Source organism: Salmo salar, chromosome ssa25 (genome assembly GCF_905237065.1).
Source record: "Salmo salar chromosome ssa25, Ssal_v3.1, whole genome shotgun sequence".
Taxonomy (NCBI): domain Eukaryota; kingdom Metazoa; phylum Chordata; class Actinopteri; order Salmoniformes; family Salmonidae; genus Salmo; species Salmo salar.
Genome location: NC_059466.1, coordinates 31,541,834 through 31,613,922, shown reverse-complemented (window position 1 = coordinate 31,613,922; position 72,089 = coordinate 31,541,834). Strand labels below are relative to the sequence as shown.

General features: G+C 43.0%; 2 protein-coding genes across 6 annotated transcripts in view; both read right to left on the bottom strand.

Moving 5' to 3' along the window:
* Positions 1–26,485: 26,485 nt before the first annotated feature.
* tbx15 (T-box transcription factor 15) lies at positions 26,486–49,317 on the bottom strand. Of its 4 annotated transcripts, none has more exons than XM_014174062.2 (8): positions 48,819–49,317; positions 41,428–41,635; positions 38,401–38,502; positions 33,767–33,950; positions 31,972–32,139; positions 31,595–31,659; positions 30,011–30,132; positions 26,486–28,554 (listed from the first exon to the last, which is right to left on the bottom strand). In XM_014174062.2, exons 1-8 carry the CDS (start codon positions 49,018–49,020, stop codon positions 27,728–27,730), a joined length of 1,878 nt encoding a protein of 625 aa, XP_014029537.1. In that variant the 5' UTR covers positions 49,021–49,317; the 3' UTR covers positions 26,486–27,727. The 4 variants fall into 4 exon arrangements, with proteins under 4 accessions (XP_014029537.1, XP_014029539.1, XP_014029538.1 ...); XM_014174064.2 differs by having other exon boundaries at positions 30,011–30,108; XM_014174063.2 differs by having other exon boundaries at positions 33,779–33,950.
* A 14,357-nt stretch (positions 49,318–63,674) lies between these two features.
* Positions 63,675–72,089, bottom strand: part of wars2 (tryptophanyl tRNA synthetase 2, mitochondrial) — a 20,862-nt gene continuing 12,447 nt past the window's right edge. For both annotated transcript variants that reach the window (XM_014174061.2, XM_014174060.2), the window contains 4 exons: positions 66,837–66,917; positions 66,169–66,251; positions 65,936–66,054; positions 63,675–64,375 (listed from right to left, as the gene is read on the bottom strand). In XM_014174061.2, the coding sequence (XP_014029536.1) occupies positions 63,927–64,375; positions 65,936–66,054; positions 66,169–66,251; positions 66,837–66,917 (732 nt within the window). In that variant the 3' untranslated portion in view covers positions 63,675–63,926. The remainder of the gene's footprint in view (positions 64,376–65,935; positions 66,055–66,168; positions 66,252–66,836; positions 66,918–72,089) is intronic.

Here is a 72,089-nt window from a genome sequence, read left to right as displayed (position 1 = left end):
ACACACTGTTACTCTAGCACACTGCTACACACTGTTACTCTAGCACACTGCTACACACTGTTACTCTAGCACACTGCTACACACTGTTACTCTAGCACACTGCTACACACTATTACTCTAGCACACTGCTACACACTGCTACTCTAGCACACTGCTACACACTGCTACTCTAGCACACTGCTCAATTAACCTTGATCTTCTGTGACTTAAATCTACAAGTGCAGTACGTACATTTGCAAGTTTTATACATATTGAATTTGAGTGTTCTTTGGATGGTGGATGGATGACTATGTATGTAGTCAAACACTTGTTGGAGAACGTTTACTCTTTTTTTCAGATTTAATCACAAACTAACCACATTCATAGGAAAAGGCCATATGGACACTCCTGACCTGCAAACCGATATTTACTTTCAGAATTGGTTAAAATTAGGTTAAGTTTAAAGTTAGAGTTAAGGGTTAAGGTAAGGTAAGTTGTTTTACAAGTCAGGAGTGTGTTTATAGTCTCTCCCACATTCACAGCCGTACAGTACATCAATTCAACTACTTCTTTCAACAATGAATTAACATCTGACCAAACAGAATAGAGCAATGTAGTTGCACGGTAGATAATCAATTAGCATTACAATTCCAAACAACTGATTCACCATATATAGAACTACACTGATTTAGAAAATAATAATCTCGCATAAAAAAATCCTACAGTAACGTATGGCCATTATACTATTTGTTTCTAGTCTGCTAATAAAAAACAAATGTAATCTGAATACTTGTACATGAATTTGCATAATGCCTGTCTGAAATTTCTAAGATATTTTGAGTTATATTGCATATACATCAAGAAGGCCTATACGTCAGACACCTTGATCCAGCCCCAATGGGACATCGTCAAACGATAAAGACATATCATTGCTCTCAATAATCATAAAACCATCGATCAAACTCACGCGTTGATGGATAGATTTGGTGTGGAATTTGGAATCATGAATTGCACTAATTAAAGACAGTGTCATCAGACTGGAACCGTTTGAAATAAATGTAACGACCTGGTGACATATGAGAAGTGTAAACTATCAGGGACGTGGCACCAAGACAGAACCTCAGAGAGAGAGAAAAGGAGAGAGAAAAGGAGAGAGAGAGAGAGAGAGAGAGAGAGAGAGACAGAGAGAGAGAGAGAGAATGGAGGGGGTAGAGGGAGAGAGAAAGACCGAGGGGAGGGAGAGGGAGAAAGAGAGAGAGAGAGAGAGAGAGAGAGAGAGAGAGAATGGAGGGGTAGAGGGAGAGAGAAAGACAGAGGGGAGGGAGAGAGAGAGACTGATCTGTGGATATTGTATTACAGTAACCCTATTAATGAAATGGTCAGATGTATGTTGCGATCAGAGGCCTTCTCACTCTGGAATGGGCCTTTAAACCTGTAATGGGGCCTTGTTTTGGTTTCATTAGAGAATACACAGTGCCAGGGAACATAGAGGCCTCCTCTGGTAACGTTTTATCTACTGGTTTAGATGATTAAAACAGCTTTGAGCCAACTGACTGACATAGAGTCTCCAGGAATGTTCCACTTGACCATCCAGAGCATACCAAGTGAGGACGAGGGGGGGCTGTTTAGGTTACACAGTACCTTCCAACACCATAGTCAACTAAACATGATATGATAGAAGGCAGCCACTGTGAGCAACACTGTTACATGTGAAAATTCATTATTTTATTAGAACACTTTTCTTGTGCCATCCAGGGCACAACCATTTAACATACTAAGGTGGGTGCTTACATTTGTCCAATTTCACACATGTACAAGTTTATATATCCCACTCCCCCTGAGAGTGGGGTCAGAGCCAGGGATCAGCCATTACTGACGGTGACCCTGGAGCAATTAGGGTTAAGTGCCTTGCTCAAGGGAACATTGACAGATTTTTCACCTAGTCTGCTCAGGGATTTGAACCAGCAACCTTTTGTTTACTGGCCCAATGCTCCTAACCTCTACCTGCCTCCCTTAGAGTGTGCTATAGATACTGGTGCACCTGCTACCCTAGACACACACGCACGCACGCACGCACACACACACACACACACACACACACACACACACACACACACACACACACACACACACACACACACACACACACACACACACACACACACACACACACACACTTTGCTCTATCACCCTGAGAGCTCGACTTCATCCTAAGGCCACAGTCACATTCTTTAGACAGTGCACACAGAACAGGTGTTCCACTGTCAAACACACCCACCTTCCATGTCCTATATGCTCTACTCTAGTTGGTACACAGATGTCTCTCTCTCTCAGGTTTGGACATATGTCATTATCAATGTAATATATAAAGTATATCATCTTTGACTACAGCACAGACCTGAATAACCTTTCAGTTAGGGCCCTCAGGACCTGCAACATCCAAACTATACTCAAAGGTAAAATCCCTTTGATAACCACCGTCCCATTAGGATAGTAGTCAATTAACATGGTGCTGTTGATGAGAGGGTAATATCTATCTCCAAGACATCTCCATGGTCCTGAGGCCCCCCTTGGTGTGGAGATTCAAGGTGTTAAAATGAGGCCCTGATTTATGAAGTACTAATTGTTGGTGTGAATGTCTCTCCTGCAGACAGGGTGGGTTACTGACAGTCTCCGCTGAGTGCGAACTTTTATTGGCTGGCAGATTCATGGGGCCGAACCCCTGCTGGGGCCGGAATATATTTGAAAAGTTGCAAAGTTGTTGCCACCACTCGAAAATCGCCCCTCACGTCCTCGAGGGGTATTGTTTGTTTTTTTCACCTCCAACAGGCCTGTGATTGATGATGGGTGACTGTCAGGGGAGGGGGAGAGAGAGAGAGAAAGAGAGAGAGAGAGAGAGGTTAGGGGGAGAGAGACAAGGTCTAAAATAAAATAAGCTTGCCGCGGGGTCGGTCAGAGCTGCTCGGGGTCATGCTGGCTGCTGGAGGTGTGTGTTCACAGGCCAGCACACGGGACACATGACTAGGATAGCAGGCCATCGTGGTAGGGCCCAAAAAAGAGAGGCTCGCCTGGCAGAGCTATTTGTGGAGCAGAAATTCAGCTACGGGCACACTGTCATCCCATGACGGATCACTGGAGGAGAGAGAAGCATGGAAGCAGAGCAGAGGAGAGGCAGTGACAAGGGACAGGGGGAGAAGTGGAGGGGAAAGAGGGCAGTTTATTGCAACACTGGGGTTTGGGGGGGAAACTCATGAGCATGGCATGAGACCTGCTGTTACAAAGAGTCCTGGCTGGAAATTCACTGACCTCAGATCTGGCCGTCAGAGAGTAGAAGTTCATTAAACAACATTTCTCACTGATTTATGTCAATTGTTAGTGTGACCATGTCCACAATGACCTCAATGCTGCTTACACCACTAACGTAAATGTATTATCTAAGGCCACAATGTTCCTGTCAACAATGACTAACACCTAGTAAAGGTACACACTGATTTCAAAAAGAATGTTTCTATATTTAATCATAAGATCCAGATAAGTACATCAACATTTTATTTTTTATTATTATTTGTATTTATTTTTACCGTTATTTAACTAGGAAAAGACCGTTGAAGTTATAAACGTATTTTGCGAGAGGGACCTGGCAAGAGGTCAACAGGAAGTAGTCAGCATGTACACATAATACAATACATTAAAAAAATTACAATGGTCAACAACATTTTCTTCTATCAGAGCTTGAAACTCAGACAGCAACACCATCTTCTCCAGTTTTAAAGTACACTTGTCACGCCCTGACCATAGAGAGCCCTTGGTTCTCTATGGTGTTGTAGGTCAGGGCGTGACTAGGGGGTGTTCTAGTCTTTTCATTTCTATGGCGGGAGTCGCCAGGAAATCAGGAAGGACAGCGACGACGTCGGGGGCCGTGGCCACAGAAACCCCAAGATTTTTTGGGGGGGGGGTGCACGAGGGGTGGTCGGCCGAGCCAAGGAGAAAGCCAGAGCCCGCCTGGGAATCGATGGAGCAGTGTGAGGAGGGATATCGGAGAATGACTTTGGCGAGGGGTATGCTGCAGTGCAGGCGTGCTGAAGAGCGTGACACCAGTCCGGTGCCATCTGTGCCAGCTCCCCACACTCACCCTGAAAATCCAGAGACCGTCAGGGAGGTGATGGAGAAGTTGGGGGAGAGAGATGTTGGCCAAGTGTGTTCTGCTCAACATTCAACCTGAAGAGCCTGTCAGCAGTCTGGTGAAGTCTGTGCTGGTTTCACGCATCTGGCCTCCAGTGTGCCTCCCCAGTCTGGTACGTCCTGTGCCAGCTCCCCGTACTCGCCCTGAAGTGCGTGTCACCAGTCCAGTGCCACCTGTGCTGGCTCCACGCATCAGGCCTCCAGTGCGCCTCCCCAGTCCGGTACGTCCTGTGCCAGCTCCCCGCACTCGCCCTGAAGTGCGTGTCACCAGTCCAGTGCCACCTGTGCTGGCTCCACGCATCAGGCCTCCAGTGCGCCTCCCCAGTCCGGTAAGTCCTGTGCCAGCTCCCCGCACTCGCCCTGAAGTGCGTGTCACCAGTCCAGTGCCACCTGTGCTGGCTCCACGCATCAGGCCTCCAGTGCGCCTCCCCAGTCTGGTACGTCCTGTGCCAGCTCCCTGCACTTGCCCTGAAGTGCGTGTCAACAGTCCGGTGCCACCTGTACCGGTTCCACGCACCAGGCCTCCAGTGCGCCTCTCTAGCCCGGAATGTCCTGTGCCAGCTCCCTGCACTTGCCCTGAAGTGCGTGTCAACAGTCCGGTGCCACCTGTACCGGTTCCACGCACCAGGCCTCCAGTGCGCCTCTCTAGCCCGGAATGTCCTGTGCCGGCTCTATGCACTCGACCTGAGGAACGTGTCATCAGTCCGGTGCAACCTGCGCCAATGCCCAGTCCAGGCACGGTGTCCAGTCCCGCTCCAAGGCAGGAGCCTTCCTCTGCGCCGGTGCCCAGTCTTGGCACGGTGTCCAGTCCCACTCCATGGCAGGAGCCTTCCTCTGCACCCGTGCCCAGTCCAGACACGGCGTCCAGTCCCGCTCCAAGGCCGGAGCCTTCCTCTGCGTCGGTGCCCAGTCCAGGCACGGCGGCCAACCCACGCCCTGACCATAGAGAGCCCTTGGTTCTCTATGGTGTTGTAGGTCAGGGCGTGACTAGGGGGTGTTCTAGTCTTTTCATTTCTGCATGTAGCACCACTACTTTCACGTTTCGTTGTTGGTTTATTGTTTTGTAGAAGTTTCACTGTTTATTAAAAGATGTAGAACTCTAATCACGCTGCGCCTTGGTCCGTCTCTCATCATGTTCGTGACAACACTATATATGCAAAAGTAAGTGAACACCCCTTCAAATTAGTAGATTCGGCTATTTCAGCCACACTCGTTTCTGACAGGTATAAAAAATTTAGCATACAGCTATGCAACCTCCATAGAAAAACATTGGCAGTAGAATGGCCTAACTGAAAGCTCAGTGACTTTTAACGTGGCACCGTCATAGGATGCCACCTTTCCAATAAGTCAGTTTGTCAAATTACTGCCTTGCTAGAGCTGCCCCGGTCAACTGTAAGTGCTGTTATTGTGAAGTTGAAACATCTAGGAGCAACAACTGCTCAACCACGAAGCGGTAGGCCACACAAACTAACAGAATGGGACCGGCGAGTGCTGAAGTGTGTAAAAATCATCTGTCCTCAGTTGCAACACTCACCTCCGAGTACCAAACTGCCTCTGGAAGCAACGTCAGAACAAGAACTGTTCATTGCGAGCTTTGTGAAATGGGTTTCCATGGCCGAGCAGCTGCACATAAGCCTAAGATCATCATGTGCAATGACAAGCGCTGGCTGGAGTGGTGTAAAGCTCGCCGCCATTGGACTCTGGAGCAGTGGAAACGTGTTCTCTGGAGTGATGAATCACACTTCACAACCTGGCAGTCCGACAGACGAGTCTGGGTCTGACGGCTGCCAGGAGAATGCTACCTGCCCAAATGCATATAGCCGACTGTGAAGTTTGGTGGAGGAAGAATAATGATCTGGGGCTGTTTTTCATGGTTCTGGCTAGGCCCCTTAGTTCCAGTGAAGGGAAATCTTAACGCTACAGCATACAATGACATTCTAGACGATTCTGTACTTCCAACTTTGTGGCAACAGTTTGGGGAAGGCCCTTTCCTGTTTTAGCATGACAATGACCCCGTGCACAAAGCGAGGTCCATACAGAAATGGTTTGTCGAGATCGTTGTGGAAAAACTTGACTGGCCTGCACAGAGCCCTGACCTCAACCCCATTGAGCACCTTTGGGATGAATTGGAACACCAAGCCAGGCCAAATCGCCCAACATCAATGCCTGACATAACTAATGCTTTTGTGGCTGAATGCAAGTCCCCTCAACAATGTTCCAACATCTAGTGGTTAGCCTTCCCAGAAGAGTGGATTCTGTTATAGCACCAAAAGGGGGACCAACTCCATATTAATGTCCATGATTTTGGAATGAGATGTTCGACGAGCAGGTGTCCACATACTTTTGGTCATGTAGTGAATTTTGTAGCTCGTTCCAAGACCAAGGAGCGTTGTAGGAGAAGGATTGTTTCCCCCGTTTCAGTCCTCGCCCTAGGACCTGTGAAAGAGAGCACTGACTGAGAGCGGAGGCTGTGGGATTGTGATGTCGTTATTAGCTAGGAGCAAAAATACAGTATGTAGGGAGTAGCCCAAGCACACCTGGTATTTCAATGTGTCTATCACGACTAAGGATAAGACCCAGATGCAGACACAGATTGCGGATAGTTTGAATTTCAGATATTTATTGTAACACAGGGGGCAGGCAAAGGGCAGGTTGAGGGCAGGCAGGGGTTTGTAAACCAGGTCAGAGTCAGGCAGGTACAGGACGGCAAGCAGGCTCTGGACATGCAGAAAGATCAGAACCGGGAAGACTAGAAAACAAAACTAGAAAACAGGAAAAACCGGGAAACACGCTGGTACAACCTGAATAAGAGAAGACGAACTGGCAACAGACACAAAAAAAACAGGTATAAATACACAGGGGATAATGGGGAAAAATGGGAGACACCTGGTGGGGGGTGGAAACAAGCACAAGACAGGTGAAACAGATCAGGGTGTGACAGTGTCATCCCCATTTTTTACATCCGCAGGTCATTACATACTGTACACATCTGACCTTGGGCATTACCATAACAATATACTTGACCTCTAGACTGTAAACCAAGGATTCCAATGCACCAGTCCCTGTCTCCCCAAAGTAGTGGTCCACATTAGGGCAAAGCATTGACCCCCAGTCCCCAGGAGGGATCCTCCCTCTTCCCTCCGCACGGCCCGGCCAGGTTTGGAATAGCACCTAGTGACCCCCGGGGCTAGAGTCTGCAGATCCATTACCGAACCCCCTAAGCCGTCATAGTAAATAAGAATTTGTTCTTAACTGACTTGCCTGGTTAAATAAAGGTTAAATAAATTAAAATGAAAAATCCCACCATGCCCTTATATATCTGCTCTGAATTTACAGCTTGTGAAATACTCTCAGTTAACAACAAATGGGAGAATTGAGTGTGGGATGGCACACACAGAAACAATGGAACTGTCGTGCAGGAGGAGGAACCAAGAGAGTGAGTGAGTGTGTGTGTGTGTGTGTGTGCCAGGTGTGTGTGAGAGAAAGAGAGACTGTATGGGCTACTGCACCTGGTCTGGAGAGTGTATAAATTCCGCCAATAAGGAGAGGGGAACTGTCACATAGCTGGGTGTCATTCTTTTAAGATGTGAGGAAATGCCACTGGGCTTGATTTCTTTTTGAAGTACAGCAATACCAAATACGCTGTAAAGCTTGCAAAGCTGCGTAAACTTTTATGGATGCAGCAGAACCTGCATACATCTGTCCTGCTAGTAAAACCAAGGGGTGACATTGACTCTGGGGTTCTATTAGGCAACTAACAGGCCTTCACTTTTCCTTTTCCCATAAGCCTATCAGTAGAACAAACTTCTGTACATTACCTGATTAAACATAAACAATAGTTTAGACTGTGGGCCAAAAAGTGGCAAAACTGCTGTATCAGAACCTGACCACTGAAGAAAAGTGCATCTACACACTTCGATCAAGGCACATTTGTGTCAGTCACAGTAGAGCTTTGGTTATAACCACTGCAACACAAGTCCTGATTTAATTTTAATACCTAGATTGATTAAAATGTTAATTTTAAAAGGCTGTAAAAAATTACAGGCCAGCGTTCATAAAAACAATATACGTGTCAAATAAATAACCATGGACTGGTTTATAATATTCATGTTTTAATGATTGAGGCCTTTTGGTAAGAAGTGACTACAGCTCTGTGTGCTGTGGGGCTACGGAGCTGCTGCTATAGGTCTCAGGTGGATTGGTCTGGAGTCCTGCCTGGGCTGGCTCTTGTAAAACAGCCTGGCTGCATAGCTGCCATCCCCCTATGGTATCACACATTCCCTTATTAAATGGATGCCTTACGTGTAATCTCTTCTTTAATGGGCTGTCAGGCAAGATCTTTAACGTGTAATCTCTCTATTAACTGGTTGTCAGAAGAGAGCTTAGACATGTATTTCTTTATTTTACCAGGCAAGTCAGTTAACAATGAATTCTTATTTACAATGACGGCCTACCCTGGCCAAACCCTAACCCGGACGACGCTGGGCCAATTGTGCGCCACCCTTTGGGACTCCCAATCACAGCCAGTTGTCATACAGCCTGGAATCGAATCAGGGTCTGTAGTGACGCCTCTAGCACTGAGATGCCTTAGACCACTGCGCCACTCGGGAGCCCATAAAATCTCTTCAATAATTGGCTTACCCAGAGGAGGATCAGGGGCCAATGAAAAGGGCCGTCAGAACCTTTACCTGAGATCATCTGCATGTGGGGTGTTTTAAAACTGAGACACTTTTTTGTCTGGTTGGTCTGGACGTCTGGACATCTGGATGGGGCCTCGCAAGTGGCGTAGCGGTCGAAGGCACTGTATTGCAGTGCTAGAGGCATCACTACAGACCCTGGTTTGAATGTAGGAGCATTTAACACATTAGATCTGGTAAAAGATAATACAAAGAAAAAAAACATGAATTCTTTTGTATCTTTGAAATCCAAGAGAAAGGCCATAATGTGTTATTCCAGCCCAAGCGCAATTTAGATTTTGTCCACTAGATGGCACCTGTGTATGTGCAAAGTTGTAGACTGATCCAATGAACCATTGTATTTATGTTCAAAATTTTGTATCAAAGACTGCCCAAATGTGCCTAATTAGTTTATTAATAACTTTTCAAGTTCATAACTGTGCACTCTCCTCAAACGATAGCATGGTATTCTTTCTCTGTAATTGCTAATGTAAATTGGACAGTGCAGTTAGATTAACAAGAATTTAAGCTTCCTGCCAATATCAGATATGTCTATGTTCTGGGAAATGTTCTTCTTACTTACAACCTCATGCTAATCGCATTAGCCTATGTTAGCTCAACCGTCCTGCGGGGGACCAACCGATCCTGCAGAGCTTAACTTTTAATTAAATGACCTCTGCCGACAAATATTAGCCTTTCTCTGCCCCTGAATAATAGGGAGGGAGGGAGGGAGGTGGAGTTTCTCCAAGTCTTACCTGGATGGAGAGACCGTCAGGGAACCAGCATGCATTGGGGTTCAAACCCAGGCTTTGCCTTCAGTCTGCACTGGGGTTTAAACTTTGGCATGGAAACATAGACTGGATTAGAGGTTGACATGAAACAGTTGCTTCATTCTGATAATTTTTTTTACCTAAAGTACAATTTTCCTCTACCGTTTCCTGAATCACTGAATTTTATTTGTTTGATTTAGCAACAGAGATCTCACTCACTTCTAAATATTAAATTAACCTTTACATTTGTAACAATGTAATGGCATAGCCTATAGGTAATCAATCCTTTTGGAGTACATTACTACATCACATTCAATATAAACCTCAAGGCTTAGGGAATTAAAATGACTTATTTCCCTCCACAGACTATTCTGAATACTTAATAAGAGTGACATCACATTTAATTTAACTCAGTTCATTGCGGTCGTGATGGTTAGATCAAGGAGGAAAACATACATTTGTTTTTAGATTAAAGAGCCACTGAACACCGATCGGCATGTGTGTTTTTCTGTTACTCATTAGAAAAACAAGATTTCAGTCTTGGAGGTGTGTTTCCTGACCGATTCCGCATTTTGGTTATGGTGTTTGCGACACTGTAGATGCGGAAGCCTATTTCACTTCTTCAAAATCCCCAGAATTAATCTAAGATAACTCAAGAAATCTGTAATTAATTGTCACGTTTTTGACGAGGATGTTTTAGTTGCGCAATTTTACATCTAACTAAGGTGTTTGGTGCCGTATTTCTCAAGTAAAAAAATGCAAGATGTGTTGTCTTATGTAAACAGTTGGAGCTGCTGAGCAGGTCTTGTGGCACTGTCTATGCTGTTAGATAGAGAGCAATCACCACAGCTGTTCAACCCATGTTAGTGGGCAAATGGACATCGTCAAATCAAAACTCAACCTTCATTTACCCGTTGTGACGCTGGACGTTCCAAGCTCAATTTTAGACGAGACTGACTTTATGACCAAAATTATCCTATTTACACTTTGTAGTCTATTTTGACACTATAATAATTGTTTGTGACTCATATCGATGCCACATTGGCCGTTGTCAAAGGGATTTGTTGCTTTTTAAAGGCAGTCGCTCTTTAAGGTGGTTAATCTAAAAGCAGGTCTGCTTTGAAGTCTGGCTTCAAAGCAGTCTGGGAAATTGCACTGGACAAAAACTAGAAGACAAGTAGTGTTAAATCAAGCAACATTTCACCCCATACTTACTCCCATTTCTGCACCTGAAAAACAACAGAGTGTTCTGAGGGGAGAAGTTGATCATCCTGGTGAAAGTAAGAAGTAGACAAACAACAACAAATTCCAGTAAATGTCACCACCCCCCAGCGAGGGTTCAAGGGGGTAGAGGAGAAAACAGGAGTGGAAATGTCATAAATCAGACTGATTTTAGAATCTGATGACAAACCTAATTCCTGTCTGAAAAGAGCCGAGCCATCCCCTCCTGACTGTCATCGAAGCCGGCCTATAAACATTGCAGCTGTCACCCAAGCTCGCCCGGACCGCCAAGGACATGCCATCGCGCCTCTCGCATGCTCTTTCTGTGGGCCAATTCTGGATTGGAGGGGCTGGCAAATTCCACTTTGCATTTTGTCACATTGAGCCCCCCCCCACACACACACACACTCCATCCCCCACCCTGCTACCCCCCTATTCCTGGTCATGTCTGACCATCTGTTGAAGGGCATTACTCCTGTAAAATCACTTTATCTTTCTATCGCTCCTAAAACAGGTTGTGAAAACTTAATAAAGGCCCAGTGCAGTCAAAAATGGGATTTTTCTATGTTTTGTATTTATTTCCACACTATGAGTTTGGAATAATACTGTGAAATTGTGAAAATTAAGATAATGCCCTTTTAGTGTAAGAGCTGGTAAATTAGCTAATAGACCAATAAGAAAGAGTTCCAAACCCCTCTGCCAATAACAGCTAGTTTTCAGTTTTCCCCTCCCCACTCAGACCACTCCCAGACAGTCTGACATAAATTCTTGCTTGAGGAAATACTCTTTGCTAAGAAGCTATTTTTGTTTCTTTTTGACCATTTTATTTGTTTAAAATAATCACAGTAAGGTACTTAATTGTTACTCACAAATAAGTTGATATTGAGAAAAAAACAGCTGCATTGGACCTTTAATATGGAAATATGGGTGAGGATGGGGTGGGGGGGCAGAGGGATGGTGAGTGGGAGGAGGAGGTGGAGAAGGGTGCACCGTGCTAAATGTTGCCACTGCGAAAGGTGAGTAGAGGAGCTTTAGAGGCCATTTTCCGCTCAACAAACACTCCGCCTGCTTCACAGATACACACATACACACACACACGCTTGCACGCCGAGGTAACTAGATAGGCCTCAGCGTGTCTGGTCAGTAACCCATACTACTCAAGCTGGCAACTTAGTCGTAGGAATAAAAAAAAAGATACACAATTACACAGCGACGTTCAAGCATCCTGGGAGCATGTCTCAATGCTCAAAAACTGCAAGATGAGCTCTATATCAGTCCATAACACAGAAAGCGCTGTAACTCATGCAGAGTACGGTCTACTCCATGGTGTTCATATATCCCCAGGTCATTCAAATCAGCACTGCCGACTTCTCTGAACCACGACAAAACTATTCCAATTAAAATGGCAGGTACTGTAGCAAACGGTAAATAGTGACGGTTGGTCTAGGATTCCAAAGAGACTAAAGAGTAGTCATTCATTAATTATTATTGTATACTCAACATTTTACCATGTACTTTCTAAGTTAACACCAGGTAAATTGTAAACTGTAAAAAAAAGTGTGATGTCCCAAAATATATTAGTGAAGGTTTAACTTCTTACCAGTTAACTATCCTCTTTTCACAGTGAATCACTGTTTTCCACCCATCTACAAGTGGTTGAAATTCCTCACTAATTGTGCCCCCCAGCCAATATAATTGAACATTAATGTTACAAAGAATTATGACTCTGAATAAATGTGTAGCTAACAAACTGGGGGCTTCCCTCTGTCGGACTGTTTGGATGGAGAAATGGCCACCACATGTCATAAATAAGAGGAAGAATGTAGCAGACCAACTTCCTGCATAATTAAAGAAATGTGCTCCATGTGATGTTGGTGGATGCCTGCTGGTGTGTGTGCACCAGTGGAAGATGGGCTTATTGAAATGGCTGGAATGGAATGAATGGAACAGTATCAAACAGATCAAACATATGTAAACCACATGTTTGATTCCGTTCCATTTATTCCATTCCAGACATTACAATGAGCCCGTCCTCCTATAGCTCAGTCCACCAGCCTCCACTGGTGTGCACCATATGTAAAAAAAAAAAAAAAATTACAAATTACAAAAATACTAATAAATATTTAAAAATCTATTGTAGAATAAGGCTGTAACATGACAAAATGTGGAAAAGTCAAGGGGTCTTAATACTTTCCGAATGCACTGAATAATGCACAAACACACACACACACACAGTTTAATTCTCTCCTCAGCACATGCATGAATGTGTTTTCTTGAATGAACATAAAGCAGTTTCTAGACTTCTTAACCCGAAAAGCACCAACATATTTCAGCCCCTAAAAGAACCAAAACTTTATACCCCAAATTTTTGTACAAATAAAATTAACCTTTTGTAACACAAGTTAATGGTTTAAATTACACAAAATACGTTTATAGTCAGACATGATGTTAAAAATATAAGTTTTTCTATGTTTTTCATGTTTTAAACAATTATTTTGTATCATTTCATCCATAGCAACTTATCAAGAAAATGATTATGTTATTCATTCAAGGTGTTGTGTTTCAGTGATACTCACAGGCTGACAAATTGGCGATTGCGCTAATCTGATGTACCGGTATGACCTAAAATAGTCACTGATACAGATGTAGGATCTTAATTTAAGCCAGTATAGTGAAAATAATCCTGCAGCAACAGGAAATTAATTATTATAAGGATTATAATTAATTTAAATGTTTTGTTTTTTGCAAATAAAGTATGACATTTTTAAGTGGAAATTACAATTTTTAGAAGCCTTTTTAAACCTTAAATACACAAAAAGTTTGCATGTCCTGCTATGCAGGAAAATTCCTGCAACAACAGGATGATCAAACTGAGATATGGCATCTGTATGGCGTTATAGGCGATATGGGCACCGTTGCCATCAGACTTTTAGCTCACATTTTGGAACACTATGCGCTATCAACTCAGTTCTAACTGTATCTGAAAGATAAGACTCTCACTTGGTATAAAGACATTGACTGGAATCTAAGTATGTATTTACATTTGTTTTGTTATTTTTTAGATCTAGTAGCTGGGTTCATATCTACAGAGCATTTGGTAGGTATTCGGACCGCCTGTTTTTTTCCACATTTTGTTACGTTACAAATAGATTAAATTAAACATTTTCCTCATCAATCTACACACAATACCCCATAATGATGAAGTGAAAACAGGTTTTTAGAAATTATTGCATTGTATTACAAATAAAAAACATAAATACCTTATATTCATAAGTATTCAGACCCTTCGCTATGAGACTCGAAATTGAACTCAGGTGCATCCTGTTTCCATTGATCATCCTTGAGATGTTTCTGCAATTTAATTGGAGTCCACCTGTGGTCAATTAAATTGATTGGAAATTATTTGGAAAGGTACACACCTGTCTATATAAGGTCCCACATTTGACAGTGCATGTCAGAGCAAAAACCAAGCCATGAGATCGAAGAAGTTGTCCATAGAGCTCTGAGACAGGATTGTGTCGAGGCACAAATCTGGGGAAGGGTACCAAAAAATGTCTGCAGCATTGAAGATCCCCAAGAACACAGTGGCCTACATCATTCTTAAATGGAAGAAGCTTGGAACCACCAAGACTCTTCCTAGAGCTGGCCGTCCAGTCAAACTGAGCAATCGGGGGAGAAGGGCCTTGGTCAAGAAGGTGACCAAGAACCTGATGGTCACTCTGACAGTGTTCCAGAGTTCATCTCTGGAGATGGGAGAACCTTCCAGAAGGACAATCATCTCTGCAGCACTCCACCAATCAGGCCTTTATGGTAGAGAAGCCAGACTGAAGCCACTCCTCAGTAAAAGGCACATGACAGCCCGCTTCAAGTTTGCCAAAAGGCACCTAAAGGACTCTCAGACCATGAGGAACAAGATTCTCTGGTCTGATGAAACCAAGATTGAAATCTTTGGCCTGAATGCAAAGTGTCACGTCTGGAGGAAACCAGGCACCGCTCATCACCTGGCCAATACCAGGTTTAGCAAGGTGGTGGCATCATCATGCAGTGGGTATATTTTTAAGCAGCAGGGATTGGGAGACTAGTCAGGATCGAGGGAAAGATGAATGGAGCAAAGTACAGAGAGATCCTTGATGAAAACCTGCTCCAGAGCACTCAGGACCTTGGACTGGGGCGAAGGTTCACCTTCCAACAGGACAACGACCCTAAGCACACAGCCAAGACAACGCAGGAGTGGCTTCGGGACAAGTCTCTGAGTGGCCCAGCCAGAGCCCGGACTTGAATCCGATCGAACATGGACGCTCCCCATCGAACCCGATCTAACATGGACACTCCCCATCCAACCTGACAGAGCGTGAGAAGATCTGCAGAGAACAACTCAAATACAGGTGTCCCAAGATTTTTATGTCATACCCAAGAAGACTCGTGGCTGTAGTCACTGCCAAAGGTGCTTCAACAAAGTACTGAGTAAAGGGTCTGAAAACGTATGTAAATGTAATATTTCAGTTTTTATATGTGGTGATTTTATCACAATTATTTTTCAACATTATATGGAGATTATTAGTCATTCCTCCATATTAACCCAGAAATCATAGTCAATTATGTTTTATGTTAGTAACTAGTTGCTTGACAAAATCCTAATATTTCATTAAAAATATTATTTTGAAATGAGGATGTTATTTTTTTTTTACCGCTATTGATGCTTTTTAGGTTAGTAGGGAGGCTGAGAACTGAAGACTATGGACTGAGGGCAGCGCTCCAGCTCCAGTCTGGCTTTATTAAACAGCACTTCACCGCATTTGGGGAGGAAAAAGGCTTTACCAGTCATGGCAGTGAGCTGCTTTAAGACTGACTGAACTTAGTGGGGTGGCTGCTTCCCCCCTCATGGATATATTATATTATATTGTATTATGGCCGTCAAGATAAAGTGAATCAGGAAAACTTTATAAAGACTTGACTGAAGCCGGTAGACTCAGCCAAGAGGAGAGAATAAACTCTGACCACATAGAATAATCATGCATAATAATACAGAGAATGTATTCTTATTCTGACTGGACTGGTAAGGGAAAATATCCGACCACTGCTTGGCATCACAAACACATCACACCATAATTACATGAATAGTTTAGTCTATATGAACAGGCAGAGGCAGTTCAAATATGCTTTGCATAATTATTTAGGTAGAATAAGGTACAGATGTAAGATTTTAATTTGAACATCCTGTTGCAGAACGTTCCTGCAATTGAAATTATAAACGTGTAGGGTATTTGAAGTTTAAAAATGCTTCTGAAGTTTGTAATTTCCACTTTGAAATTTCAGACTTGATTTTCCCTTACAAAAAATGTATATTAATTATAATCCACATAATAATTCACATTTCCTGGATTATTTTCCTGCTGTAGCAAACTGGCTCAAATTAAGATCCAACATCTGTGCAGATGTAGGATCTTAATTTGACCAGTATTGTTCATTATGGTGCTTGATCGGTGATTAGGCTATTAGCTAGACAAAAGTAGGCAACATGAAAAGAGCAATAGTCTTAATATAACCGTGTGTGTGTGTGCGGGTTTTCAGTGAATTTATATAAATCACGAAACTCATCTGCATTTCCTGTATCACAGGAAAATTCTCAGCAGTTAATTATCAAATTAAGATCGGACATCTGTAGGCCTACCCCACATACAAAACAGGTAGCTTAGCTTCCAAACTGAAAGTTAACAGTAATTAAAACGTGAGAGGCAGTGTGTGTGTGTGTGTGGGGGGGGGGGTCTGTCTGGCCCTTGGACCCATGACCTCAAAACAGCCCCCAAAACATCCTCTAAAGCCCCGAACTGCCTCTCCACCCCCGGGATACGTCAGTCGACACCTCTCGCCTCTAACCCTAAACACTAATTGTGTCAGTTGTCACTCCTAGTGATCGAGATATCAGGGCCACTGGATTTCCAAAGGCGAAAGAAAGAGGGCCCGAGTGGCTGTGATTGTTCTCGTTCTCCCCAACCAGCTCCATTGTCATTTTTGGGAGGGCGATCACAGTAATAGCCTTGTAATTGGCTTTAAGTGGATTAGGCCGGAGGCACGGCAGGCATAGCTGCTCTGACTTGGAGAGAGAGAGCCCCAGCAGCCTGCTGACCCAGCTGGGCTGATTTGGGCTGCGGTGGGCTGGGCTGAGTATGAGGTCTCAATCTGGGGGAAGTAGCCTCTAGGAGACAAGAGGCACTGCTGAGATCATTTAGGCCTGAGTTGGCACCAAAATAACTGAAGCAGGGGTTGGGGTCAATTCAGTTTTCAATTTAGTCAATTCAGGAAGTGAATTGAAGATTTATTTTCTTTAGGGATTTTTAAATGCATTCATTCGATTTCAATTCACTTCCTAAATTGAGTGAATTTAAAACAATATTGACCCCAACACTGACCTGGGGTGAATGATGTCTTCAACATTGAGCCCTATTTATTTATCTGTTAACAATAAATCAACGCAAGAGGGTTAAAGCCTCTGACTGCATTCAATTTCCTCTCATCAAGTTAAATACATTTTATTCATTGATTTGTTGTGAGTCACAGAGCAGAGAACTCCATTCAATTAAGGATCTTTCCAGTGGGTCTCTCCTTTGTTGCTTTTGTAAATTGAACATGGCATTCCTTTGTGAAGCAGGTGTTAGGGATTACTGAGAAAACCGCTCGGCCTGAGGAGAGAGGGAGATGGGGCATTGGCAGGGATGTGGAAAAAACAAGTGTGTAGGGTACAGTTGTTGTGGGACATCTGAACTGGAACTTTGTGTTGTTTCTATGTTAAACCATTGTTTCCTTCTCCCAAGTCTTTACCTACAAAGTCAGTTCTTCACATTTTCTTCAAAAGGCATTGCTTTGAAAGGAATGCATGAAACATACATGACTTAGGAAGAGAGCAATGTGACAAAGATGCGAAAGTTCAAACATTATCCTTCACCCATATTAATTTGATCCTTTCTCTAACAATATTCCCTTCCTCTTTGCCCTGTGGTTGTGTGTTATGCTGAAGCCCTGGTTGCCACACCTCTCCCAGCTGCCTCCCTGCCACTCCATCTCTCCATCCCTCTCAGCACATGTTATCTATACTGAGAAGACAAGTGTTCCTTGTGAAGAGCCTCAGCCTGTTGTAATCTTTTATTGTTTCCTTTAAAAACCTGTGCCTATCCTGTGTCATACTGTCACTGCCTATGGCATATCCACAAACACACGCACACACACACACACACACACACACACACACACACACACACACACACACACACACACACACACACACACACACACACACACACACACACACACACACACACACACACACACACACTACTTCACAAGCTCGACCACAAGCTCGAGCTCGACCAGAATGTTGTGTGTGTCCGTATCGGTAACTACCCACTGGGCACACCACGTCATTTCAACTGTGGATGCTGTAATTGGGTAATATTTGGTTGAGACGTTGATCAATGAGATTACAACCTATATTCACCCGCCGAAAGTTAGTTGAATTTACAATGAGTTATCACTATGCTTTCAACTATCTAAATGCACAACCAAATTCCAATGGAAAAACAATGTCAGATTTTTGTTTTAGTTGTCACCTAAATGTCTATCACTGCACTTTCAACCATTTGAAAGCACAGCAAAGTTCAAAATGGGAATACAATGTCAGATACGTTGTTTATTTATACAACAGATTACAGTTTCTTCCAACTGCTTACACGCAAAATCTTTTCATGTCACACGGTTTTTGAAACATCTCACTCAAAGTGCAAAACTACACACCAAATATCCAAAACCATAAGCTATTTCTCAGCCTTTGACTCAGTGGTCAATTGCATAAAACACTTTTTTCAAAACACTACACACAATTCTCTACCTAAAACACAAAAATCTAACAGGATGTGACTTGCTTTCCTTTTCCAAACACAACCAATCAAAATGCTGCACTTATTCACCAGGTCACACACACAATAGGACAGAGGGCAATTACCAATGTCCCTGGACAGCGTGGGGGTAATATAACTATGTATGCTGCCATCACTCAAAACAGGGTCCTCCATCACAATGCCACACTGGGTCCGTACAACACCGGCCATATGCTCACTTTTCTGGATGCAATTTACACAATGTTGTCCTTGATCCAGATCAGGAGCCTGCTAGATTTGTGGTTTTATGGGACAATGTTAGTTTTCACCGGGCTGTTCTCGTCCTAAACTGGTTTGCCACCCATCCACAATTTGTAGTTTTGTACCTACCCCCATATTCACCTTTTCTAAATCCCATAGAGGAATTCTTCTCAGCCTGGCACTGGAAAGTGTATGATCGCCAATCCTATGCCCGCATGCCGCTTCTCCAGGCAATGGAGGACGCATTTGGGGACATAGAGGTTGCCTCTGTCCAAGGTTGGATACGCCATGCTAGGAGATACTTCCCTCGATGTTTGGCAAGAGAAAACGTATCTTGTGATGTGGACGAAGTATTGTGGCCAGACCCAGCCCGGAGAAGAAATGAAGCATAGCTTAGCACTGGTGACTGCCCCGCCCCCCCCTTACTAATTCCTGGACTGCCCCCCCGGGACCCCACACACACAATTGTGTTCTTTACTGTATTCTAAAGAATATACATTTGGTTTACATATGTTTATGGTTTTGTTGTATGCTACTGTATACAACAGTAATGTTTGGCCTAATAAATATGTTCTGTTTCTACATTGCATTGGTGTTTACAGTGTACTTGTTATCCCTCTCAGCAGATTACTTTCACTGTAGAACATTTGGCCCTGTCCGGGGGGTATCATCGGATGGGGCCACAGTGTCTTCTGATCCCTCCTGTCTCAGCCTCCAGTATTTATGCTGCAGTAGTTTATGTGTCGGGGGGCTAGGGTCAGTCTGTTACATCTGGAGTATTTCTCTTGTCTTATCCGGTGTCCTGTGTGAATTTAAATATGCTCTCTCTAATTCTCTCTTTCTCTCTTTCTGTCTTTCTCTCGGAGGACCTGAGCCCTAGGACCATGCCTCAGGACTACCTGGCATGATGACTCCTTGCTGTCCCCAGTCCACCTGGCCGTGCTGCTGCTCCAGTTTCAACTGTTCTGCCTGCGGCTATGGAACCCTGACCTGTTCACCGGACGTGCTTGTTGCACCCTCGACAACTACTATGATTATTATTATTTGACCATGCTGGTCATTTATGAATATTTTAACATCTTGACCATGTTCTGTTATAATATCCACCCTGCACAGCCAGAAGAGGACTGGCCACCCCTCATAGCCTGGTTCCTCTCTAGGTTTCTTCCTAGGTTTTTGGCCTTTCTAGGAAGTTTTTCCTAGGGAGTTTTTCCTAGCCACCGTTCTTCTTTCACATGCATTGCTTGCTGTTTGGGGTTTTAGGCTGGGTTTCTGTACAGCACTTTGAGATATCAGCTGATGTACGAAGGGCTATATAAATACATTTGATTTGATTTGATATATTGAAATGTAGATAAAAGCCTATGAAAGACCAAAGAGCTTTAGATTTAGAACAACAGTGTTTACATGGTATATCCAAAAATGTACTATTATGAAAGCAGTATTTGCCATTTGATGCAAATGCTTCATTCTGACATGTGTTTATGACATTTTGAATGCAGTGTTACATTTTGAAGGAGATGTGAGGCATTTTGCATTTTGTGTGTGCAGTTTTGGGAATTGTGTGTAGAGCTTTGAAAAAAGGAGAGGCAGTTTTGAAAACGTGTGGAAGCAGTTGGAAAAAACTGTAATGCGTTATCACTGTGCTTCATCTAATAGCACAACCATGTGATCAATGCAGTTCGAGATTCTGCACAGATTATTACATCATTTGTGAAGATCTCCACAGACCTGCGAAGACCTATGCATGCTATCTTGAACATGCAAGCTTTATATGATTACATAAAAAGAAATGCATAGTTAGGCTACAGTAACCTCAAAATGTGGCCCTGGATGTGTTACTCGTTTAAAGGTAGAATGTTACTTTAGTTTGTAAGATATCTTTAACTTTAGGCTATTTACTGTATTTCAAAAGTAATATTGAATTGTGTTTGGTTGACAACGCAACCAAATGTCAACATTTAAAGGAGATTTACAGTATCTAGTGCTTGGATAGTTCCATCTGTGCCACTGACTTGTCTGGCTTTAATTCCAGTTTGTCTACAAGTTAATAACTGATATGTTGGAATCACATCTCCATCTCAACCAAAAATAAAGTTAAAGAATAGGACTAAATCAAATCGAAATGTAAATGTACTTTAAATACATTTTGATTTGATTTAGTCCTATAATTTTTTAAACCCCTAGGCCTATTTGTTGTTGAATTCTTGGCTGAATTGAAACAATAGCTGTTGATAACTTTGCAAACACTATATCCTAAATCTACATTTAATTTGTTCTGTTAAACCTACACCTTGGAATGGCTTCGCAACAGTGAATCTATTTAGTTAAACAGTTATCTTTCAACAACCATTCTGACAATAGCACATTGGTAATTGTCAGTGACAACTGTTATAGTTAATCAGGGCTGGGCTTAGTTAAAACCCTGGATGGGAGACCAATGAGTAGCTATGGATACATGAACTCTCCAGTAGGAGGTGCTGCCCAGCCTACAACTCATTTTCTGATAGTGGATATAACCTTGAAGATCGCGTTGTTCTAAAGATACAAATTCAACATATGTTATGCAAGGTTTGTATATGTTGAAATTTAGTTACTATGATGACATAATCCTGTGGTTGAATATTCACAGTCAAAACAACAGACTTGTTACAAATCCAATGTATTTTCCACCTAGATTCCACATCACAATACTTTAACAAATGACATTAAAACAGCACTGATTCAAGCAGTTTGTGCCCAGTGGGTAAGCACTGCCAGTCACCACACACATGCACAGACAACCTTTTCAACTGGCTGCATGTCAGGGCCTTTAGATGGGCTTTGGCTGAGGGAAAGCAGTTGGTCAGCACGGTCACAGCGTGGTTCTTAGAAAGACGTGGGTTTCAGCCACTTACTGAGTGTGTGTAGCAATGCCAAATTCCATCTGGGAATGGAGAGAGCTAACCGAGCTTCCTGCTGTCCGAGCCCGGCACACGTCACACGTCGCAATGCGACCTGGGCCAAGCCCTTCAACAGGCATGATGATAACGGGTGGAGAGAGAGCTTTCAGCAGCCCTGTTACCGGGGATTATGCCTGTGTTGTTTAATAGTGCTATCGTGACCAGAATAGAATACTGTTTTATCCAAGTAATCAGTCAGGCCTGTGCTTAGACATAGGCCTAGGGGCTGTTTGGAAATGGTCGCCATGAAATGTATTCGAAACTCTCCTCGTCTTGTCTCTGTCCAATAGTTCCAGGTGAGAGCCATAAAGGAATGCAGCTGCCCCCCACAAACCTGCATTCAGACACGCACCCAGGGCATATGCAGCCTCCATAGATAGATTGATAGTGGGGGTGCCGCATGGCGGTCCCAAAATCAGCCCCAGCCAGCCATGTTGGCCTTAACACAACGGACACGCTCTTAAGTCCACAGTCGTAGTAACATTTTATGTGACAAGCATTATAAAGGTGATTTATAGTACGCATGTGTGTTGGCAGAGTATTTTCCAGAATATTTAGCTGGGGGGATTAGCTGGGCATTTTCAAATCACTTGAATGATGGTTGTTCACCAAGTCCATCTATCGACCGTTAAACAAACTTCCTGTGAAAATAACGAGCGCAGCGAATGGCGACTCAGAATGTCTACTCTGAAGGCCCGTCAAGGACAAGAGACGCATGCCGTGCCAAAGAGTTGGGAAATTCGCCACTTAAAAGCAAGGCCTTTTATTTATGACACAGGGCACTGCTTTACCCCTATAATGCTGTTTATACATCCAGAAGCATTAGTATTGTTTAGTCCATGATCACTGGGTGAATATCTGATGAGAACTCTCAATGTCCTAGATAACACTGTTATTTACTACTGTGCAGTAACACTGTCTATATGCTGCCATACTTACATCCCTACTAAGAGATACTGTCTGTCTTGTTGAAGACCTGAACCCCTCATCACTCTTTCTCTCTCTCTGGTTTTTATTCCCACCAATCATCATATTCAGATCCTGTCTGAGCTGCTCAGTCTCTAGAGAAAATTTTCTTTTCTCCTGGTGGAGGCACCGGGACACCTGTTTCGCTGTATCTGGGCCCTCCCAACCCCCACCCCCCCTTCCAAGCACACCCTACCCCCCCACCCCACCAACCAACCCACATGTGTCTGCTAATCGACCACTACCACCCTCCAAACCACCCCAAAACTCCCCAACACCAGGCCTTTTTCTCAAGCCCAGGTTTTGCTCAGCATTGAAAGGCAATTTGAAACCCACAACCCTAAATCCCTCAACATTTCTACCTTCTACATTCATGCCCCTTCTCAAATCCAGGCCATTCCTATTCCCACACAGCTCAGTCTGGCTCAGTCTGGTCGGAGTTCCGGGTCGGTATCCGGGTCAGCCGTCCAGGTCAGTCACACTATCCGCAGGCCCTCTGAGGAGGCAGCCGCTCCGGACCGGACCTCTCTCATTTAGCCATGGAGGTGACACGGTGGGGCATCTCTGTACTCAGCAGGCCACCAGCCACAGGAGACCCCCGGCCGGACCGCTTCCATCTGGGCCCTCAGGTTGATCAGAAAAACCTGCCTCGGGGGTGATGGTATCTCAAACATCTCTGTTCCCTCCAGAAGGGGAAAAAACATTTTAAGTATTTCCTTTTGACCTATGCGTCCACATTTCAGAGAATGTGTGTGTGTGTGTGTGTGTGTGTGTGTGTGTGTGTGTGTGTGTGTGTGTGTGTGTGTGTGTGTGTGTGTGTGTGTGTGTGTGTGTGTGTGTGTGTGTGTGTGTGTGTGTGTGTGTGTGTGTGTGTGTGTGTGTGTGTGTGATACTTCATACTGACATATGAGCTGCTCAATGCTGTTTTTCTCACACAGAGCAAAGGGAAACCATGAATCACCACCAGTTGGATCCAGAACACCTCCTCTCCTCCTCCTCTCCACCTCCTCTCCTCCTCCTCTTCTCCTCCTCTCCTCCTCCTCTCCACCTCCTCTCCTCCTCCTCTCCACCTCCTCTCCTCCTCCTCTCCACCTCCTCTCCTCCTCCTCTTCTCCTCCTCTCCTCCTCCTCTCCACCTCCTCTTCTCCTCCTCTCCTCCTCCTCTCCACCTCCTCTCCACCTCCTCTTCTCCTCCTCTCCTCCTCCTCTCCACCTCCTCTTCTCCTCCTCTCCTCCTCCTCTCCACCTCCTCTCCACCTCCTCTTCTCCTCCTCTCCTCCTCCTCTCCACCTCCTCTTCTCCTCCTCTCCTCCTCCTCTCCACCTCCTCTCCTCCCTGCATGTGGACTAAAAAGCAGAAACAGAGAGGAATTATTTTCTCATACCTATACAAGAGGTGTCTATCCAGAAAATCAGGAACACAATGACTAAAGGAATACGCTTTTGCATATTGCATAGTTCTTAAGTCAAATTTGATGGCTGGCTGTAAATGTGTATTCCTATATAAAAATGAAATAAAAAGTATTTCAAAAGTGTTTCAAAACATTGCATGTATGTGCAATAAAAATTGTTATTACAGTTGGCAATAAATGAATGTGTTGCTTTAGTTGAAAACTCAGGGTTCAGATATACATCCTGTGTTACTCTCAAAATACCTTCAAGATGTAAAATAAAAAAGGTATGCAAGGTATTTGAAGGAATTGGAATCTTGGTTGTGACACACAGGTGATTTAGTGTTGTAATGCACTTGTCAGTTGTAAAGTATCACATTGAGATAGTGAATCTCCTGACAGTTAGTATGATCGGCCAACGCTTAGGAATCCACGGCAAATAGGAGTATAAACACAAGAGGGCAATAGTTTACCAGAAATCGTATCTTATATGGTGATACACACAACGAGCGGTCCAGCCTATCAAAAGAAAACAGCCCCCTAGTCCCCAGTCAAAGTGAAGTTCTTTATACCTTTTTCTGCACAGTTACTATAATGGTCTTCAGTCAGAATCTTGCCCAGTGAGGTTCCCTGGGGACAGATATCACGTTTGGGAATCTGTAAAACGTCTGAAATCTGCTCAAAGAGAAAGATCAATGACCGCAGAGAGGATTATGGAACAGATACCTTCCAGTAAACATGCTGTCACTCAAAATTGCCTCAAATCCCAGCAATAGGCACTGGAACCCTCTCAACTTTGTCAGAGAGTCTCATAAAATATCCAGCCTGTTAGAAGTTTGTTGGGAATCTTAAATTGTTCCAGTTTCATATTTTGCTATATGGCAGGCATATACATCTATTAACCAATCAATCGGATTGTTTGCATATTTTACTGCTAATGAAAGAAGCCAAGATGAAAGGATGTGAGGAGGTTGTTATTCAAGCCGTTCTGAATCTGGTGCTAGAAGGCAATGTTTTGATACGGTAGTACAGAGCTATAGCAGATTCTGCTGTATATTGTATCATATGCTTTGTAGATTTCTACTCTGTGTTCTTCCTACCACATACATGCGTGCCTTTTCTCTGTAAAGCTGAGGTAATTTTGCAGTGAGGAGAAGTGGATTTTAAATGCTGCTGAAAGATGTAGGGGATATCAGACAAATAACGTGAATAATTATTGGAAATAATGTCCAGATATATGGAGTTTTGCCAAATTATGAAATCATTGCTGCTCTCCTCTCCGGTTCATCCACTCATTGCTGTAGTCATGGTTGGAAAACAGGTGTTTCCAATACTAAGCCCTGTCTCCATGGTCCCAGACCCACTTCATTCTCTGATCATGGTTCAGATATGATATTTCATGGTTGGAACCGTACGCATGATATGAAGTGATTGGGCAGGAACTTTCTCCTCGGAGGACATCCATGTAATGGATGCTGATTGGCCTGCTAAATCACTGGGGTCTGCATGGATCTGTAATGAGGGGCACCGCAGAACAAGAATAGAATCATTGTAAATACTGTATGGTTTCCCCCTCTCTCTCTCTCTCTCTCTCTCTCTCTCTCTCTCTCTCTCTCTCTCTCTCTCTCTCTCTCCCTCCTCTCTCTCTCTCTCTCTCCAATGTTCAAATGATTACGAGCTGCTATCCTCTGAAACAGGTGGCATATTTATGTCCAGCCGTCCACAACAATAGTTACATCATGCACATGGGCTTGATTCCTTTTCTCTCTGGTAGGCAGAACCTGCAGGACTGACTGAGTTTTTTCCTATTTCAGTTTGATAGATGTGTTGAGTCATTGGTTCAAAACAAACAGGGCAGATGTGTTTACAGGACCTTGGGATAATAAATAAGACCATTCTTGGATACTTTTTCTAAAATACATGATATGCTGGTATATCTTTCTCCATCTTTACTGTTCCATACTTGCATAGTTAGTGTATTGCAGATTTCTGATGATAAAGCCACAGTCAGTAAGATTTCCTGTTATTTAAACTAATTAAATAAACTCCATGGATGTTGAATAATATGATACCATATGGTAGAATATCATTGTAATTGCTAGTAAGTGATATTTGAATAAGAAAATGTCAGAGGATGCATTTGCTCTATTCTTTGTGTTTTTGTTAGTGGTCCACTCTGATGGTACGCGCATCTTATAGTGACGGCTGTAAATGAATCAAAACCATGTAAATGAATTAAAATGTTTATTGAACTTTACTGTGCATGGCACCTGTATTTACATTTTTTTTTAATGCCTTTCTAAAGAATATTTTTGATATTTCCCTTTTTTCCACACATTTGTCTTCATGATAGATTGGCCAATATAATAGCATTATTGCTTGGCACTTAAATACGCTTATCTACAACACACCAAAACATACTTTAATTACTCTGTTCTCCTATTGTATATTTAAAACATTTCACACAACAATTTTAAAGCTTATGGTTTTTACTTGCATTCACCATCTTATATCTGCTTTTTAAAAGGTAATCCACTCAAAATTGTGAAGCCATTCCAGTCTGTGAGGAAAGGAATTGATAAGATTGTGGTGATTTCACTTTATGTTCAGTGTCCCCTTGAACAGAGCCTCTCATCCAGCATGTCCACTGAGAGATGCAGGGCCAACAACTGGGCCCCTGTCGGACACACATAGTTCCTCCGTAACCCTGACCTGTAGGTCTTTGACTTCATCCCTCCAGTATGTGCTGTATTATATTATGTTCACCCTTTGTGCCTCATCCATCATCCTCCCTTCATCACCTCTGAGTGACCAGAGGGAAAACCATGTTGATCAGGCAGTGTTAATCTCCACAACCCTTTCAGTTCTCTCCCAATGTTGCCACAACGCTATAGAATAATGTTGCATAACTGTCCTGTTACAACTAGAGATGTGGAAGTGGAGGTGAAGTTTCTGGATCTCACGAAGCCCCTGTCACATCATGTCCGGGGCTGGATATAATCCATAGCAACAAGGCTGAGTTACTGTAGAGGCTGTCATTACTATTGCACCATAACAAATTCATGGGTTCACTCCTGAGAATCCCTGCACAGTAAGAGTATATGGGCTCCTCTCCTTCACGGATCCCTCTGTGTGTCCCCAATAGTGGGGTTAGTGTTCTGAACAGTTACTGAGAGAGTCAGGTATACGGTTTCACTTCGCCTTTTTAACACTATTGTGGCAATTAAATAACAGTTTCACTCCGTTGAATAAAGCCTGTCGGGGTGAAATTCAAAACAACAAGCATCTTGAGATGAAAAGTCATTTTTTGAAAGGTTCACTTTGTACGCTACCTCAGTATTACAAACGCTAAATGTAAAATGACTCAACATCAATAGCACATCTGAGATAACAGATTTATAGTAGAAGAAACATAACTTGTTGAAATAACGGGACAGCAAAAATTGGGTCAGAAGTGAGATCCTAGTTTTTACACGATGTGCATAGACATTTGAGAGGAGGAGCCATACTGACGGCCATCACAGGAGCCAGCCCCCTGCTGGCCAGTGGAGGGATTGCCGATCATGTGCATGCTGTCCATGCCACCGTTGGACAGGTACTGGCGTTCGGCAAATGCCCCGGCAGGGGAAGAGGAACACAGGAGGCCGCCCTGGGGCTTCTCGGGGCTGGCAGCCAGACGAGGGGAGGTGGGGAAGTTGTATCCATACAGGTTGTAGGGGTTGTGGAGTGAGAAGGCGTTGTAGGAACCCTGTTGCACATGGTGGTGGCCCCCGCTGAACATGTGGGCGGATGAGGGGGAGGAGCCAGAGGAGGAAGAGCCAGAAGCGGAGCTAGAGCCCGCGTGCATCACATACTGCAGCTGGGAGGCCGGGAACGAGGTCAGCTGACCTCCATAGGCATCCATCTTTCCGCCAGTGCTTCCACTGCTGCCACCGGACAGAGAGCCATGGCCACCCCCCTGCATTCCCGCAGCAATCAGGGAGGAAGTCCTCTGGGGTAGGAAGGATTCAGACTGCTGGGTGGAGGCCACAGTGCCCCCTGCTGCCTGGAGGCGTCCGTAGGAGCTGTCGGCCAGTCCCCCGTAGCCCTGTAGGGCCGCCATGTTGCTGCGGGCGCAGGCCGGGTACTCAGACAACCCCATACTGCACAACTGGCTCTCCCTGCAGCCCACGTTGAAAGTGTTGGGAGCCAGGTGGAAGGTAGGCGGTGAGCAGGAGGGGGACAGGAGGTGGGCTGCACCAGAAGGGGAGGGGGTTCCTGTGCTGGAGGTGGTGGGAGAGGTGCCCGTGCTTCCTCCTAAAAAACACACAGAGACACACACACAACGCAAAGACAGTGAGACAGAACCAGCGCTACGGAGTGAAACAACAACACAAACACTGGCCAACAATCACACTCTGAGAATATCTCTCATTTCATCCTTTCGCCGCCAGAATGTCTCCTTCCAGCAACTGCTGCCGTTTGATCTTAACCGGTCAAATAAGAGAGTGCTGTTTAAGACTGTCGCATAAGCATCTTAATTCACATGTATTAAAGAATTCGATATTACACTTACTTGTAAATTGCAGCTGACTTCACCACCTCGACTTGCTCAACATCTGATTTTAAGGACTAATTGCATGACCGCATTACTTCTTTTAAAGAGTACTATTTATGGGATCTTAAACCCTCATAAATAACAGTTATTGTTTCTGAGCATAAATGTGGCTTCAGTTTGGTACATTACATGTCGGGTCAACAAAGCTCCGAGCTTGCCCCTTTTCTCACAGAATCATGCATTCATAATGTAGACATGTATGACCGTAAAAATAAAAAACTCATCTTGGCACAGGTTAACATGCAATAAGTCAAGCTTTTGGAATTGACCGATAGCTGTGGGATATCACTCACATATTTTTTTATTAATGAGAATTTGGGCCGCATTCACTAAAATTCCATTTGAAACCAGCTAAAGAAAAAAAAAGAACACTGCATAACTAACTAATTCAGGATTCTCTCTTGGCCAGAGTTCTGATTCTGATTGCGCCATATGCCTTTGATAATACCGCTGTGCTGTTCTGTTCAGCTCAGTTCTACAAGTTTCTGTTGGTAAGGCGAGGAAGATCTCACAGTGATGTCATGTTTTCCTTTCTGGTCGGCAGGGGTTAGAGCAGCGTTAGTGTTGCTGAGGGGAACGGTTGATTACCCCGCTGGAAGGCCGTCTGGTGGAGCTGGGGGGGGTGTGGGGGTTGGGGGGGTGCTCAGTCCTTACGGAGCGCCCAAAGTTCATCAGAGGCGCGAGGACTTTAATTAACGTCTAATCGGTTTGGAGGAGTTTGTGATAACAAACAGATGTCGACACAGACAAAATACTGAGTGGTGTAACGTCATCATGACCTCGGAGGAAGGAGCGCTGAACAAATTGGCTTTAAGCATCGGGGGCCTGTGATACAAGCCATGAGTAGAGACACTGGGCTGTGCTCGGTGGGGAGAGACGCATGCGACTTTCACTGATACCGCTCACGTCACAAAGCCATCCAAAAGCCACAGGGTTCATTGAATTATTTTATTGTCAAAGTCCTGCAGAATGTGAAAAGTTCAGTACATTCCAAGTCAGACGGACATGCCAAAAGTGATGACCAGTGATGACCAGACTGATGAAGGACATAGATAATCGATGCGTTGTGAGGTAAGGGAAAGGAAAAGGTATGCAGTGACAGTGAGAGAGTGTAGATGGGAGATTAGGACATAGTTTAGATACAGTTTTACCCACCTTGCTGTTTCTGCATGTTGGTGAAGTCCTCAAACGTGAGTGTCCTCACAGGCGGTCTCCAGAATGCATAGGTCTCCATGATCGCCTCCAGACCAGTCCTGTGTGAGAGAGAGAACGAGAGACTGAAACAGTGGAAGAAAAAAAAAGAGGGTCAGTGCGAGGGATGGGTTGGGTACATAAAACATAACAAGGGCGGGGCAAGAGAAAGAGGAAGGAAGAGTTGTGACGGGAAAACAGATAGTCAAAAGAACAAGAGAGGCACATAGAGAAAGGAGGGAGTGTAAGTATGAGTGAGAGAGGTTGGAAAGAGAGAGGCAGAGAAGGAGAAGTGGAGTCAGACGGAGGAAACTGGAGCCATTAAAAGGAGCAGGTTTTTACTGTGATCATAAATCTGGGTGACATTTCATCTTGAACACGGTTCTCCTTCCTGCGTGATTTACTCCTGTGTGCCCTGCTGGGCCCTATCCCAGGGAAACGAGGGCCTGTCCCAACCATGTTATTTTAGGGCCAGTAACTCCCGGGCCATTCCAGCTCGTTAGTGCACTACGCTAATCACACTGGCCCTGGCCATCAGTGCGCTCATTCATAGTGCTCAGGATCAAAACCCAACAAATAAGCTATGCCCTGTTTTACCTCATAAAGTAATGTGTCACCAGCCAAAATCCAATAGACGACATAATCATAATTTAATGCCTGAGACGGATCTGTATTAACATATAAATACATAGAGAACCAACTCAGTAGTTAATTGTACAATTTAGCTTGTGTAATATGTCCCTGTTTTTATTGATTTCAGATCGCTATAATGTTGCATTACTCTGCACAGTTCAACAGTGATGAGGTAAATTACTACCATGAGCAGAGTTAGGATATGTGTAAAGATAAATACACTTTCTGTCTATCAATATCTTATTCCTGCATAATCTTTTAATCTGTAGTTTTCTGCAATGAAATTCTAATGCTAGTTCATAAATCCGGCACTCTATTGTTTGAAAAATGAAAAAAGATGTCTCAAATATCTGTGCCGAAAATGCGCTCCAGATGGGAGGGGAGCTTTCATGTGCTGAGGGTCTGGTTCAGTGTTTCCCCTGTTACATATGATCATTCAGACAGACACAGACAGACAGACAGACAGACAGACAGACAGACAGACAGACAGACAGACAGACAGACAGACAGACAGACAGACAGACAGACAGACAGACAGACAGACAGACAGACAGACAGACAGACAGACAGACAGACAGACAGACAGACAGACAGACAGACAGACAGACAGACAGACAGAGAGAGAGAGAGAGAGAGAGAGACAGAGAGAGAGGCACACAGAGAAAAGGAGGGAAAGAGAGAGAGAGCCCTACCCAAAACATGTGGTTCTATCTCAGATGTAATGGGGTTTTCTTGGCAGGGGAGAGAGTGACTGATTTTATATGGAGCAGCATATGGGATTAGGAGGTATCTCCAGGGGATTATTTCCATATTAAAGGCCACGTTGGAGAAAATGAAAGATTTGCACCACACAGCATGGCGAACGCTGAATCATGTTGTATTACACAGACCTCGGGTTACTAGAGAAATATATACCTGTTTCTGCCTGAATCCCGAAATCCTTTAGCAAATGGGTTGCGGTCAATCTTTAGTCTTGTTATCTGCAGGAAAGAAAAACATTACAATCAAAACACATGACATAGCGATGACCGATGCACATGTTGGAGAGGGAAAAACATAATGTCTTTTTTTTATCGAAGAGGGACCGAATGAATGCATGAATGAAGAAAGAATTTAATGAAAATCTGAATTTGAGTTAATAATATTAATAATTGATCATTTTCCATTCATGAACTGAATTGATGTTCACTTCCAGAAATGAAAATGAATTGATCCTAAGCCTGGTGTAGATAGAGCCATTGAGTGGCAACATACCATCGTAGCAACAAAGAGAAAGGTGTCTGGTCTCAGACCTGTTGGTTCTGGTAGGCGGTGACAGTGGTGAAGACAGTCTCAGGGAAGCTGAAGGTCTTCACTCCCTCTCCGCTGGGAACAGGCTTGGTGGGGGACAGGTCACTGCTGAAGTCCTTCCTGATCACATGGACACGAGGCTGGTACTTATGCATGGAGTGGAGGATGATCTGAAACCATAGAGAGATCGTAATGGTTACATCCTCTCTGTGTGTGTGTGTGTGTGTGTGTGTGTGTGTGTGTGTGTGTGTGTGTACGTGTACGTGTGCGTGTACGTGTGCGTGTGCGTGTACGTGTGCGTGTACGTGTGTGTGTGTGTGTGTGTGTGTGTGTGTGTGTGTGTGTGTGTGTGTGTGTGTGTGTGTGTGTGTGTGTGTGTGTGTGTGTGTGTGTGTGTGTGTGTGTGTGTGTGTGTGTAAGTGTCTAAGCAAGTCTGAATTCATATCAGAGCTATATAATTAAGATGAACATGAGTCCACACTTCTAATGAGAGAGGTGGTGAGGTAAATATTTAACACCAGAGAGCAGAGCCGAGGAGTCAGGTTACGACGGCCCAGCCTTCCCTCCGGCTCTCTGTCTGCTCTTGATTACAGCCCGAGTGAGAAAGCCTCCTTGGAGCCGCAGACAACTAAGGGGGTCATTTCAAACAGAGATTGGGGAAACAGTACTGAATGACAGTGACAGTAAATGTAATATTCTAGCCAGGGCCCCCCCATCACCTTCCCCTTGCCCCCCTGCTCGGCTCACGGGACCCCGCAGTTATGACCAAGGGTTCTGAGTCCTGCCTGGGCCTGAGTCAGGTCAACCCTGCCCCCGTCACACGTATACACACTGAGCTCACAACAACACAGAGCAGCCAAGGGTCTTATCTGACAGATCTCTTGTCAAAACAATACATGTAGTAATGTCACTGACAGCCTTCTGTACCAATGCAGTGAGTTCAGCGACATATTTATATCTAATTTATGAATCACAAGCAAATGCCAATCAGCTTGGAAAATCAGCAGCACATGAAACAGATGATTAATAACCAATAGCCACCGCTGTTGATGGAGAGGTTTGATAGTAGACGGAGGAAGAAGAGAAGAGAGATGGGTCAGATACCAGCCTATCTGCGGTGAGGTTTACCACACAGGAAGTTACTAAGTTAATTTCCTCTCGCCTCGAGGCCTCCAGGAGAACAAAGGCCTTATAACGAGGCTGTGGGAGAGGAAAAAGGGGACTTGCCTGACTACCCTCAAAATACTGCTGCATCTGTTATTACATTTGTCAGAAGAACGGAGCTGCGATAGAATCAGCTGTCTGGGTGGAAAACAGGCCCACATGAGGACCAGGGTGTGCCAGCCCACCAGCGCCCCACTGGCATCCCTAAATCAGGACCTCAATGGAGAAATGGATATGCACTGGCTTCTGACTGTTTCAACAACTTGGTAATCAAACCAATCTGGCCTGTAACAGCACTGAGTTCATGTCATGAGGAGATCCATCATGTGCCATAACTACATCATGACCAATCGACTGTTTCAGTATCCGTCGATGAAGGCCGAAGTAGCAAAAACAGTCTCTCTTCTTCTCTAAGAATAGTCTCATCTATACATGGGTGGGGTGAAATAAATTCCCCTGTTATAATGTGAAGCACTTTGAGAAATACAGTAACAGTACAATTACTAATACATCTTTATATTAGTGTAGAAGTGTAACAGTGTTCAAGTGTACAGGTGTAACAGTGTACAGCTGTAACAGTGAACAGGTGTAGGAGGGAGGCAAGAGTTGGTATGTCAAGTTAAGCCGGCTCACCGGCTCACTCACATGGCCCTGGTCGTCCAGCTCATTGTTAGTGAGTTTGAGTTTGTCGAAGCTGACCACCTGCCTCATCCAGGTGTCTCCAGAGGCCAGGGAGTCTGGGTGGATGTAGACCCGCGGGGGCACGGGGGAGTCCGCGTTCCCCGCCACCATCCACTTGGAGCTGTGGTACACATACCTGGACGACACACACACACAGTGACAGACGTATCAGCACCAAACCACATTTCACATTTCATTTTCAGTTTTTTTCAACAGGTTTTGCATGTTATTAGGAAGCATTGAAGTCTTGTATACCATGTGTCATGTGTTTCAGATGCAGGGCTTGTTCACAATAGAGACATCAAATATCCCCACACACTACATATGCTTTTAATGACATATTGCCAATTAAGCTTAGTCATAACATTTTATGTTGTATTGTAAGTTACGGTACAATTTGGCTGCCCCGCCCACCATAGAGCATTCCCCTCACTGACTGGCTGACTGACTGTAGCACGAGGGGGATTCCAGCCCACTGTAGCCCCAGGCACAGCTGTTTGCCTTTAGTTCTGGCCATGTGCACAGTTGAAAGTGCTTACATGCAACGTCTCTGCCAAAGTCATCATTCAGCGGTAAAACATGGACAAAACTCTAATTTGGCCTCTTTGTTATTACACAACCCTCTCGTCTCTCTCTCTCTCATACGCACACACACAGCCTTGACCCCCTGTACACACCTACAAACACTCTCTCCACACACACACACACACACACACACACACACAGACCCGACCCCAGACCAAACACACACACAGAATGCCAGGCGTTTGTGTAATTTCCTGTTTGGAGTGCTGTTTAGGGTTAAGCTCGGTGTAGCAGGGAAAGTGTTAAGGAAGAGAGAAACCTTAGCCCCAAACAGGACTGGAAATTTGATTAGTCCCCTTTCATCTTCCATAAATCTGCCATCTGGCTCCAGCACAATCAATAAAGATCTGACTTTATGTGACACCCTTTGGACAGATGGGGGGGGGGGGGGGGTATGCACGCCCCCTCATCCAACACCACACTTCCTATACACACACACAGACCACCGACACAACATATGTATGCATGCAACTCATCAAACAGATAAATACTTTTATGGACACACAGAAATTCAGACTGACACACACTTGCCAAACCCAGACTGGAAATTGGGTTACCTTACTGACAGAGTAAATATTACATTACCCTACAGGGTTGAGTTCATCAAGTCAAGTCTTCGTATGTAAACATGTGTTTTCGTGTGTGTGTGTGTGTGTGTGTGTGTGTGTGTGTGTGTGTGTGTGTGTGTGTGTGTGTGTGTGTGTGTGTGTGTGTGTGTGTGTGTGTGTGTGTGTGTGTGTGTGTGTGTGCGTGTGCGTATGTTCACATATAGCGGACAAAGTCAATTTTAAGAGCTTGACATTGCTGGTCTGTGTGCGAAATGTGATTCAAACTTAAAACTTACCAACTGTCCACATAAAGGACACTTAATATATAGAGATTTAACGAACCCAGAATAAACAACAAGTTCCTAAAGAGAGGCAGAGAGCCTAAGTAAAGCAAGTAACGACTGTATTTCCAGACCCCAACTCTATGAGAACTATGAGACATTCCAGTGACAACTCGGAGCTCAGTTTACAAAGCCCTGTGGTAAAGTCCCGAGCCAGGATGAAAATCCTATTTAATTTTACAAGATCTTTTGGCTTCTAAAAATCTTCCATGATATTTTGGTTCTCTAGACCGTTCACACTAAGGCAAATGCTTCAGTCAGTGAGAGAGCCAGGGTTCTACTGTGCTTCAATGAAACAATTTAAATAAACAACTTGTGAAAAGAATACATAATGTTTAACTAGTGAAAATGCATTGTTAAAGTGGTTCTTCAGTGTTCCGTTCAAGACAGCCAAGTTCTGTTTATCAAATAAAACTTAAACATAGTAAAAATGTCTGTAACAATAATAACATTAATGCATGTTATTGATATATAAACTGAAGATGTACTCTGTGTTCAATTTGAGATAAAATAAAACAAAGGCATGGTAACCCATCTGTAGCGCTGTTATAACGTTATTGCAACTATGACACTGCCGTTTTGTCTGTCGCTCTGACACTGCGTCCTGAGATGGCTGAGATAACTTACATACATAAAACTAGTATTCCACCATGGTCAAATAGGTTTACAGTAAAAATATGCTTTGCCGTTTACACAGTGAATAAAGCTACCAATTTGATGGTCACACTCGAACCATAAACACATCATGATAAATACTTTTCATTCTCCTCTGGTGTCCTTCTCTGGAGCGCCAGACATTGTGTTCTATGCCAGAAATTCATTCAGATACTTTGACTGGAGATGTCCATCATTAAAACCTATCCCCAAGATGGACATACAGTAAAGACCATTGTTTCAGGTTCCATTCAGATGTATGTGTATATCTGCATTTCTTATCACCATGTGAAATTATCTGTGCATGTTTGGTTTTTTTTCAACTATTCTCCATCTTAAAATACACAACAACAATTTATCAATAGTAGGTTATTTCATCCAAGATGGGGGCAGAGACTAGTTTGGTTTGACTGAATAAGAACATCAATCTCAGACATGAAGAGTGTCATGTTCCAATAATGTGTTGTATTTTGTACAGTGCCTTCAGAAAGTATTCACACACCGTGACTTTTTCCAAATGTTGTTGTGTTACAGCCTGAATTTAAAATGGATAACATTGAGACGTATTGTAACTGGCCTATGTAACCGGTGTGAAATGGCTAGCTAGTTAGCGGGGTGCGCGCTAATAGCGTTTCAATCGGTGACATCACTCGCTCTGAGACCTTGAAGTTGTTGTTCCCCTTGCTCTGCAAGGGCCGCGGCTTTTGTGGCACGATGGGTAACGATGCTTTGTGGGGGACTGTTGTTAATGTGTGCAGAGGGTCCCTGGTTTGAGACCAGGTAGGGGCGAGTAGAGGGACGGAAGCAAAACTGTTACACCTACACACAATACCCCATAACGTAAAAGTGGAATACTGTTTGAGGAATTTTTACAAATGAATAAAAAATAAAAAACTGAAATGTCTTGAGTCAATACATGCTCAACCCATTTGTTATGGCAAGTCTAGATAAGTTCAGTAGTAAAAATGTGCTTAACAAGTCACATATTAAGTTGCATGGACTCACTCTGTGTGCAGTAATAGTGTTAAACATGATTTTTGAATGACTACCTCATCTCTGTACCCCACATATACAATTATCTGTAAGGTTCCTCAGTCAAGCAGTGAATTTCAAACAGATTCAACCACAAAGACCAGGGAGGTTTTGCAACGCCTCGCAAAGAAGGGCACCTGTTCGTCGATGGGTAAAATAAAAAAAAGCAGACATTGAATATCCCTTTGAGCATGGTGAAGTTATTAATTACACTTTGGATGGTATATCAATACACTCAGTCACCACAAAGATACAGGCGTCCTTCCTAACTCAGTTGCCGGAGAGGAAGGAAACTGCTCCGGGATTTCACCATGAGGCCAATGGTGACTTTAAAACAGTTACAGAGTTTAATGGCTGTGATAGGAGAAAACTGAGGATGGATCAACAACCTTGAGGTTACGCCACAATACTAACCTAATTGACAGAGTGAAAAGAAGGAAGCATGTACAGAATAAAATATTCCAAAACATGCAACCTGTTTACAACAAGGCACTAAAGTACAGTAATAATGTAAAAAATTTGGCAAAGCAATTCAATTTTTGTCCTGAGTACAAAGTGTTATGTTTTGGGAAAATACAATACAATCCATTACTGAGTACCACTCTCCATATTTCCAAGCATACTGGTGGCTGTATCATGTTATGGGTATGCTTGTAATCATTAAGGATGGGGAGTTTTTCAAGATAAAAAATAAATGGAATGGCGCTAAGCACAGGAAAAGTCCTAGAGGAAGACCTGATTCAGTCTGCTTTCCACCAGACACTGGGAGATGAATTCACTTTTCAGCAGGACAATAACCTAAAACACAAGGCCAAATCTACACTGGAATTGCTTACCAAGAAGACAGCGAACAAGAAGACTGAGTGGCCAAGTTAAAGGTTTTACTTAAATCTTCTTGAAAATCTATGGCAAGACCTGAAAATGCTTGTCTAGAAATTATAAACAACCAATTCCACAGAGCTTGAAGAATTTTGAAAAGAATTATGGGCAAATGTTGTACAATCCAGGTGTGGAAAGCTCTTAGAGACTTACCCAGAAAGACTCACAGCTGTAATCACTGCCAAAGGTGCTTCCACAAAGTATTGACTCGGGGGTGTGAATAGTTAAGTAAATTAGATATTTCTGTATTTAATTTTCAGTAAATGAGTTACAATTTCTAAAAACATGTTTTCACATTGTCATTGTAGGGTATTGTGTGTAGATGGGTGTGACTTTTCTTTTTCTTTAATCCATTTTGAATTCAGGCTGTAAAACAACTAAAAGTCAATGTGTATTAATACTTTCTGAAAACACTGTATGTGTACATCACTGTGGATACATCATTATACACACCCATCTGAATGGGGAAGTTAGGAAATTAGTTGGGAAGTTAAGAAATGTTTGGAAGCGCTAAGTGTGAGCATACCTTAAGAAGATAGGAGCATACCTGTATCTCTTATTGTCCACAGGAACAATGTCCATGGCTATGTAATACTGCTGATGGGGGTCAAGACCCACAATCTTCACTCTCATTGCAGGGAACATCCGCCTAAGAGAGGACAGAGAGAGAGAGAGAGAGAGAGAGAGAGAGAGAGAGAGAGAGAGAGAGAGAGAGAGAGAGAGAGAGAGAGAGAGAGAGAGAGAGAGAGGGAGTGTGTGATATTAGCAAACTAGCTTGCAAAGTTTAATATTGGATTATGAGTATGAGCATTAAAAAAGGGAAAAGGAACTCTCCGCCATGCAGACATTAAGTATAATTAATGCAGACGTTAAGTATAATGTCACTTGAAATACATTCTAGTGCACCACTGGGCAAATCACTGAGAAAATTCACAACACCCAAGAGAGAGACAAGGTTTGAAGTTTGACCAATGTCTTGCCAGTCATATGAGGTCATTTTTTACCCCTCATCCCATCATAACAGGGCCTAGATGCACAACTTTATGATAATTCATTAAAATGTCTATCAAAGTTCCATGTCTTCATTAAATAAATATTATTCTGATTAAAGAAAGTAGGTCATTTCATCTTCAAAGAAGATTGAAACTGTCTTAATGCACGCGCTGGCAACAAACTCACTCTTCCTTGACAATGTGTACCCAATCATGAGAAGTCTTTTTTAGTTATTCGACGCAAATCAAACCAGGAAAATAAGTTTAGAACGCAAACAGACGCCATATTAAAAGTAGGACTGCATACACAGAGACATTTTCAAGTGAATTCCTCGTTTTACACTTCAAAAGCTGCATTTTTATTTCATTTAAACGTCATACATATTTTCCCTCATAATGAGAAAAGAGGGCTGTTTTCTTACTTCCTTCCTCCTCTGAATTTATAGGCGTATTATTAGCAGAGCCATGAAATACACGCAGCCAGTCCTGTAAACTCTAGGCCTACTGCATTGAAACAGGGACTGATTCTATTTATGGGGCGATTAACAACGTAAATCTGATTCATGAATATCATGAAAACAACGTTGATCATATATTGTTTAGGTAAATCTGATTTACGGGTTAGCTGTCAAGTTAGCGTACATGTATTATTAACATAAGAGCAAACCGGAAAATACAACTTTACAACTTCACAGTACAACTTTAGAATATTATGCCATTTGATATTGGCCTAGGCCTACCAAAAGAAAATTCAACACGCAAACAACGTGGTCCTTGACATTTCTCCATAAAAACATGTAGACGAATTGGTCAGCTTCAAATAAATTAAGTTCGACAAAAATAATCAGTGGATATCTAGTTTAACGAAATGGAAAGCATTTTCAAATGAGAAGAGAAATATGCGCATCCCTATTTTAGGCCATAGAACATTCCGCTCTGCCCTCGCTCTCTTCTGATGCATGTTACATAGTCAGAGGAATTATCATATGTTTATTAATAAATGTGATTAATATCATAATATTTTCTGTTGTTAAAATTAATATCTTACTATCTTCTGTTGTTAAAAGTAGTAGGTCTAAATTAGCCTATACTAGCCTAGACTAGATGGGGACAAATCTAAAGCTTTGATGCTGATGTTTTTACTGGGCCTCTATTTCTCCTTAATTGACATTAAATGGTAGCCTAAAACATAAGTAATATTTCTGATCCATAAAAAAAATGAAATATATATATATGTATTTAAATGTGTTGAAGTCTCTGAACTCAAAACAGGGTGTTGAAATGGCCTTAAAGGGGTAGTTCACTATTTTAGAACTTGATGTTAGATGGTTCCTCACCCTGAAAATAGGAGAAACTGTAATCCATGGTTGAGTTATCTTTAAACCACTACAAACTTCAGCTAACTTTAGCCACCACAAGCTAACAATCAATGGAAGTCATGGGGGCATGTGAGCATGTTTTTTTTATGGCCAAATCACCTTTAAGAAACATCAAACCAAACATGGAGTTGAGTTGAATTGATTTCAGGTGATTTGGACATTTAAAAAAAATTAAAATACTCAGATTCCTCCATCACTTCCATTGATTGGTGGCTTGTGATGGCTAAGGTTAGCTGAAGTTTGTAGTGGTAGTTTAAAGAAAACTGAACTGTAAATTCAAGTGGCCTTTGAAACTAAAGTCAGTTAGGCCTAGGTTAGATAAACCTCTTCACCTTCTATCTGCAAATTCCCTAATTTTGAAATAAACACATGTAAATAGGTTAATGTGTTACAAACTATAGGCCTACAGAAGAACTTGCTTTCCCAATGTTTTTCATTTGTTTCATGGAGGGAATAGTAATACCCTAGACCGCTTTATTTTTAGGCTAACTTTGTGAATAAGTGGACTTCATACATTTCCTTGACGGCAAAAAAAATAAATCAAGCAATTAAGTTCCTTTCTCATATTGCTTGATCGTAAAATTCAAAATGGACGGGAAATACATGGCCCTCCCTGTGAGAGCGCGCAGGGGAAAGGTCTTCCTGAGAACAGTGTAGGTTTAGTTATATGCTCGGTTTAGGTTGTAATTGCTACCCAAAAGGGCAAGAAAACCGAAAACATGTTTCAAAGAGATTAATTAGAAACAGTTCCTTTCTTCGCCGGCTATTCTCTGACATCAGCCATGGAATACCCTCACACTTCATGTATGGCCTGTGATGGGAGCGGCTCTCGCACGTCCGGAGCCCTTTCCCCCATGTGCAACACATTAGCACCCCTGAAAAACAGGGGTAATTCCCATAGAGGACGGGCATCTTTTGCGCAAAACTAGGCTCGGTGTGCGTGTGTCTGTGTGCGTGTGCGTGCGTGTGTGCGTGTGTGGAAAATGTAGCAATTATAATCAATTTTGCACAGAACTTCATAAACAATTTTGCCTCATCAGAGGCAATGCACCTAGTCGTAAAACCTATAGAAAGCTAGGCCATATGCCTAGTCTATCCTATAGTAGGCCAACACAGAGCATATGTTCAGCGCAGCCTATTCCTAGAAGGAAATATAATATCAGATGACTCCCTTAAATCATAAATATGCAGCAGTTGCTTTACCTCCCCGCTTTAGTGATGATCATCTCCGTGCCAATTTCATGGAAGCGCTTCCAGAGGTCTGCGCACTGCAGCTCCACCTGAATCTCCTCCATGGAGGCAGCGGGAGACGGCTCGCAGGCCGCCGGGGCCAGGTCCGCGGGGGAGCCGAAGGAGCACGACGTCCTCTCCGCCAAACCCTCGCTGTATGATCCGGGACTCGCCTCCGAATCTGTGGAGATTATCAAGATTATGAAAATGCAGCCACAGTAAAGCCGGGGCTTTAGGAAAATTGGCGTTGAGTATTGACCTGTTTTTTATGGTCTCTGGTATTGCCCGTTGAGGCCAAATCACCTGCAGCATGAACTCAGAGAAAGCACCAAAACTGAAGAAAATTGAAATATGACTAAAACTATTCAATTTACGTTTGAAATGTCATAAAGTATCCAGGGGTATACAAAAAAACACAAGGGTAAAGCATGCATCAAACGAAATGGGTATTTTTACATGAAAAAAAACGCCCACGAACAAAATAAAAAAAGCTGAAAAATGAACCCAACTGAAAGCCACGCCACAGTCAATGAGAGCATAAAAATATAAAGTATGACTAACAGACTCTTGCCCATATGAATTTAAGACGTATTATTCAAATAAACATACTCACGAACTACAAACTTTAATTCATATTACTATGTATATAGTCTTATGTCATATATTACTACGCCATATGAAAAGGATGCACAACAAAGTTATAACAAAGTTCTTATATTTTTTCCCATGAAATCTCTAAGAGGTAACACAATAACAACAATGAAAATGGCAAAAGAAGTGTAGCCTACATAAACAACATGAATTGACGAAATTTCCCAGATTAACTGTTCCAGAGTTCCTTAGTTTCCAAATAAAGTCATGGAATCCAAAAGGGTTCCAAAATGGCTCTTTGGCTGTCCCCATAGGATAACCCTGTTTTGTTTCCAGGTAGAGTTCTATACAGCCTACTGTAAAGTTATGCATTCTATTTCTTATTAATGTACTGTCTCCTTTGTTTGTGCCGATATCAAATCAAATCAAACCAAATTTTATTAGTCACATGCGCTGAATACAACAGTTGTAGGTAGACCTTACAGTGAAATGCTTACTTATGAGCCCCTAACCAACAATGCAGTTTAAAAAAATACGGATAAGAATAAGAGATAAATGTAACAAGTAATTAAAGAGCAGCAGTAAAATAACAGTAGTGAGACTATATACAGGGGGGTACCGATACAGAGTCAATGTGCGGGGGCACCGGTTAGTTGAGGTAGTATGTACATGTAGGTATAGTTATTAAAGTGACTATGCATAGATGACAACAGAGAGTAGCAGTGGTGTAAAGAGGGGGAGGGGGGGGGCAATGCAAATAGTCTGGGTAGTCATTTGACTAGATGTTCAGGAGTCTTATGGCTTGGGGGTAGAAGCTGTTTAGAAGCCTTTTGGACCTAGACTTGGCACTCTGGTACCGCTTTCCGTGCGGTAGCAGAGAGAACAGTCTATGATTGGGGTGGCTGGAGTCTTTGACAATTTTCAGGGCCTTCCTCTGGCAGGAAGCTTGTCCCCAGTGATGTATTGGGCCGTTCGTACTACCCTCTGTAGTGCCTTGCGGTCGGAGGCCGAGCAGTTGCCATACCAGGCAGTGATGCAACCAGTCAGGATGCTCTCGATGGTGCAGCTGTAGAACCTTTTGAGGATCTGAGGACCCATGCCAAATCTTTTCAGTCTCCTGAGGGGGAATAGGTTTTGTTGTGCCCTCTTCATGACTGTGTTGGTGTGCTTGGACCATGATAGTTTCTTGGTGATGTGGACACCAAGGAACTTGAAGCTCTCAACCTGCTCCATTGCAGCCCCGTCGATGAGAATGGGGGCATGCTTGGTCCTTTTTTTCCTGTAGTCCACAATCATCTCCTTTGTCTTGATCACGTTGAGGGAGAGGTTGTTGTCCTGGCACCACACGGCCAGGTCTCTGACCTCCTCCCCATAGGCGATGTCGTCGTTGTCTGTGGTCAGGCTGTCATCGGCAAATTTAATGATGGTGTTGGAGTCGTGCCTGGCCATGCAGTCATGAGTGAACAGGGAGTACAGTAGGGGACTGAGCACGCACCCCTGAGGGGCCCCTGTGTTGAGGACCAGTGTGGCGGATGTCTTGTTACCGTTCTGACGGGGGCGGCCCATCAGAAAGTCCAGGATCCAGTTGCAGAGGGAGGTGTTTAGTCCCAGGGATGTAATATTGTATTATTTATTGAGAGCCCTGACATGAGTAGGTTGCTTTGGAAGGACACACCAAGTAAGCAGAGTTATGCAGATGTAGGACTGCTAAAGACTGGAGTGTGGCCCAGGAGTAACCACCAAGTGATCACCAGTCCCAAAACAAAAGACAAGAGCATTGAGTGGAGACATGAAGACACTGCAGGAAGGACAGATACACCACAGAGACAGAGAGAAAGGGATGAGAGAGAGAGAGAGAGAGAGAGAGAGAGAGAGAGAGAGAGAGAGAGAGTGAGAGAGAGAGAGAGAGAGGGGGGGGGTGAGAGAGTGATATGAGAGGGAGAGCGAGAGAGAGGAAGAAAGAGAGAGAGAGAGAGAGAGAGAGAGAGAGGTGCAGAGAAAAGGAGTGAGATATTTTTCATCATCCACTTGAGAGATCCTTTCAGCGTATTGGCGGTGATGATCCTCTCTCTCACACCATGTGTGAGCCGAAGAACAAGGCAGACAGAGTGGCTGTTGATTTGGCCCATACAGCCCCACAGCCATCAGCCACACAGCGGGAGAGGCCAGACCAGATATCTGTGCCTGCTCAGGGCAACCATGACAGCCTGGTTGCTGCTGTCATCTCAGGCCTTTGCTGTCATCAAGCTGCGCCGCGTGCATCTACCAGCCCTCAATGAGTCACCACGTTGTCCCTCATAAGTCACCAGACCAGTCCCTGTCCACCACATTTATCTCACTGTCCCCCTACTCACTGACAGCCTGCTCTGTCTCACCCACTATAACCAGTCAGTACAGCTGAGCAACACAAGTGAGAGAAACGACACACATCTATCCTACATTACACAGGATATTTCTGGGTAAAAATAAACATATCCTGTAAACCCTATAAACTAACTTGTGTTTATGCACAGAGAAATCAACTTGTGTTGAACCTCATTAGACGGAGAACAGTGATTTTCCCTGTACGTCTACCAAGTTTGAAAAAAGAACAATAATGGTGTCTTCGGTTTGTCACAACAAGACATCTAGATAGTTTGAATGTGAATTATAACACTTTTATAACAAAGAATATTATGGATTTTAGCTTCTTACTCTCACACACAAACTCATTTACTATGTAATGATCTAATTAGAAAAAAACATGTTACGAAACTAACAAATGTGTGTGTGACTATTGAATTGGAACAATGGACTATTCACAGAGTATGACTAATCTGGTCATTGGTGATCATTACACACTTGCCTTACAAGGTAAAGCCCTTCCTATGCAAACAGGTTTATGAATAGAAGATGCATTTAATACAGTTGTAACAGAGTGGGTAAGTAGCAATCTACCAACCATGAAATTGAAGGGTAACCCAATCCACAAGAAGCATAACCACCTGTTTCTGCCTGAATTAAATTCAGACCCATGTTAGGGAGACGCAATAAAATAAAGATTTAACCATTTTAATAGTGCACACATCTGTTGTCTTACATTTTGGCTTTTCTTCTCAGAGGCAGAATTTTTTAATTTGAGTCTCTAATGTAGAAAATGTTTCTGGGATAATCAGAACCAAGTGACAATTTATATATCATACATTATATAATAGGTTAACATATTTAAACCACAGAATTAAATGAAGTACGGACAGAATAATAACAAAATCACTAATATATGGTTTAAAATAGAGATTCAACAGTTCAGTGACAGTAGCCTATGTCTATCTCTTAAAATCCAGTGACACCCCATAGACTGTAAAAATAAAAAAACAAGTCTAAATTATTATCCATAATATAATTACCGATTCCCTGTGTGAGACATAGATGCAAAACAAATAATTTAGTAATAGGCCAGTAATAGGCCATCTTTAAGAGTGAGATTAAAGGCAATCTGCAATATGTTATATATATATGTATTTGTAAATCCACAATGAAAAGTACTCTGTCTTATTATTACAGGTTTTGTATGTTCTCTCTCGCACACACCTGACAGTGCGGATATTTATATTTCAGGCAAGTCATTTAATATTGATTATAGTCCTTGCTTTGGAGGGGAAATCCTGCAGACAGGCCTACATGTGCTTATCTGAAACTAAGGTCATGTTTGTCATACATGTTGGTTCTCTGGGAAAACACATTGCCATTAATTCAGTTCAAGCTATTGTGTGGCGTTCTCACAATTTTGATATATTCTTCTAAGACGTGTCTTTCAATAAGAATGTTATATGACCATGTCGGTTTGAAAGCTTCACATGGAGGCAAAATCATTAAGTAAAAAGCCTAAACCGCACAAACTGACCACAGAGACGAGCTGTTTTCAATGATGGCTGGTCTACGCGTCAACTGGAGGCTAGTCAAGGCTGGATACTCTCACACACTGCCTGCAACGCTGCCAGGAATCTGGCTCATAATGACTTGGAGCTCGCCGAGACAACGTGACTTTTCAATTAACGACGACTCTAACTGGACCAGCTCATGTGAAACCGTGGAGGATATATAACCTGTATTTGACTGACTGGCTCGCTGTCCAATTGTCAATGGTAGTACCGATACCCTGCATCTCAGCTGTGAACTAATTTAGTTCGGTTCTCCTCATTTGTGAGGCATCCACCAAATGCCCAACGCTTGGCGGCTGGCGCATTTCAGTCAGCAACCTCTGTGCGCGAGGGTCCAGTCATTTTGCTGAAGGCTTCTCGACCATGCAGCTTGACCAGGCCTCAACAATGAATTGTAAAATTATAAATAAATATGTAGATTATAAAGCCATGCACGTGACGCTAAATGAGTCTACAATGATTTTAATGAACCAAATAATATATATTTTATATATATATATATATATATATATATATATATATATATATATATATATATATATAGGCATATAGCCTATAATGCAAAACGTTTTAGACCTTTTTAGATCATTAATGCAGGACTACATATTTGAGAAAAAGCAGGAGGGGCTTCGCCTTTTGTCTATAGGCTACAAGACCTATTGTGAATACAGTTGTAATGGGGATTGTTGGTTTACGTGTCTGTTGAAATTCAATGTAGGCTATAATGAGCTGAGAGGATATATATATGAATGTGTATTAGGCCTACGATTCATATTTTAGGCCAGAGGCGGTTAGAATAGGCCAGGGTATGGAATATCTCCATCGTCATGTAGTTAATAAAGTAAGGATATTCAAACTCGAAGCCTCAAGATTGTGTCATTGTGTCTGCTTTTGACATCAGTCTCTCCGATAAGATCGATGCAGTGTTCTTCAATTCAAACCTGCTCCAAATCCCACAAAACGTAGAAAAGACGATACATTTGTGACATATAAAAGGTTTTCATACAGATTTTGCTGTCTTCGTTATTCATTTAGAAAATTCTAGCATTTAAAATGATAGATAGGCCTATCCTAACTTGAATAAGTGACTTGCGCACTGTAGGCCTAGGCCTGCAATAACTTCGACCTATTGAAAATCCTGATAGGCTAAGCTACTTACTTTGGCTTATTACAACATTTCCAACAAATAAAAAACGATAAAAGATTTTTTAAAGATTTTGATAGTTGCGATTTATGGATCTGAAATGTTTTGACAGTAATAAAAAGCCTGCGTGATTCATAGCAGGCCATTAACATTTGCCTGGGCATTTCAATTTTGGGATTTAGGCATACAAAATTCATAATCATCAATTTTAATGAAATATACATTGATGTCCCAATTCTGTTTTAGGCTATTCTTTATACGCACCATTGCTCATATAGGTGAGTGCTACGTGGAGATTGAGGCCCGAGTCTCTACCCAATCGACGTTTTTCCTATAGCGAATACACTGCAAAAATACATATTATTAAAACGTTACAAAATAATATTAAGACTCAAGAATTGACTGAAAGCTGTGTTGATGGTTTCCTTCGACTTAAAGTAATCCACTGAACACATTTTGAGTAGGCCTATAGGTCAAACGCAGACGGGGGTTGCGTGTCCTTAATTTCATATAGCGAAATAGTTGATATTATTGGAAAAAGAAACCAATACAACATAATAATACAAATAGTTTAAACGTACGTTTTATTGGCCTATTGTTTCCCAAATATGAACAATTATGGCGTTAGGGTAGGTCTATATATGCTGCACGAAATTGGAATAGAAAATATAGTGCACACAGGCTAACCATGTGCAGACAACACACACACTCTCTTCACACACACATTGTCTTATATTATATTTGGACTCACACATTTTTTTTATATAAAAAAACCCAGATTTGGCCTTTGATGGCTTATTTCTACGATATCTTGTATGTGGCATTCTGCAAAAATGCATGATTTGCATTGAACCACAGACACTACACTAATTCGTGTAACCTTGCTGCTAATCTAGGCCTACCTCATCTCTGCAAAATATCTCTCTCAATTCAAGACCATCTTAATATGTAAATATGAATTACAATTGATCATGTCTCCACTGACGTCACCTGTATGGCCAATTGTATTATATCAACTGAGACCCTCTGGTCACACACTGGTTGAATCAACGTTGTTTCCACGTCATTTCAATGAAATGACATTGAACGAAAGTGTAATAGACGTTGAATTGACGTCTGTGCTCAGTGGGGAGGCACACGTGAAATAGATTTTACCCAGCTAGCCCTAATAGAGAGGGGACACTGGCTTCACATGCGACCTGTATGTTGTACTAATATGTAGTAATTTGTAAAACAATGGTAATACAACTTTTAAGGTAACCATTTACGATATGAATGAATATAGTAGTGCAATAAGAAAATGAACCGTGACCTTCCGCGAGAGGCTACTACGTTTTCTGCGTGCTTCTACTGACAGGACAATTAATTTGTTAAAGCAATGGTTCTTATACTAAATCAATACTTTGTGGTTAACTTCTTTGATAATTTACACAATGTTAATACACCACTATTAGGCCAACGGTATATAGTTATGTTAAACTACAAACATATATTATTTACGGGCAGTATTAGCCTACTAGGCTCCTATATTATTCCACATTAGTTATCTCAGGAAAAAGTATGAGGACTCGTTATCTTTGAGATAGTGATGAAATGATTGCCGTTTCTGTATTCCTCTTTTCCGTGAGATATAATCCGTAGTTTTGTGATGGAAGCATAACAATATTCAACAAACCCAAAATATGAAGTAATGGTGGTTACGCACTGACCGGGGTCGATATCTAGACAATGTGCAGGGTCGTCGCCGTCTCCTAATTGTCCGTTGGTGGCGAGGCTCTCCATAGACAACTCCAGCTCCTTTTCCTCCCAGCCCCGGAGCTTTCTCTTCTTGTTTGACCCGATCAGGGCTTCCACCGAAAAGGCGTGCGCTCTCGAGCTCAGAGCAGCGGCAGATCGCCTCCTGTCACTCATTTCTCCCAAGGCAAATCCACAAGAGGGAAAACAAAAACTCCGTCCAAGCAGTGAGCACAAGGAAAATGCGCACGTCAATGTTTACAACAGTGCAAAAAGTCGACAATGACGAAAGTAATCCAAAAACTATGACTATAAATGGTGTCTCAAACCTCTAACGATATGATATGCCATCTCTACGGCGCGTTTGATTGCTCGAAAGTAATGCTATCTATCGCTTTTGTCTCTCCGTCCTGCTTTTCTGCCTCTTCCTTTTTCTCTTTTTGTCCTTCTCCCCGCTCTCTGATTGATACTCACTTCTGGATAACTTTTTTTCCGAAGCGTTAAGTGCAACCCTCTCGCTCACTGTCAAACCTCGCGCGTCCAATGAGAAGCCTAGAAAGAGAGAGAGCCAAAATGTGTCAACCAATTGCAGATGAGAGAAAGAACAACTCCTGGAAGAGGAATCTGATACTGGACCCTCGTAACTGACCATCCAACACTAAATTAACATCGTCAGGGATTTATGGGAAAAAATAGTCCTACATTTATTTGATAAATATAATTCAAAACGTATCATAGCCTACTGCACGAGTAGGGCTTTATTTGATTTCAAATTTAGCAGATTTAATTAAGTTATGTTAGAGCTTCATGAACAGCTGAAAATCAGAGCGAGCTCAAAGACCATGACAGGTGGCCTGGTCAGAAGCAAGATTATTTGTTTGAGGGGAGAATATAGAAGATAATATGTATCTTTACCAAGTTATTGAAACGTTGTATCTATAGCTGTGCACTGTGTACTAGAAGACACTGAAAACAAGGCTTTGATTAGTTTTATTTGCCTCTATTCTTTTCATACTAAAGCGCGCATGTTGCTGGTAGAGTCAGGGCGCAAGTTGGAGGCCAAATGTTTAAAACTGTTTAGCAAAGACATCTAAATAGACTATCTAATGAATAACGTTTACACACTCAAAACATAAGGAAAAGTGGTTGGCTTATCATATCTTTCCAATTGGAGAAGATTTAACAAACATAATAGAAATGTTATTCTTGAGTTATTACATGTAAAAAAAAAAATTTTTTATGGTAGACCTAATCATATTTTCTATTAGACTATAGCCTAGTCATTACATTACAGGATTTTTCAGAAAACCTGAGTGTGCCACTAGAAAAAAATGAGACGGGACAAACACGTATGAAATATGTCCTATATATGGTGGGTTAATGTTGAACGAAGCAAGTAATACCTTGTTATGTGGGCCAGCTATAAAGCATTTGAGCAAAAGTTTAGTATCAGAGGTAAAACTACAGTGCACAAAACATTCCATGAATAAACGTACTTATATATCACTTTTATAATTAGGAACGTTTTTAGTTTGAGACCCCTTGACTAATCAAACGAGGTTTCCTTGGGCCAAGAAACCCCATGCATAGAAAATAAAAAGTCGCTTGGTAAACAAGCATAACATTTATTTGATTATTATAATTCATGTAGGCTATGTATTGTTGTATGTTTCTGCCTACAGATTTGAGCATCCTCTAATTAAAAGCGATGAATAACAAATTCAATTAATTATAAAATAATTTTTCTAAAACTAATATCAAAATGTTAACAATAGTGTTGGAGTTGCGGTAAAATTATAATTTCATAGACCTACAAAATGACAACAATTAGTTTGAATATTAGTCTATAATTTGATGATGAAATGATCCAATAGTCTAAATGCTCCTTGCGTTCCTTGGGTTCTGGGTAAATGAACTGCCCATCAATCAGCAGCTGAGAATTACTCGTTAATAATACATTCATTCAGAGTAAATAATAACTAAAGGACAACAAGGTTGAAACATGTTCATTCATCGTGAAATTCTTTACAAAATATAGGAAAAGTAAACGAAGATCACTTTAATTCAAGATGTGATGGCTGAAGGCCTATCAATGTGGAACATTTTGAAAATATTTAAACACAAATGTGAAAAAAACACCACAAAAACAGTCAATTGTTGTGTTCCTTTCTCGTAGAAAGATGGTCGTATCACATAGGTTACAGTCCTATTGGGCAACATGTTAAATTAAAATACTTGTCAACCATAATGTCAACCATAATTAAAAACGTAAAACGGGAAAGAGGTTGAGGTTGGGTGAATAAAAGCTAATATTTGCAAGGAATGGTTTTGTTATCGAGTTTATTAACGAACCGATGGCCGATATAACTGAGTATTGTGATGAATATGGTTAACCATGTAACAATATTATAATGATACTTCAAACAAATTTTGATATAGGGTTATGAACAATATTATGCAATGTGCAAACCTTAATACTTAAAATGCCTGGATTTTTAGAGTACCCCCTGCCGTGGCCACATTGCCCTAAAATGGCGCAAGGCAAAATTTGTGCATAATGTCCAATATTCCAGGACAAATAGTGTGAATCCTAAAAGCATAACATAAAACCAATTTATGTTACTGGAAAATGTAAAATATCGTCACTAATTTACCCAATTAGGGTTGTCCATTTCAGATGATCATCATGAGGGTTATTCATAACAGCCCTATTAGCTAATCTGTCAAATAAGATAGGTTACTTCTTAGTTTCCACTATCTAGCCGGATATCATTATGTTGATTATGAAAGGGTTAAAGACTTCAACACCCACCGTTCACATTCAATTAGTGCAATAAGTTGTTTGACCCCGTGACCCCGGGGAAATAAACCATGCAACGGAGGAAACAAGTCGGGGTGCAGTAGGCTAAACCATCCAAAATGACAACACATCGGCTGTTATAACACTTCCAAATAAACGGACAGTTCAGGCTACAGGCGACCCGGTCCTCTCTACATCAACTGACAGCTCAGGGCCTCGTTTCCCAGAGCCTTAGTAGTGTTAAGATAATCGTTAAAACCTTCTTATGATGCATCTTTATAGTAGCGGAGGTGTTTCCCAGAGCCTTCGTTTGTAACATGGCTTCTAAAAACATTCACCCGTCTACGAATAATCCAGACCACGTGTAGAGCAGCCAAAGAGCATCAGATTATGGTGTGCCCTTCTGCATCACTTTATTCACAGAAGAATGAAGCCGTTTAGGCTGTGACTGTGACCGCCGATAACTTCAGAACGAAGTTGACTACAAATACAAATACAAAGTAGGCCTATTTGCAATTGTTACAAACAAGTGAAGGATAAAATTATGCTTCAAATGAAAACAGAGATGACTGCATTGATAGATACATAGAATACATGGGCCTATACAGGCCATTTCAAACATATTTAAATACAGTTCATGTTCAATTAATTGAGTTGTAATTTGCTACTAGGCTACGGTCTGTCATTTTTGCCTCAATGTTGGGTAAATCAAATTTAAGCATAATAATCCGCCTCAATAGCCTATCTAGGAGCTGATATGTCGTCAGTATTGTGTAACAATTATAATGTAAAGGTAAGATTTAAATGGAGAAAGCTGATCAGAGAGCAGCGCTGGTTTTCTTTCGATCCTATCAATATGGACAGTCTAACAACGCACTTAGCAAACGTTCTCTCTCGATGTGCTTGTTTGGGAAACACATAACTTGGCTCATAAATAATGATGTATCTGTTACGATCATCAGGTTAAGTTACGTCACAACTGGGAAACGAGGCCCAGGACCCGGTTTTCGATAGCGATGGAATTTAGGCTTAGGAATGTTTTAATGATACATCTTTCATGGACACTTACTGACAGTTGTAGCTTCTTCGCGTGATGTATGGTTGTCTCTACCTTCTTGCCCCTTGTTCTGTTGTCTGTGCCCAATAATGTTGTACCATGTTTTGTTGCTGCTACCATGTTGTGCTGCTGCCATGTTGTGTTTCTACCATGTTGTGTTTCTACCATGTTGTGTTTTCATGTGTTGCTGCCATGCTATATTGTCGTCTTTAGGTCTCTCTTTATGTAGTGTTGTGGTGTCTCTCTTGTCGTTATGTGTGTTTTGTCCTATATTTATTTATGTTTAATCTTTTTTATTATCCCAGCCCTGTCCCCGCAGGAGGCTTTTTGCATTGTAAATAAGAATTTGTTCTTATCTGACTTGCCTAGTTAAATAACGGTTAAATACCATTTTAAAAAACAGCCGAAGATGTAACTTGCGTTTCCCAAAACACCACACAGAGAACGGTCGCTAAGGAAAGAAAGCGAGCTCTGCTCTCAGATCAGCTTTTTCCATTCAAATCTTACCTTAACATTATAATTATTTTACAATACTGAGGACGGATCACCCACTGGGCAAAAACTGGTTGAATGATGTCATTTCAACCCAAAAAATCAATATGATGACTTTGAAACTACATAGAAAACTAATTGGATTTGCAAAAACTCATCCAGCAACAAGCTCTCACAGTCAATGCAGAATTATACATTCATCCACATTCTCTAAACGTCAAATTTCGAAGTTGCTCCAAATGTCAATTGTCGTAGTTTTTGTGGCTCCTGCTGCTTTGTATCTTCCATTTCTCCAAATGTAAAATATTTAAGTATAGGGTTAAGTTCAGGCACTCATTCCGAATGGTTAAGGTAAGAGTTAAAGTTTGGGATAGGGTTAAAACCCCAAAAGTAAAACCAGTTATCCGGAGTCACGGGTTTACGCCCATCCACAATCCGATCCACAACATCCTAGCAAAACCCAAGCCTACTTGATGGTAATAGCGCTCACTTTTGCCCCTAGTGGCCGGTTTTGAAGGCATTTTCCGATGTCCTCCGGACATAGATAGAAGTCCAACTACGACGTCAATCTTCAAGGATCTCCCTGCAAGTAAGAGAATTTCGTATTTTACCCCCAAACGTTTAACCTAAGTCCAATGACATAGTACATTTTTTGTTGATTTCACGTTAGTTGACAACTCAACCAAAGGTAAATCCAAACCAGACATTGAACTGACGTCTGTGCCCAGTGGGCCGCTCGTATTACCACTAAATATTGAGGTGCTTATTCTAATGCTTACCCAATAACAATTCACTAAATCACAGATGTGGCACATCATTGCGCATATGCTAGGCTACACATCATGAAATGTATTGAGACAAATTACAGAAATCAGTTGATTGAACACAAAATGTATTACAACATGATTGAAATATGCATAGCAGACTGTTTATATATTAATACAGTCATCTCTGCTCATTTGAATCTTATTTTCGCACATTGCTTGTTCGTATCAATTGCAATGACATTGGCAACTTTGTATTTGTAGTGAACTTTGTTCTGAAGTTATCAGCAGTAACACAGAGACGGATAAACCATGTGATTCTATTTTTAGCAGAGATGTTTGTGTATAAATTGATGCAGCAGTGAAGAAAGAAAACCTATAAGGAAGCACTTAGTTCTAGCTGTTCTATGACTGCTCTGAGGCAGGCGTTAGATTGAGTGTTTTCAAGTGCAACATTAATAAGGATGGTTTTGCGAAACAGCTCAGAGATTTAAGATGATCCTATGAAGGTTCTGGTGGTGACCCATAATTCAGCTCTGCTCCACCTATTTTGAGCCCCACATTTTTAGAACACATTTTTTGGGGGCTTGCCTGTTTTGCATGTTATTTTGGCATGAATACGTGTCACATATCAGTTTGAAAATAATGTAAAAACATATATAATTGAGTTAATAAAGCCGCATACAAACATGGTCTATTTTTTGTTTTTCTTGATTAAGGTGGCACAAATGCAGGGGTTTCAGCCTAGCTCAGTGCTTTCTGTGGTGGTGGGGCAAGCCAGCAGAAAATAAGGAGCGTTGCGCCGTGATTGGCTCAGTGTTCTGTCACTCATGGGGACACGACGTCACCTCTTAGTCTAAGGGGACACCTAGAAAATTCTAGCCCCTTGGGTGCTGCCATAGATTTACATTAGAAGTGCCCATCCAAGAACACTCAAGGTCATTGGCCACAGATAAAATGGCCTCGTTATATGTACAGTAGCTTTGATTGGACTGATCATAAAATCATACTTTCAAAATCTTAGCTTGCAGTCAGAATCAAGTCGACAATTTATTGGAAAATCCTTTTTAATCCTTGTCATATGAAGAGAAATTATAGATAAAACATATCGGTGCTCATCAACCATAGGACATAAACATTAAACAACAAGTTGGAAATAGCAAATTCAACAATGAGTGGTTTGGAAGGAATCAGTGACAGTGGCTGTGTGGTCCCAAATCTAGGATTAAGGGGCTCTTTTCCAAGTTTAAAATGATAAACATTCAACATTGGCCATGCTGTCAATGAAGCATGATTTGTGCCGCAATCAAAACAACTTAACTCAGAACTGCGAAAACTTGACTTAAGTGAGTTCAAGACAACTGAGAAGTCGGGAATAAACAAGTTCCGATTGGGAAAATATGTTTTGAACAGTCATCTAATTCGGAATAGTAAATCCGGCCTCTTTCTAGAGCTACGAACTGAAGATCAATGCCATCATCATGATTCAACCTTGTTTTTTCCCCCAGAGATCCCAGTTGTTTTGAAAGCCCCATAAATCCAGAGAATGCCAGACTTTGAAGACAAAATTTGCCCACGAAGGACAGCCGCACCATCTTCCTTTCAAGTGAGCACAGCACAAGGTGAGTCCAAACATGTATTGTATGCTGCTGCATAAAGGATGTAATATGCCAGGGAGATAGTATTACTTTCTTAGCTATAGTATACATAAGGGTATGTTGTGTAGTAAGATGTTAGTAGCCCATGTGCCTCACCCTAATAATTTGGTCTATTTACCCCTCTTAATTTCGCCTACTGTTCTGACTTGGTTGTGCACACTTAGCCTATAACCAGTTTTAGAGAAATGTAATCATTGAATATTGTAAGAGCTTTCATTGTGTGCTTCTATGCCCCCTTAATTTATACTACGGTTCTGACTTGGTGTACAGGGAGAAAACTGTAAGAACCATGTTCTGAATTCTGTCGCTGTACATTTCAGAAGTGCTAAACAAATAGTTATATTGACTACATCCATCGTAGCTTGCTCATTAATCTCTTAATCGAAATGGATTGCCTCTTATCCGCTTGTCGTCCCCTTACGCCATAGTTTGTTCATCTCAATTGTCATTAGAAACCACATTTGTTTAAGCAAGTCAGCCATATCAGCTATGTTTTTTAAAAAGGCAGTAAATGAGGCTGAATGAACTGTTTCGCTGCCAGACAAGGTTCCGCTGATGGGAAGATGTTCGGACTGCTGTTGGGACAGCTTTATGTAGGCCCTAACAGTTTGTGGGCACAGTTTGTCACCGTTATAGTTTATTTAATGTATTGTTTAGTGTTGTGCTGTGGCTTTGCTGGCATGCATCCCACTTAATTATTTTTTTGCCCCACCAAGATTTATATGCTAAAATCCCCACTTGAAGGTTCTAACGATGAAATTAGCCTTAAAGACCGACTGCCTTTAAAAAGCAACGAATGCCTTTGAAACCGGCCTGTGGCATCGATTTGAGTCAGAAACAGTTATTCTACTGTCAAAATTGACTACAAAGTGTAAATAGGATAATTTGTCATGAAGTCAGTCTCATTTAAAACTGAGTTTGGAACGTCCATGCATCACAACGGATAAATTAAGGTTGAGTTTTGATTTGACGATGTCCATTTACCCACTAACATGGGGTGAACAGCTGCAGTGATGCGCTCTATCCAAGAGCATAGACAGTGAGACAGTCCTGCCCAGCAGCTCTGACGTTGTTTACATAAGACAAGACATTGAGCATTTTTGAACTTGAGAAATACTGCACCAAACACCTTAGTTGGATGTACAGTTGTGAAACTAAAACATCCTTGGCAAAAACATAAACATTTCAGATTTCTTGAGTTCTTAGATTCATTCTGGTTATTTTGAGGAAGTAAAATCCATGTCTACAGTGTTTCATGGGGGACAAACATCATTAACCAAACGTGAAATCGGTCAGGAAACAGCTCCAAGACTGAAATCTCATTTTTCTAAAGAGCAACAGAAAAACACAAGTGTCAATCATGGTGTTCAGTGGCTCTTTAAGACGCTTTTGGGAAAGCGGGTCCAGGTCTTTCTATACACTGAATGCAAAGTTCTGAATTGAAGGGACCAAATCCTGATATTTCTGTGAAAATCATGCACTGATTGATACTAGTGAAATCTATTTTGTGGATTCAGCAAATAGTCTGGGTAGCTATTTGATTAGCTGTTCAGGAGTCTTACGGCTTGGGGGTAGAAGCTGTTGAGAACCCTTTTGGACCTAGACTTGGCACTCTGGTACCGCTTGCAATGCGGTAGCAGAGAGAACAGTCTATGACTAGGGTGGCTGGAATCTGACAATTTTCAGGGCCTTCCTCTGACACTGCCTGGCATAGAGGTCCTGGATGGCAGGAAGCTTGGCCCCAGTGATGTACTGGGCCGTACACACTACCCCCTGTAGTGCCTTGCGGTCGGAGGCCAAGCAGTTGCCATACAGAAGCTCTCAACCTGCTCCACTACAGCCCTGTCGTTGAGATTGGGGGCGTGCTCGGTCCTCCTTTTCCTGTAGTCCACAAACATCTCTTTTGTCTTGATCACGTTGAGGGAGAGGTTGTTGTCCTGGCACCACCCGGCCATGTCTCTGACCTACTCCCTATAGGCTGTCTCATCGTTGTCTGTGATCAGGTCTACCACTGTTGTGTCATCGGCAAACTTAATGATGGTGTTGGAGTCGTGCCTGGCTATGCAGTCATGAGTGAACAGGGAGTACAGGAGGGGACTGAGCACACACCCCTGAGGGGCCCCTGTGTTGAGGATCAGTGTGGCAGATGTGTTGTTACCTACCCTTACCAACTGGAGGCGGCCTGTCAGGAAGTCCAGGATCCAGTTGCAGAGGGAGGTGTTTAGTCCCAGGGTCCTTAGCTTAGTGATGAGCTTTGAGGCCACTATGGTGTTGAACGCTGAGCTGTAGTCAATGAATAACATTCTCACATAGGTGTTCCTTTTGTCCAGGTGTGAAAGGGCAGCATGGAGTGCACTAGAGATGGCATCATCTGTGGATCTGTTGGGGCGGTATGCAAATTGGAGTCGGTCTAGGGTTTCTGGGATAATGGTGTTGATGTAAGCTATGACCAGCCTTTCAAAGCACTTCATGGCTACAGATGTGAGTGCTACAGGTCGGTAGTCATTTGGGCAGGTTCCCTTAGTGTTCTTGGGCACAGGGACTATGGTGGTTTGCTTGAAACTTGTTGGTATTACAGACTCAGACAGGGAGAGGTTGAAAATGTCAGTGAAGATACTTGCCAGTTGGTCAGCGCATGCTCGGAGTACACGTCCTGGTAATCCGTCTGGCCCTGCGGCCTTGTGAATGTTGACCTGTTTAAAAGGTCTTACTCACATCGACTACGGTGATAACACAGTCGTCTGGAACAGCTGATGCTCTCATGCATGCTTCAGTGTTACTTGCCTCGAAGCGAGCATTGAAGTAATTTAGCTTGTCTGGTAGGCTCGTGTCACTGGGCAGCTCGCGGCTGTGCTTCCCTTTTTAGTCTGTAATAGTTTGCAAGCCCTGCCACATCCGATGAGCATCGGAGCCGGTGTAGTACGATTCAATCTTAGTCTTGTACTGACGCTTTGCCTGTTTGATGATTCGTCGGAGGGCATAGTGGGATTTCTTTTAAGCTTCCAGGTTTGAGTCCTGCTCCTTGAAAGCAGCAGTTCTACCCTTTAGCTCAGTGCGGATGTTGCCTGTAATCCATGGCTTCTGGTTGGGGTATGTACGTAAGGTCACTGAGGGACGTCGTCATCGATGTACTTATTGATGAAGCTAGTGACTGATGTGGTGTACTCCTCAATGCCATCGGAAGAATCCTGGAACATATTCCAGTCTGTGCTAGCAAAACAGTCCTGTAGCTTAGCATCTGCTTCATCTGACCACTTTCTTATAGACCGAGTCGCTGGTGCTTCCTGCTTTAGTTTTTGTTTGTAAGCAGGAATCAGGAGGATGTAATTATGGTCAGATTTGCCAAATGGAGGGCGAGGGAGAGCTTTGTACACGTCTCTGTGTGTGGAGTAAAGGTGGTCTAGAGTTTTTTTTCACTCTAGTTGCACATTTAAGATGCTGGTAGAAATGAGGTAAAACTGATGAGTTTTCCTGCATTAAAGTTCCCGGCCACTAGGAGCGCCACCTCTGGGTGTGCGTTTTCCTGTTCAGTTATGGCAGTATACAGCTCATTGAGTGTGGCCTTAGTGCCAGCATCGATTTGTGGTTGTCTGTCGACAGCTACAAAAAATACAGATGAAAACTCTCTTGGTTAATAGTGTGGTCTACAGCTTATCATGAGATACTGTACCTCAGGTGAGCAAAACCTTGAGACTTCCTAAGAGTTCGAGCACCAGCTCTTGTTTACAACATACAGTTGAAGTCGGAAGTTTACATACACTTAGGTTGGAGTCATTAAAACTCGTTTTCAACCACTCCACAAATTTCTTGTTAACAAACTATAGTTTTGGCAAGTCGGATAGGACATCCACTTTGTGCATGACACAAGTCATTTTTCCAACTATTTTTTACAGATTATTTCACTTATAATTCACTGTATAATAATTCCAGTGGGTCAGAAGTTTACATACACTAAGCTGACTGTGCCTTTAAACAGCTTGGAAAATTCCAGAAAATGACGTCATGGCTTTAGAAGCGTCTGATAGGCTAATTTACATCATTTGAGTCAATTGGAGGTGTACCTGTGGATGTATTTAAAGGCCTACCTTCAAACTCAGTGCCTCTTTGCTTGACATCATGGGAAAATCAAAAGAAATCAGCCAAGACAGAAAAATAATTGGAGACCTCCCCAAGCCTGGTTCATCCTTGGGAGCAATTTCCAAACGCCTGAAGGTACCATGTTCATCGGTACAAACAACAGTACGCAAGTATAAACACCATGGGACCACGCAGCCATCATACCACTCAGGAAGGAGTGTTTGTCTCAGAGATGAACGTACTTTGGTGCGAAAAGTACAAATCAATCCCAGAACAACAGCAAAGGACCTTGTGAAGATGCTGGAGGAAACAGGTACAAAAGTATCTATATCCACAGTAAAAGGAGTCCTATATCGACATAACCTGAAAGGCCACTCAGCAAGGAAGAAGCCACTGCTCCAAAACCGCCATAAAAAAAGCCAGACTATGGTTTGCAACTGCCCATGGGGACAAAGATCGTACTTTTTGGAGAAATGTCCTCTAATCTTATGAAACAAAATATAACTGTTTGGCCATAATGACCATCGTTATGTTTGGAGGAAAAAGGGGGAGGCTTGCAAGCCGAAGAACACCATCCCAACCGTGAAGCACGCGGGTGGCAGCATCATGTTGTGGGAGTGCTTTGCTGCAGGAGGGACTGGTGCACTTCACAAAATAGATGGCATCATGAGGAAGGAAAATTATGTGGATATATTGAAGCAACATCTCAAGACATCAGTCAGGAAGTTAAAGCTTGGTCGCAAATGGGTCTTCCAAATGGACAATGACCCCAAGCATACTTCCAAAGTCGTGGCAAAATGGCTTAAGGACAACAAAGTCAAGGTATTGGAGTGGCCATCACAAAGCCCTGACCTCAATCCTATAGAAAATTTGTGGGCAGAACTGAAAAAGTGTGTGCGAGCAAGGAGGCCTACAAACCTGACTCAGTTACACCAGCTCTGTCAGGAGGAATGGGTCAAAATTCACCCAACTTATTGTGGGAAGCTTGTGGAAGGCTACTCGAAGCGTTTGACCCAAGTTAAACAATTTAAAGGCAATGCTACCAAATACTAATTGAATATGTAAACTTCTGACCCACTGGGAATGTGATGAAAGAAATAAAAGCTGAAATAAATCACTCTCCACTATTATTCTGACATTTCACATTCTTAAAATAAAGTGGTGATCCTATTTGACCTAAGACAGGGAATTTTACTAGGATTAAATGTCAGGAATTGTGAAAAACTGAGTTTAAATGTATTTGGCTAAGGTGTATGTAAACTTCCGACTTCAACTATACCTTCTGTTGCTACTGTTCCAATCACATTTGTGATGGTATGCTGCAGGGACCAGTCAACAATGATCACAAATATGTGATCGTACACACCAAAGGGTTAAACAGGTTAATGTAAAATAATGAATTATGTTGGCTTACACTTATGGCACTTCCAATCCCGTTTCATGATGATTATTACGGTCGTGTCAATCATGTTATATACTTAGGCATATGCGAGCATTGTAGTCCTACCACCTCTGCCCAGAGGCCTACTAGGCTTTCATGGCAAGGCTGTTAGAGTTCACTTTGCCAAGTATGAGCCTTGGTTAGAGTCCCTGTTGCAGCTTTCACTTTCTTATGCTACACTGGTGCCAGCTCATCTCTAACTATGTGATCTAGTGGTGGTAAGCGTTCTGTTTTTCAACATTGTGTTGGGTGTAATTACATTGGTGCTTATCCATTGTTCACTAGATAAATCAATGGGCATGATGGATAGAAGTAGTCACAGCAGTTGTGATCAAGCCTTACATCAAAGTTGCCTGAAGCTGAATGGAAAGTGCTATGCCCTGACCAGTTATTCAGAAGAAAATCCTCTGTGACTGTCTAATTTACATACAGTGCGTTCGGGAAGTATTCAGACCCTTTGATATTTCCACATTGTTACAGCCTTATTCTAAAATGGATTAAGTAAATGTTTTCCTCAATCAATCTACACACAATACCCTGTAATGACAAAACATTTTCGATAATGTAAGTAAATCTATAAAAAAAATAATAACTATTCAGACCTTTTGCTATGAGACTCTAAATTGAACTCAGGTGCATCCTGTTTCCATTGATCATCCTTGAGATGTTTCTATAACTTGATTGGAGTCCACCTGTGGTAAATTCAGTTGATTGGACATGATTTGGAAAGGCACACACTGGTCTACATGAGGTCCCACTGTTGACGGTGCATGTCAGAGCAAAAACCAAGCAATAAGGTCGAAGGAATTGCCTGTAGAGCTCCGAGACAGAATTTTCTCGAGGCACAGATCTGGGGAAGGGTACCAAAAAATGTCTTTGGTTTTTAAGGTCCCCAAGAACACAGTGGCCCCCATTATTCTTAAATGGAAGATGTTGGAACCACAAAGTCTATTCCTAGAGCTGGCCGCCCTGCCAAACTGAGCAATCGGGGGAGAGGGGCCTTGGTCAGGGAGGTGACCAAGAACCTGATGGCCACTCTGACAGTGCTCCAGAGTTCCTCTGTGGAGATGGGAGAACTTTCCAGAAGGACAACTATTTGGGGAGAAAAAAAAAAAAAAAAAAGTCTGCTGGAATACTTTGTACATATGAGTGTGAAATTGGGTTTGGTATTTAATACAGTGAGCTGCTGCAGTTATGGAAAATGGGAAAAGAGCAGGATAGCATACAAATACTCACTCAGAAATGTAGCCGAAGGATGAAAAATGAATAGTCCAACAGAAATTGGGACTTAGTTTACCATGGGAATTATAGGGAATGTGGAAATAATGACAGTGTATTTTGTTTCTGAATGTGATTTATTGCTCTGAAAAAAGACAATTGCCACCCCCATGCACCCTGACTTCTCTGCTCACAGCATACTGCCAGGACTATCAATAGCCTAACCAAACTTTGGCTAATGCATTTCTGAGATTAATTCATTACATACTAAGAAATAAAAAATGATTAGTTAAGGGGTACAATGTTATTTCAAACTTATGAGTAGCCTAAATCAATTAGCCAACTATTATAGTACAAAAGCCAAACAATTTAAAATAAAACATGAATACAAAACCTCAATGTTTGTTTTTAGTGTCAAATAAAATGAATACTAAATACTTGAACCTGCATTTGCCTCCGTTACTGTTTTCTATTTTAATGAAATACATCTAACACATAAAGTAGCCTATCTGAGTCCGGCTACGTGTGTTGCAAATTAAAGTGCCTTTCCGTCCCTTCAGAGTATTTCAGCGGCTCTGGAGGTTCAGGCTATTTTCCTACGAGTTTTTAGCCTATACCATTAAGATACAATACAGCTTTTCCTATGGACAAATTGGGCATACACTCCATTTAACACAACTATCGGATAGGCCTACAAACCAGGACATATTCCGGCCACAGATGACGTCTGGATCGAATATAAATCCGAGAGGAGATTCAGCCGAGGTAGACTAAAAATACAAAATCAAGTTGACCACCTCCGTAAAAACATTAAAATAAAAATGGGTTTATTTGAATTTCTACTCATGCTAGATTACATTTACATTAAAATGATCTTGTAAAATATATTATACATTTTATACTGAAAGATCCTTGAATATATAAATATATTGCATGTATTAAATTGAATTTGGTAGCCTACTCCTTAGTCATTGTAGGCTATTATTGGCTAGTATGAATAGGCTATATTTTCTGCCATATTTTTCTGAGTCCAGCTCCCACAGAGGGATCTGTTTCATCACCAGGACTGTGGGAGAAAATATCAGGATAAACCACAGAGGGTAAAAATATTATCCTAAGCAGTCCGGATCGCAGGTTAGTCTATCCAAGTATCACAGTGAGGCTGAGCTCTTCTCCATGTTCCATCTCCATCTGTAGACCAGAGCCCACAACTGAACAGGCAGAATGCCTACGATTGACAGGGCATTAGCCTACTCACTACCCACAGACTGTCATGAAGGGAAGGTGTGTGTGTTGTGTGTGATAGAGCTTGAGAAACCCAGAGTATACTGTACATATTTATTCTTTAAATAATAAAAAAAAGCATTATCAGCAATATGAAACAAGGTACAGAGCCTCATAAATGACAACACATAGTCAAGCACCATAGCCAATCTTCCAGTCCCCCCCCCCCCCACACCACACACACGTTGTCCCTCTGTCCCAACCCGCCTTTCTGGATTGGGATTATTCAGAAGTAAATTAAATTCATTAATTGACAAACCATAGAACAGGCAATTTGACCCTCCTTTTCCCCTCAGCAGAAGCCTACTCTGTGGCGGACCTCCTTGAGTACAGGTGCAGCCAGCTCCCTGGCCCTCTGGGCTCCGTGGGCCAGCAGCCTCTCCAGGTGGCCCCTGTCCCCCCTCAGCCTCTCAATCTCCTCCCTGATTGGTGTGAGCCGCTGCACCACGGCGTCCGCTACCAGCTGTTTGTACTTTCCCGTGTCCAGCCCCTTGGCCCACCCTACCGCCTCCTCTACTGTGCACCCCGCCACTGCCGCATGAATCAGCAACAGGTTGGACACGCCCGGACGAACCTCAGGGTCAAAGGTCACCTCAGAGGTGAAGTCTGTGACAGAGCGGCGGATCTTGAGGACGATGTCGTCGGGAGAGTCGGTGAGGTTGACAGTGGCCATCTTCTGGGGGTCTGATTTGGACATCTTGGAGGAGGGGTCACGGAGGGATTTCACCTTCCGCGTGGAGCCTGATTGGAATGAAAGAGAATAGGTCTGTTAAGGCTGGGTTGTGTTAGGCAGCGATATGGCTATAGCCTCTTATTAAGGTGGATGTATGCATGATATCCTTGCTTCAAATGAATCTCTTTTGAATCATGTCACCATAAGAACCAGGTCCTGGCAGTATGCTGTGAGCAGAGAAGTCAGGGTGCATGGGGGGTGTGAGGGTCCATATCCTGATAAATCACCCTGAAACTAAGAGCTTAAGAGGACATCTCTGATTTGGTTTCAAAGACGAGGCTGATGATTGACAGGTGTCAAACTGCTGACAACCCCTGTAATACACACACACACACACATCATCTCAACACACACAGCATCAACACACACACCAAGTCATCTTGAGGACATAGCAGCACCCCCACCCCCAAAAAAATAAATCTATTATCACTCTAGTTCTCAGATATAAGATGACTGGAACAGTCCTTTAATAAAAGCTCCATTACACGCATGGTTTGTTACATCTTGTGCTTTTACGATGGCCATAATGATGGAGAACATGCTGGCCATGTGTCTTTCTGTCAGTCTCCATCAGTAGAACATGCTGGCCATGTGTCTTTCTGTCAGAGTCTCCATCAGTAGAACATGCTGGCCATGTGTCTTTCTGTCAGAGTCTCCATCAGTAGAACATGCTGGCCATGTGTCTTTCTGTCAGTCTCCATCAGTAGAACATGCTGGCCATGTGTCTTTCTGTCAGTCTCCATCAGTAGAACATGCTGGCCATGTGTCTTTCTGTCAGAGTCTCCATCAGTAGAACATGCTGGCCATGTGTCTTTCTGTCAGAGTCTCCATCAGTAGAACATGCTGGCCATGTGTCTTTCTGTCAGAGTCTCCATCAGTAGAACATGCTGGCCATGTGTCTTTCTGTCAGAGTCTCCATCAGTAGAACATGCTGGCCATGTGTCTTTCTGTCAGAGTCTCCATCAGTAGAACATGCTGGCCATGTGTCTTTCTGTCAGAGTCTCCATCAGTAGAACATGCTGGCCATGTGTCTTTCTGTCAGAGTCTCCATCAGTAGAACATGCTGGCCATGTGTCTTTCTGTCAGAGTCTCCATCAGTAGAACATGCTGGCCATGTGTCTTTCTGTCAGAGTCTCCATCAGTAGAACATGCTGGCCATGTGTCTTTCTGTCAGAGTCTCCATCAGTAGAACATGCTGGCCATGTGTCTTTCTGTCAGAGTCTCCATCAGTAGAACATGCTGGCCATGTGTCTTTCTGTCAGAGTCTCCATCAGTAGAACATGCTGGCCATGTGTCTTTCTGTCAGAGTCTCCATCAGTAGAACATGCTGGCCATGTGTCTTTCTGTCAGAGTCTCCATCAGTAGAACATGCTGGCCATGTGTCTTTCTGTCAGAGTCTCCATCAGTAGAACATGCTGGCCATGTGTCTTTCTGTCAGTCTTTCTGTGTGTGCACATATTTGCATCTGGACGTGTATGAGAGAGAGAAACAGAGAGAGAAACAGAGAGAAACGTTGAGAGTACTCTGCCTGCAAATATAACCAATGATCATACAGTGTGCTGACTTACTGAGCAGAGCACGTGGCTCAGGGAAGAAGTCTCCGTAGGTGTTGTTGAAGATGCGGGCCAGGTCCTGAGCCAGCTCCAGATGTTGGACCTGATCTTCTCCTACTGGGACGTGAGTGGACCTGTCAGAACATATAGGAGAAAACCCAAACTTACTAAACGTTGTCTTAAATATTTTATTCATTTGAGGCAGCAGCAACACAGACACAATGTGGTACTGTAGAGACTGATCGCACTTGTAGAGGAGAATATCTGCAGCCTGCAGGACGGGGTACGTGAACAGCCCCACACTCCCCTCATTCTTCTGTTTACTCTTCATCTGGAGAGAGAAGAGAGGGAGAGAGAGAGAGAACAAGAAAAGGAAAACGTGTTGTGTTATTTTTAAGAAGGCATTTTCTCTTTACGAGTGAAGAGTGCTCCCACAAACCCAACATGGCTGAATTCAAGGGACATTTTCTGCCACGTTTGACATTAACTCATCGGTTGAGTAAACAAAAAAGGTGTTTTCTGAGTAGAACCAGAACACTGCTGGCCGTCCCTTCCTTCCCTCTGGCATCCTAGTAAAACTGCATGAGGCCAGGGAAATCACTGTCATTATGAGAACGTTAAAACAGATCTGGCAGGTGAGGTATGAGAAACAAACAGGACTAAAACAAAAGTCAGGATGCTGAAAATGAGAAAAGAAAATGGATTAAGACGGAAGAAAATCATTGACCTTTCCACCATTTGTAACTTGACTAAATAATTGTACTTATCAGCATAATTCTCCCATTTACTGAGCGCAGCACAATTCTCCCATTGAAATCAATGCATCATTTACACAAAAACTCATGATTTGGGGTAAACTCATTCAGTGGTTCTACCACTATTTCAAATCCCACAGCATTCCCAAGCCGTTCTGTACCTTCCACTGAGGCAGGTGTCTGAGTCGGGGCATACTGGTAAGACAGCCTAGGATCCAGGACAGTTCAGCGTGTTCAGAGACCTGTGGAAGAGAGGGAGAGACATCACAACCAGTCAGTCAACATAATTGAAGTCCAAATATTGTTTGTCTGTAGTCCTTTCCAATCGTACCCGTATACGGGTTGAAAAATGACAGATTTGGACATAGATAAGCACCGGAAATGGAACGCAGTGGCTGTACAGTAACACGCTATACATGACGTCAGAGCCCAGTGGCTGTACAGTAACACGCTATACATGACGTCAGAGCCCAGTGGCTGTACAGTAACACGCTATACATGACGTCAGAGCCCAGTGGCTGTACAGTAACACGCTATACATGACGTCAGAGCCCAGTGGCTGTACAGTAACACGCTATACATGACGTCAGAGCCCAGGGGCTGTACAGTAACACGCTATACATGACGTCAGAGCCCAGGGGCTGTACAGTAACACGCTATACATGACGTCAGAGCCCAGGGGCTGTACAGTAACACGCTATACATGACGTCAGAGCCCAGGGGCTGTACAGTAACACGCTATACATGACGTCAGAGCCCAGGGGCTGTACAGTAACACGCTATACATGACGTCAGAGCCCAGGGGCTGTACAGTAACACGCTATACATGACGTCAGAGCCCAGGGGCTGTACAGTAACACGCTATACATGACGTCAGAGCCCAGGGGCTGTACAGTAACACGCTATACATGACGTCAGAGCCCAGGGGCTGTACAGTAACACGCTATACATGACGTCAGAGCCCAGGGGCTGTACAGTAACACGCTATACATGACGTCAGAGCCCAGGGGCTGTACAGTAACACGCTATACATGACGTCAGAGCCCAGGGGCTGTACAGTAACACGCTATACATGACGTCAGAGCCCAGGGGCTGTACAGTAACACGCTATACATGACGTCAGAGCCCAGGGGCTGTACAGTAACACGCTATACATGACGTCAGAGCCCAGGGGCTGTACAGTAACACGCTATACATGACGTCAGAGCCCAGGGGCTGTACAGTAACACGCTATACATGACGTCAGAGCCCAGGGGCTGTACAGTAACACGCTATACATGACGTCAGAGCCCAGGGGCTGTACAGTAACACGCTATACATGACGTCAGAGCCCAGGGGCTGTACAGTAACACGCTATACATGACGTCAGAGCCCAGGGGCTGTACAGTAACACGCTATACATGACGTCAGAGCCCAGGGGCTGTACAGTAACACGCTATACATGACGTCAGAGCCCAGGGGCTGTACAGTAACACGCTATACATGACGTCAGAGCCCAGGGGCTGTACAGTAACACGCTATACATGACGTCAGAGCCCAGGGGCTGTACAGTAACACGCTATACATGACGTCAGAGCCCAGGGGCTGTACAGTAACACGCTATACATGACGTCAGAGCCCAGGGGCTGTACAGTAACACGCTATACATGACGTCAGAGCCCAGGGGCTGTACAGTAACACGCTATACATGACGTCAGAGCCCAGGGGCTGTACAGTAACACGCTATACATGACGTCAGAGCCCAGGGGCTGTACAGTAACACGCTATACATGACGTCAGAGCCCAGGGGCTGTACAGTAACACGCTATACATGACGTCAGAGCCCAGGGGCTGTACAGTAACACGCTATACATGACGTCAGAGCCCAGGGGCTGTACAGTAACACGCTATACATGACGTCAGAGCCCAGGGGCTGTACAGTAACACGCTATACATGACGTCAGAGCCCAGGGGCTGTACAGTAACACGCTATACATGACGTCAGAGCCCAGGGGCTGTACAGTAACACGCTATACATGACGTCAGAGCCCAGGGGCTGTACAGTAACACGCTATACATGACGTCAGAGCCCAGGGGCTGTACAGTAACACGCTATACATGACGTCAGAGCCCAGTGGCTGTACAGTAACACGCTATACATGACGTCAGAGCCCAGTGGCTGTACAGTAACACGCTATACATGACGTCAGAGCCCAGTGGCTGTACAGTAACACGCTATACATGACGTCAGAGCCCAGTGGCTGTACAGTAACACGCTATACATGACGTCAGAGCCCAGTGGCTGTACAGTAACACGCTATACATGACGTCAGAGCCCAGTGGCTGTACAGTAACACGCTATACATGACGTCAGAGCCCAGTGGCTGTACAGTAACACGCTATACATGACGTCAGAGCCCAGTGGCTGTACAGTAACACGCTATACATGACGTCAGAGCCCAGTGGCTGTACAGTAACACGCTATACATGACGTCAGAGCCCAGTGGCTGTACAGTAACACGCTATACATGACGTCAGAGCCCAGTGGCTGTACAGTAACACGCTATACATGACGTCAGAGCCCAGTGGCTGTACAGTAACACGCTATACATGACGTCAGAGCCCAGTGGCTGTACAGTAACACGCTATACATGACGTCAGAGCCCAGTGGCTGTACAGTAACACGCTATACATGACGTCAGAGCCCAGTGGCTGTACAGTAACACGCTATACATGACGTCAGAGCCCAGTGGCTGTACAGTAACACGCTATACATGACGTCAGAGCCCAGTGGCTGTACAGTAACACGCTATACATGACGTCAGAGCCCAGTGGCTGTACAGTAACACGCTATACATGACGTCAGAGCCCAGTGGCTGTACAGTAACACGCTATACATGACGTCAGAGCCCAGTGGCTGTACAGTAACACGCTATACATGACGTCAGAGCCCAGTGGCTGTACAGTAACACGCTATACATGACGTCAGAGCCCAGTGGCTGTACAGTAACACGCTATACATGACGTCAGAGCCCAGTGGCTGTACAGTAACACGCTATACATGACGTCAGAGCCCAGTGGCTGTACAGTAACACGCTATACATGACGTCAGAGCCCAGTGGCTGTACAGTAACACGCTATACATGACGTCAGAGCCCAGTGGCTGTACAGTAACACGCTATACATGACGTCAGAGCCCAGTGGCTGTACAGTAACACGCTATACATGACGTCAGAGCCCAGTGGCTGTACAGTAACACGCTATACATGACGTCAGAGCCCAGTGGCTGTACAGTAACACGCTATACATGACGTCAGAGCCCAGTGGCTGTACAGTAACACGCTATACATGACGTCAGAGCCCAGTGGCTGTACAGTAACACGCTATACATGACGTCAGAGCCCAGTGGCTGTACAGTAACACGCTATACATGACGTCAGAGCCCAGTGGCTGTACAGTAACACGCTATACATGACGTCAGAGCCCAGTGGCTGTACAGTAACACGCTATACATGACGTCAGAGCCCAGTGGCTGTACAGTAACACGCTATACATGACGTCAGAGCCCAGTGGCTGTACAGTAACACGCTATACATGACGTCAGAGCCCAGTGGCTGTACAGTAACACGCTATACATGACGTCAGAGCCCAGTGGCTGTACAGTAACACGCTATACATGACGTCAGAGCCCAGTGGCTGTACAGTAACACGCTATACATGACGTCAGAGCCCAGTGGCTGTACAGTAACACGCTATACATGACGTCAGAGCCCAGTGGCTGTACAGTAACACGCTATACATGACGTCAGAGCCCAGTGGCTGTACAGTAACACGCTATACATGACGTCAGAGCCCAGTGGCTGTACAGTAACACGCTATACATGACGTCAGAGCCCAGTGGCTGTACAGTAACACGCTATACATGACATCAGAGCCCAGGGGCTGTACAGTAACATGTTATACATGACATCAGAGCCCAGTGGCTGTACAGTAACATGTTATACATGACATCAGAGCCCAGTGGCTGTACAGTAACATGTTATACATGACATCAGAGCCCAGTGGCTGTACAGTAACATGTTATACATGACATCAGAGCCCAGTGGCTGTACAGTAACATGTTATACATGACATCAGAGCCCAGTGGCTGTACAGTAACATGTTATACATGACGTCAGAGCCCAGTGGCTGTACAGTAACACGTTATACATGACGTCAGAGCCCAGTGGCTGTACAGTAACACGCTATACATGACGTCAGAGCCCAGTGGCTGTACAGTAACACGTTATACATGACGTCAGAGCCCAGTGGCTGTACAGTAACATGTTATACATGACATCAGAGCCCAGTGGCTGTACAGTAACATGTTATACATGACATCAGAGCCCAGTGGCTGTACAGTAACACGTTATACATGACGTCAGAGCCCAGTGGCTGTACAGTAACACGCTATACATGACATCAGAGCCCAGTGGCTGTACAGTAACACGTTATACATGACGTCAGAGCTCAGGCTCTGCGCTTCACAGCTCCGTATAGGTTTTGACTGACAGCCGTTCTGAACTTGAGTACCGCGCACATCAAGAAGTTGCCCCCATCCTCCAGCTAATTTGGCAACATTGTCTTAAGTCTGGGTGAAGGAAATGCTGTAAATTACAAGGGCTCTATGTATTTTGAAAGATAAGTTGAGGATTATAATAAATACCGCTTTGATGTCATACAAGCCAAACACCCGCGAGTCCAAATGTGCACTATCATAAAACGCATGTAATATACAGTGTCACCATTAATGATCACTATGTTTGATGTACAGTTACAAGATGACATGCTGTTATACCCTGGGTTGTCCTGAACAGAATGAGCTTGTTTAATAAGAACATTTGCCATGGATCACACTTATGAATGGACTCATGACTCCATTCTATTACCATCTGCTTCTCTGAATTGCCTTGCGAAAGCCTGACACTAAGATCGTATTTTAGAACTTAGCTAGTCATGTTGGCAATAGAACAAGCTTTGAAATGATGCCCACCTGACCCAGATTGCGTTATATAACAGATCGTTTTTGGGTTGCACAAACCGCAATTGTGTAAAGACGGGGATGCGGAGCTGTGTTCAGTTAGGAGAGCTCCAAAAAAGTATCTTATTGTTGAAGACTTCTTCGAGTCATAAAAGCTTATTGAAATTACATAGAAACGAACTGTACACACTTTAGAGGTGTGTGTGGCCACTTGGAAAACACCAGTTGGACCTCTCTTTCAAACCCATATTTTTTTTGTCTTATATTGCACCTGCCAAAAACTTTCCAATGAATTTCTTATCAGGTTACTGAATGTATCCAGAGAATTTTCAGATCGTGTTATCAACAAAATGAGGTGAAAAGTACAGTAAATGTAAAATGCACATAAAACCAAGTGTAATGTTTGGATTCAGTC

Bases quoted from the DNA above. Each gene is read 5' to 3' on its own strand.
- tbx15 (XM_014174062.2), bottom strand. From the start codon at position 49,020: ATGAGTGACAGGAGGCGATCTGCCGCTGCTCTGAGCTCGAGAGCGCAC. The intron at 38,503-41,427 runs GTAAAGCAACTG...GTCCTCTCTTAG, and splicing joins ATCATCACTAAAGCGGGGAG to GCGGATGTTCCCTGCAATGA. The intron at 28,555-30,010 runs GTGGGTAAAACT...TGTGTTTTTTAG, and splicing joins CAACATGCAGAAACAGCAAG to GAGGAAGCACGGGCACCTCT.